General features: G+C 45.5%; 2 protein-coding genes, 1 long non-coding RNA gene and 1 other non-coding gene across 4 annotated transcripts; 3 read left to right on the top strand and 1 right to left on the bottom strand.

The window, feature by feature from the left end:
• The first annotated feature begins 6,473 nt into the window (after window positions 1–6,473).
• Window positions 6,474–6,546, top strand: trnar-acg (transfer RNA arginine (anticodon ACG)). The gene has a single exon. It is a non-coding gene; the product is annotated as a tRNA-Arg (tRNA).
• An 18,300-nt stretch (window positions 6,547–24,846) lies between these two features.
• On the top strand, window positions 24,847–26,627 carry LOC147270862 (uncharacterized). The gene is made up of 4 exons (XR_015112517.1): window positions 24,847–24,949; window positions 25,090–25,180; window positions 25,290–25,367; window positions 26,383–26,627. It is a non-coding gene; the product is annotated as an uncharacterized LOC147270862 (long non-coding RNA).
• Window positions 26,628–36,633: 10,006 nt separating this feature from the next.
• LOC147270861 (carbonyl reductase [NADPH] 1-like) lies at window positions 36,634–43,569 on the bottom strand. Its single transcript, XM_086202214.1, has 5 exons — window positions 43,438–43,569; window positions 42,631–42,752; window positions 42,320–42,489; window positions 41,816–41,923; window positions 36,634–37,003 (listed from the first exon to the last, which is right to left on the bottom strand). The coding sequence occupies exons 2-5, from the start codon at window positions 42,741–42,743 to the stop codon at window positions 36,855–36,857; spliced, it is 540 nt and encodes a 179-aa protein (XP_086058340.1). The 5' UTR covers window positions 42,744–42,752; window positions 43,438–43,569; the 3' UTR covers window positions 36,634–36,854.
• A 567-nt stretch (window positions 43,570–44,136) lies between these two features.
• Window positions 44,137–52,357, top strand: LOC147270860 (SET domain-containing protein 4-like; the record flags this gene model as incomplete). The annotated part of the gene is made up of 9 exons (XM_086205513.1): window positions 44,137–44,405; window positions 44,802–44,861; window positions 45,305–45,434; window positions 45,514–45,688; window positions 45,840–45,918; window positions 46,373–46,453; window positions 46,572–46,695; window positions 46,774–49,450; window positions 50,886–52,357. Coding segments are annotated over 8 exons (1,074 nt in total), but the record flags the coding sequence as incomplete, so codon positions are not given.
• Between the last annotated feature and the right edge of the window lie 19,385 nt (window positions 52,358–71,742).

Raw genomic sequence — 71,742 nt, 5'->3', positions numbered from 1 at the left:
TACTGCTCCAACAAAGCTGTTCCTCTTCTGGGTAAATCAATCATTCAGGCAATCAATAACTGAGTGTCTCTGATGCTGTACTGTAGTATTGCAGTACAACAACACTCTGATCCTTCCTTTTCAAATGTTTTTATTGTGTTTCTCTCATCAGGTGTTCAAAATGATGACAATAAAAATCAATAATTGATATTCAGCTTTGTTTCAACAATAATAACTGATCAGAAATGAGGCCTGATGGCTGCAATAGCAGCTTTGTGCTGTTCAGTGACTCCTGCTATAAAAAGGAGTCAAGGCGGTCTTAAAGATGTGAAAATGTTCCAAAGATCCTTCTTCATGTTGGTCCTGAACAAGATTGGTGTCAGGCCTTTTTTCAAAGGAGCTCCAAAAGGCTCACTTAACCCTTTGAGGCCTGGCTGAGACACGAGGCCTGTTGACCTTTGACCCTGTTGCTCTTTTGCTCTCATTGGCCTCTCCAGTGGATACAGACCTGAAACTTTATGAAATCATAATCTGGAGGAATAATTCTAGAACCCCCTCCCAAACAGGAAGTGGCTTCAGGAAGGAGGTGGGGCTTCAAAGTTTTAAATATTGGTTTCTGGCAGAGGTGTGAACTCCTCCCAGAAAGCTCATCTCATTTGGAGCAACTTTGACCAGTTATGATGCTTAAGTTAAAGACTTTACTGGACTTTGCCACGCCCTTTACGGACAGCAGAAAGGACTTAGGGGGGTCAAACCAGCACAGATGCAATCCTTCAAGAACAGAACAACACACTCAAATTTCAACTTCCTAGGTTCAAAGAGAAAAAACTATCCCCTTGTGAAACTGGGCAAAATCAGGGTCTGGGACTTCTGCACTCCGAGAGCCTTTTGGAGCAGAATTGAGGATCAAATCTGGGTTCTGGTGTTTCTACTTGGGCTACATCCACCAAACTTTACACACATAGTGTGATGCCCCAGAGTAGCATGTGCTGGGAATTTCAGCCATCTAGGTGCTAAGGGGCCCAAGCACGGTCCCGGGGCATCCACTAACCCTAAGGGGCTCCTCAAAGTCTGGCCCCCCTTCCCTGGTTTCATTTGAGCTGAAGCCACCAAAAGTCACACCAATGGTGGATGTCAGTGAGAGGACTGATTCTGACATTTTCAGCCATCCAGAAGTTACAGAGCTGAAACACAAGACCCCAAAGCCCCTTCCATGTTTGTTGCCAGAGATATCGTAGTCATGACAGTGCACCTCCTTTATGAAGAAAAACAAAACAACTACTGCTTTGGGGCTTGTGTTCAGGGGTATTATATTATATTATTATATTATATTATGTGTGTAAAGTTTGGTGGATGTAGCCGGATGGGCCGGTGTGAGCAGGCATTTCAAAATATATATTTCTGGTAAAAACGCAGAAACAGCGGTTAGTTTGTTTTTGTGTTAAAATGAGAAACAGACCCATCCAGTTGTAGTGCCACCACTCAGCGGCCGCCTTGTAGTCAGAAGCCATGAAGAATGTTGCCCAGTAAGAGGAAGGAGAAAGGAGGAGCCGAAAAAGAGAGACTCCGGAAAAGAAAAGCAGCCGAATTTCCAAAACTCGACGCGTTCTTTCCAGGGCTGGACTGGGAAGAAGAGACGTCAGGTGTTGGAACGTGTAGTGGAAGAAGAAGGTCTCTGAGTAGTGAAAGAGTATCACTCTTTTAACATGGTTACTGTCTTCCATGTAGAATACTGCACTTTATTTTAATTTTTGAAACTTCAAAATGTGTGCATACACCCTCTGGTATGGCGTGTGCTTACACATATCGTGTAAATAACCATGGAGGGCTGCCAGGGATGAAAAATGCCAGGGCCATTTTTTGGTCCCAGTCCAGCCCTGCTTCTTAACCTGCTCACGGTGTCCTGTCAGCTGTCTTCCCTCAAGGAGGTGGCCAGTCTTGCTCTGGAGCAGTTTCAAAAATAGGCCTCAGCACACTGCCTCTGTGCCATGCCTCTCTCATGCTCCTCTACTCTTTGGTGCACATGCCTCCAGTCTGTCAGGCCTCTAATGAAGACACTTGGATCACTGGGCTTGCTAAAAGCAGGGCAAACAAAACAAAACAAAGCATCACGTTGACCACAATAAGTCAGCCATTTCCACGTCGTGCCGTCCGTTCTAACGAAGAGCCTCTGGACGACAGGGTTTATGGAATCTTGTTGAGGATGAAACTTTAAAAAAATCAGTCCTCTGTGTGGAAGAAGGGCGACTAAAATAGTCTCCAACTGACTGATCTGACTCCTCCACTTCCATTGCAACAGCATGGCTTGACTAAGAGAAAGAGAGAGAGCTGAGAGATTTCATTGGACGAGCCCAATGTCCTTCAAGAAAATCAAGCAATGGGCCGCGTTTCGCGTCTCCGATACCGTTCCGGTCGATTAAAAACTATACACTTTTGAAAAAAAATTATGACAGTTATGGGCCGGCCCAAAGATGTGCATCGGCCAGATGGCCAGTCCAGCCCTGGGTTCACCCTTGATGGATCACCAGTCCATCCCAGGACCAACACACACAGACAGACAACCATTCACACTCACAGTCATTTAGAGTGTCCAGGTAACCACTACCCTCTTGATGTCTTTGGACTGTGGGAGGAAGCTGGAGTACCAGAGAGAACCCACACAGAGACAGGGAGAACCTGCAGGAGGGGTGGAGATCGATGAGTCCTGGAGACGTTCAATAATGTCCACAACTTTGGCACCAGGAAGACAGCAGGTGATGGCACCTGGGAGTTCAACAGACCTGATGATTGAACCACCAATCACAAGGATTTCAGCCTCCATTGTAAACAGAGAGTTTAGATGAGAGAGAACCTGCTGTCAGCCTCACCAGTCAGGGCAGTGGCAGAGGCAGCAGAGTTGAATGAAGCAGGATCACCTGGCAGGTCTCAGCTGGAGGTGATGACATCACTGGCCTCAGTCCTAACCAGTGCTCTGCCTAGCAACAGGGACGATGGAGAGAAACCAGTAGAAGCACTCTGAGAGTTGGAGACAGCAGGAGAGAGACCATGACAGAGTCACCCATGGGAAACTGTTGGATCCACTCAGGACAGGCTGGACAGACACAGATCAAAGACAGAATTGATGATGTCATCAGGAGGCTTTGATAGTGTCTTTATTTGTACCTAGAATTCTGTCTTTGATCTCAGGAGGACATGAAAGAAACCCAATTGAGGAAAGTAGAGGAGAACATTCAGCTTCATTAGAAACACTTGAACTGTTGAACAGTAGAATTTGTTTGAAACAGTTTACAACACTGAGTGACAGGATTGAAGAGGGAAGGTTTTTGTGTTTTCAGTTTAATTCTAACTTTAAACTGGGCATGAACATTTTTAGTCGTTCATATTCTAACATACAGAGGAAGTCATGACATTCCCTTTTTTTTAACCTGTCCTGTTCAGGAAATGGAAATGGAAATTTAGCTGCTATGTTGAATCAGAAAAACCTTTTGAAGTCTACTTTTGCTTCAGTCAGAAAGTGGACTGTTGTTAACTCTCACAATGGTTGGTGATTGTGGAGGAAGACAAAATCCTTATGAACCTCTTTTTAACAGACACACATTTCTAAAGATGCAGGTTCATTTTATTTTGTTCTTTTAGCAGAGGATGGTTTCAATCCATCGACCTCTGGGTTCTGGGCCCAGCACGCTTCCTCTGCTCCACTCTGCTCTACCATTGATGGTGCCAGGAGGCCTAAAAACACAAAACACCAATTCAATCCAGGACCTTGGAGCCTGAACTGAAACTCCATCACACGGTGGCTCTGCTGGGGCTCCCACAGGTGAGTGAGGCTGAGCTCCAGTCTGCTCTGAGGAGGCAGCAGACATCTGCACCACTCAGAGGTTTGGTTGGTGGCTTTGACAAAATCCCAACAAACTCAAATCCTGTTGAATCAGGAAGTTCTAGTTGAACTCTCATCCACGTCACATGACCAAGAAAACCTCCTCTTTCATTCAGACCAGAACAGACAAACATAGAAACATTGTTTTAGCTTCTGATCAAACAATAACATGTTCTTGTTTGTTTGTCATGTTCTATTAATCAGACTGATGATCTCTGGATGTTCTAGGAGGGGGGTCTGTTTCTGATGAAGCCTGTTTGGTCTGGGGGGGTTAAGATGGTGGGGCTGTTTCAGTTCTAGTGCTGAAGGCTTTCATCATGACAGTCAGACTCTCCTCTGTCCTTCATGGTCCCTCAAATGTGCAGTGTGGACCTCACACACTGAATTTAGCCTGAAAACTCTTCATGAAAAGCAGGTGCCTCAGAGTCTCTGTGGTGCAATCGGTCAGTGCGCTCGGCTGTTAACCGAGAGGCTGGTGGTTCGAGCCCACCCAGGGACGATGAGCAGGCTCTACTGGTGCTTAGGAGTCGCTGTGTTAATGATCTGAATGTGGACGGACAGATTGACCCTCCACAGCAGACTCATGTGACAGATCTCTGGATGAGAAGTCTTAAATTTAGTCGTCGTGTGTCATGCAGTGTTGAGGAGGCCTGCTGGCTGTGGGTAAAGTGGGGCTCAGAGTTTGTGGAGTCGGCTCTGGAGTGAAGGGGGTCACTGTTTGGTTCTCAGATGCTACAGCTCAGGTTAGCGAGGTGGTGGAGAAACCAGTGAGAGCTCTGCCAGCTGGAGCCTCTTGGGTCCCGGGAGGCTTCACTCCTGGAGGTGGAAATGATGAGGAGTTTTAAAATCTGCTCCTCTTTCACGCTGACTTGTTTTCTTGGGTTCCCTCTTTTATTCTCCTGGAGATCAAGAGGATCCTGCCATGTTTGTCCAGGAGACCCACAGCACAACAGTCAGTGAATGGGGATGCAGGCAGGCTTTTAATGGGGGTCATTTGAAGTCCCAAGTCCAGGTGGAGCAGAAGGTGGAGTTTGATTCTCCAGGAGTTTTTGTTGTTGTTTTTTTTACCAGTTTCTTTTGATTTGGAGGAAATCATTCCAGGTGTTTGAAAGAAGGTGAGAGCAACTTTGGAAAATGTTCAACTGGTGTTTTTAAATGTCTTTGCACCAACAAATGGTGGACAGGACAGCTTTGGAAACATTTTAATGCCACCGTTCAACAGTGAATCTGCTGGTTTCCTGTTTTTAGGAGCTGATGGGAGCTGCACAGAGAAGCTCTTTGAGACAGGAAGCATTCAGAGCTCCACCCTGCTTCTTCCAGCAGGATCCACAGATCCACCAACACACCAGCTGTTTGATGAGTGGAGGCTTTTGAGCAGGATTCCTAGACAGCACAGCTGGACTCCCTCAACAGCTAACTTGTTAGCACCGACTAGACAGGAGCGCTTCTATGGTTTTACTCAGTGGTTCAATATTTTTAAGAGATGTCCCATTCAGCCTGTGGGTTTGAGTGATCACTCTTCAGTCTCCTGTTCTGTTTTATTAAAATATTCATTTAAAAGCTCCTGAGAGAGAGAGAGAGGGGGGGGGAGACAGAGAGAGAGAGAGAGAGAGGGAGAGAGAGAGATAGAGAGAGGGGGGGGAGAGAGATAGAGGGGGGGGACAGAGAGAGAGAGGGAGAGGGGGGGTAGACAGAGAGGGGGAGAGAGGGGGGAGACAGAGAGAGAGAGGGAGAGAGGGGGGGAGACAGGGAGAGAGAGGGGGGAGGGAGAGAGAGGATCAAACTGATCTCAAACTTGACTTCAAAATTCTCTGATTATAATCATTTGTACTCCTTGATAGATTCATCACTGCAGTGTCATAGAGGGTCCATTACTATTGCAGTATATTAAAGAATATAAGAACGAGGTTACCATTCATGGAAATATAGTATTTCATGTATTGCAGTATATTTTCAAAGATATAACACTTTAATTTTTTTAATAAGAGAGACTTTAATGTGAGACTTTAATGTCTGTCTTTGATGTCTAAACTCTGACTCTGATGTCATTGGTGGTGACTGAATTCTACCCCCTGACAGACTGAAGGCTCCTATTGGTGATGTCATCATAAATACATGAAGGTCTTGTTTCAATGGTATAACATTAAAGCTCATCTTAGTAAAACAATCAAGTTACCTGAACTGAATTCTTGAAAAAATGACTGTCACTGACTTAAATAAATCAAATCTGCTTCAAAGTTCCTTCTGTTGTCATAAGTCGGCCATTTTAAGTGTACTTGTAGTTCCAGAACATTCCAAGAGGAGATGATATGAATCATTTTGTTAGATGAACTCTGTTCCTCTGCTTTGATGTTGGTGGACTGAGGGGAGTTTGCCTGAACCTGCTTGGACCTGCTGGCTCCTGCTCAGTCCCTCACTCAGCCTCACTCAGCCTCAGCAGCACCACTCCACTGAGGCCTGATTCAGGTTCCTAGCAACCAAATAGGAGGAGAGCTGAACCTTCTTGCTGGGAGGCCACAGTGCTGACCACTGCACCATTGTGTCCCCTGAAAATGCCACCACCTTGTTGGGATTTTCTGTAACAGCAAGCACACATGAACATAGCAGCTTCTTCACAGGGCTGGTGGCGCAATGGATAACGCGTCTGACTACGGATCAGAAGATTCTAGGTTCAACTCCTGGCCAGCTCGCTTTGAACTTTATACTGAGAAGATGAAGTGAGAACCACTGATCAAAGTCACTGAAGTCCTCCCAGGTTTCCTCCTTGTCTGCTGGAAACATGAACACATGAATGATCCTGCTACCTCTCATGTTAAGCTGCACTTGACAGTGACAGCAGGAGAACAAAAATCCCAGTGTGTCATCAACATTTGCTGTCAAATCAATGATAGAAGCTGTTGAGTTTCTGGATCAGAACAAGGAGAAAGGAGCCCCAATGAAAGAGTGATGGTTCTTGATTCTGATTTTGTTCTTCACTCCTACACCAGAGAGTGAAAGTGTGGGCTGGCTGGGACCAACTGCCTGCTTCAGAGTGGGAGGAGCCTCAGGACTTTCCAGTGAGAGCTGCAAACTTCCACCAGCGCCCAGTGCCAGCAGGTCTTCATGATGGAGCTGAGAAGAACACAACAACACCAGAGCACTGGAGAGGAGCACAACACTTCTTTGCTTCCTGGCCACTCTCATGTCTGTCTGTCCATCTGGAGCTGGGGGGAGGAGCTTCACATGTTTTTCTTTTTTTAAAAAAGGGAATGACATGACTTCCTCTGTATGTTAGAATATGAACGACTAAAAATGTTCATCCACAGTTTAAAGTTAGAATTAAATTTAAAGTAGAAAAACCTTCCCTCTTCAATCCTGTCACTCAGTGTTGTAAACTGTTTCAAACAAATTCTACTGTTCAACAGTTCAAGTGTTTCTAATGAAGCTGAATGTTCTCCTCTTCTTTCCTCAATTGGGTTTCTTTCATGTCCTCCTGAGATCAAAGACAAAATTCTAGTTACTGTCAAAGCCCTGATGACATCATCAGGAATTCTGACCTGTCCAGGGTGAACTCTGAACCCACGCCTCCTCAAAGACTGGGGATCTGCTGACCCTGCCTCTTGCCCAACGTCACCTGGGATCGCCCCCCCCCCCCCCCCGTGACCCTTAAAGGATAAGAACAGAAAGTGGATGGAGGGATGGACTCAACACTGAAATCAGCTGATCTGATCCACATTCTAATGTTTCCTGTCCCTCTTTAGGAGTCAGTGAGAATAGTAGTGTATATAATAATGTATATCCAACCTTGTAGTATCTTTCCAAAGCTTTTAGTATTTCTTCTTGTTTCTACTGGTAGTTTTAGTGTCTGGATCTTTTCTTTTGATGTCCTGCTGTCTGCTCTTTGCTTTTGGAGCTTCCTTCAACAACTACCAGGCCTCCTGGGTACTGTAGGAAACATGGTCAAGTTCTTCTGACTTCTCCAGGAACGTCCTGCTCTCATTGGTCTGTCTTCTTTTTGACTCCTCCCACTGCCACAATGACCAGCCTTTATACTCTTGGTGACTGGGGCCCTGGTTGCTGCAGGCCTCAACACCAGCCTGTGGTTGTGAGCAGGGCAGAACAGAACTGACAGTATCTCCCTTGCAGGACCTGGGTCAGCGCCTGGTGCCAGCTGGGGCACCGCTTGAACCTGGACCCCTAGAAGATCTTCTCCAGGAACTGGCCTTTTTCAGTCGAAACAGCGTGAAACTTCAAGTAAAGAATTAAAATTATTTAATTCACAATGAGGCCTCTGTCATAAAACAAAGGAACAACTGGCTACCTCCCCATTGACTTCACCTTGATAACCAGGAGGTAACCTGGTAGTCAGAGCAGCGATGCTCAGGTCTGTGGACTCAAAGGAGGGTTCTTCTTTTGGTCACAGGTTTGAAGTGGAAGTGAAAGGAGAGGCTTTGAGAGAACTGCCACACCTCTCCAGTGACATGATGGCAGTGGTGGGATTTGAACCCACGCCTCCTCAGAGACTGGAACCTTAAGCCAGCGCCTTAGACCACTCGGCCACACTACCTCACTGAGCTGCTCTCTGAGTTGGTCTGCTAAAGGCATGTTGAAGAGGAAGTAACATCATGATATCAAACTTATTCTGAAGGGGGACCCCTTTCCTCCCACGGTCACAGGAAGTGACAACAGCGCCGCTAGAAGCAGGAAAGAAATGGTAAAAGGACTCAGTTTGTACAGAGCCTTTCTACCTCAGCAGCACTCAAGGAGCTGAACAATGTCCTCTCATTCACACACACTCACACACTGATGCTGAAGGCTGCCATGCAAGGAGCCAACCTACTCATCAGAAGTATTTAGGGGTTCAGTATCTTACTCAAGGACACTTTGACATGGTCACTGGAGAAAGTGAGGATCAAACCAGCCACCCTTTGGTTGCCAGACGGCCACGCTACTCCTGAGTCATGTGACCTGGATAAGATGGTGAACTACAGCTGATCGCCATGCTAGCAAACCCTCTTTTGTTTGGTTTGGTTGTTGTTTAGTGACTGTGGATGAATACACAGGAGAAGTTGAGCATAAATTTGTGTTCCCTGTTCACTTGAATATCTGCAGGAGTGTGAGGTGGAAATAATACTTGGAGGAGAATGAGAGTTCAGTCTCAGCGCTATGACCTGTGCTGACACTAAAACATGTCAGCCCACAGAACAAAGATGGCAGTCCTCTGGGAGAGCAAGTACACCACACATACATGAAGAAACCCTACAGGAAACAAATATGTTGCCAGAGACTTTTACTCTGTTTTTGTTGTTTACCCAAGTACAGGATTGGAGGGAGACTGATGGTCGCTGTTTGGGTTTTTGGAAAACAAGGAGGCTGTGGGTTCAAGTTGGATTCTCAGAGACTATTTCCCCAACCTCTACATTGGCATCTACGCTGTCATCCAGTCACGTGACTGAAGTCATCCAGTCACGTGACTGAAGTCATCCAGTCATGTGACTGAAGTCATCCAGTCACGTGACTGAAGTCATCCAGTCACGTGACTGAAGTCATCCAGTCAGGTGACTGAAGTCATCCAGTCATGTGATTGAAGTCATCCAGTCACGTGACTGAAGTCATCCAGTCACGTGACTGAAGTCATCCATTCATGTCAGTGATGTCACTTGGTAGGACTGTCATTGCCGTCTCATTCTAGAAAAGAATCCAGACTCCACCTGTGGCTCCATGATAACTGATGGACCTCTGGTTGGAGGCTGGACGATGATGTTTGGACTGGAAGGAAAACTCCTTGTCCAAATTCCATTGTGTTCAAGTTTAAAGTCCCACAATAAGAAGTAGCTGAATCTGACAGGTGGAGGTTTGGAACTACAAGATGGTGATGTTTCCTTGACTTGATGCTCTGACTGTCAGGGTGGATGACAGCTTCTTCTGCTGCTGCATCTGAGTGGCTATGATTGGAGCTTTTACCTCCCAAGGTTGTCTGGTTCCAGGGGAAATTTTAAAATTCCAGTCCCCAACCTTGGCTGTTCTGTCCTGGGTTTGAAGACATCAGCAGCCTTGTTGGAGTCAACTGGGATGTTCCTCTCAATAGACAGCAGCACTACATCAGAGAGCCTGTCTGCTCCATGGCTCCTCCTGAGCTGGTCCTGGATCAGCTTCAGTTTGGAGAGTCACCGTTACACTGAAGCAGAGGTCACTGGTAGTGCTGAATATTCTGGGAGGAGCCTGTGGCTCTGGGTACACTGTGCCCTTGTTGTTGGCTTGAAGGCAGCTCAGCGTGACTGCACATTGTTGTTTTGGAGTGCTCAAGATGAGGAGAACACCTCAAGTTCAGGACATTGTCTTCCCAGAGTGATAAAAGCAGCCAACACCTCCAGCACAGAGAGGCTGGGAGAGACCTGCCACACCTCTCCAGTGACCTGGGACATGATGGCAGTGGTGGGATTTGAACCTACACCTCCTCAGAGACTGGAGCCTTAATCCAGCACCTTAGACCACTCAGCCACACTACCTCACTGAGCTAGTCAGTGAGTTGGTCTGCTAAAGGCATGTTGAAGAGGAAGTAACAATGATATCAAACTTATTCTGAAGGGGGACCCCTTCCCTCCCGTGGTCACAGGAAGTGACGACAGCACCGCCAGAAGCAGCCAGGAAAGAAATGGAAAAAGGACTCAATTTGTACAGAGCCCTTCTAGCTCAGCAGCCACGCTAGCAAACCCCCTTTGTTTGGTTGTTGTTGTTTAGTGACTGTGGATGAACACACAGGAGAAGTTGAGCATGAATCTGTGTTCCTGTTCACTTGAATACATGCAGGAGTAGCAGGTGGAAATACTACTGTTTATTTTTGTTCTGATTTCAGAACTGTTGACACAACGGTGTCAGATTAAAGCATCTCCACCTTCCAGATGCTGGTCTCCTTCACTGACCTCCATCTTGTGTTCTGGATCCACCTGAACCCAGCAGCTCCAGATCCCTTCACTCCCTTACAGGGATAGAAAATGGCTGCTGGATGGAAGTCCCCCAACTGTGGCTGTTCTGAAACTTTTCTCCTCAGTCACTCCTGAGTTGACACTGAGATGGAAACTCTGAGTATCAGGTTCAGAACAGCTGATCTGAGTTGGTCCAATCAGCTGTGAGTACGTTCACCTTGAGTGTCACACGTGCACAACCAGGACAAAATGCCCTCATCAATGGAGCCCAGATACGACGAGTCACCATGACAACCATGAACAAAATAACAAGTTATTTCACTTCAATTCATTGAAACAAGACCTCCATATATTTATGATGACATCACCAATATGAACCTTCCCAGTCTGTCAGGTGGTAGAATTTAGTCACCACCAATGACATCAGAGTCAGAGTTCACAGATCAAAGACAGACATTAAAGCCTCTCTGATAAAACAAAAATATAGTACACTGGAAAAGAATATTGCAGTATATTAAATATGATGTTTCCATGGAGGGGCAGTTTGACATTTTATTCTTGGATGCATTTATATTTTAGAATCAGAAAGACAGTTACAATGACATCATCAAGACAAAATCTTGTCCTTACAAAGGTGATGGTCACATGATTTACCTTCCTCCTGTGTGACCTGTTGGAGGTTTTAAATGCAGCAAAGAAGCACATCAACTTGTTGACTGCATCAAGGCTTTCTGACTCTGGCAGGAACCTCTAGTTCAACCAAATCAAACCAACAAATGTTGTTCACTGAATTATAAAATAGTGAGGGTCTGTCTGGACCAGTGATCAAAATAAGATGATAAAGCAACAATCAGAGCCAAACCTGAAGTCAGAAGTGCACTGTCAGGAACACTGCCAGCAGCTCCTCTCCCAGTCATGGGAGCTTCAGGGACTCTCATCAGCCTCGTTCTCCCATCGACCTGCACAACAACACAACAAACAAAGACGGCAGGTCCAGTGTGGTCCTGATAAGACCACTGGACTGCAGGGTCCCAGTATCACTGGTGACAATGGTTTTACCAGCTGGGACCTTGGACAAGAACTTCTCAGAGGAAACTCATCATGGTGGCTCAGTGAAGAAAACTAGACCTGAGCTGCCTGTTGGAACCTAGCAGGTGAAGGACAGAGCTCCACCTCTTTAGAGACACCACCACTGTGGGCTCATGTTGGCAAAAGAAGTGGGTCAGTTTTTGACACACACATCTAAACACACACACACACACACACACACATGCATGTTCCTACACACAGAGACTTCTCCTCTGTTTTTGTTTTTTACTGGTTTTGAACCAGTAGCTGGTTTCTGTTGGTTTGATTTGCTCGACTGGTTGTTGTTTGTTTGACCATGCAAATCCATATTTGAAGGCTTCAAACTCCAGCCACTGTATAGAGACGTGTGAGAAAGCCTTGTGCTCGGTTTGGCAATTGTTTGGACAGAGTTTTGCAATGGTTTGGGGTTTTAGGAAACTGCTTTGGAAAACTGCGAGCATTGCTGATGCAAGTGTCGCGCTATCAAACAGGTCACAGCCGGTTGTCTTTATAAATTTATCGCAGAAGTTGATTGTGCCCTCAGCTAAGATTTGGACATCATTTTCACAATAAGCTACTAATTCCTGGTCATAGTTGAACTCCTGATCTTTTACTGAGTGATACCAGTTCAAAAAATCCTGTCTCTGTCTCGGTGCCACCTCATCTGCTCCATACATTCCAGGCAAGGCATGGGGACCTTTATACCCATTTCTTGAGACGGCTGTGAACTTGTGTGGAGAGGAACCTTTAAGCTCCGTTTTACACCCTGACGCTTTCAGGAATTCCTGGAGTGGGATGGGGATGAAGGAGAATGAGTGGATAAATTGAAGCTGATCGTCATGATCAGTGATCAGAAGTATTTTGCTCCCCTGGGCGATGACGAAAGGTGACACTCGTTGGGTCACATAAGCATTCAAAATGCTATCAAAGCCTTTCCCATCGCGGGAAATGAAAGTCGCGCGTTTGTGCCGTTTTTGCCAGCAATGGAGAAGGAAACTTACAGCACAGTGAGGACCTTCCCAGATCTCTCCCTCCCCATTCAGTGACTGAGCGTGATATGCCTTGAGGAGGGATTTGGTCAAAAATAATAATCAATAAAATTACGAATGAACATTAAATATCAATCGGGGCACCACCCTGATTAGTGCAGGGAAACTAAAGTGTTGAACAAATTTGGGAAATTGTCAGTCTCAAACAGAGTTTATCCACTAAACAGTCAATATTCAGTCTTAAACTTCTAGGAATAACTGATCTTGGAAGGGTGAGGTCAGAGCGCTGGCTATCACTTGGACACGTGACCACAGTTTTGTACACAAAAGGACACTGCGACCTCTCTTATAATAAAAAAACTTCATGAAACACACTGCATCAATCAGCAACACGTTGATGGAACGGTTCGGATCTACAATGGTGGTGCAGTGGTCTGCAGTGTTGCCTCACAGCAAGAAGGTTCTGGGTTTGAGCCCCGGCTCCAGCTTTGCTAGACACGACTGAGTCACTGACTCCTGCAAGGACAAAGTCTGTAATCCTCCTTGGTGAACCTCCAAGCCTCCACCCTTCATTGCAAACTGTGTATATTTGGTGGTTTGTACACATGCAACTCTGTATACAATGGTCTTCTCCTGTCTTTTGAAATATTTAATTTTCTTTCTGTCTTGTAATTGAGCTGTGGTAACATCCAAATTTCCCTGTTGTGGGATCAATAAAGTTCCATCTATCTATCATCTATCTAGTAGCTTTGGTTCCATCTCAGCACAGAAAAATCTGTTCCCTTCACTGTGTGGGAGGTTCAGAGTCCCTGTTTTGATTGCAGCTTTGACCTGAGCAGGTGTTCATCCTCATCTCAGTAACAGGGGACACTTTATCACAGCAGTGGACAAACATCAGCATTCATCACCCAGCAGCTCCTCTGATCAACAGAACAAGCTGAAGTATTCTGAGAAGGAGGGCATGGATCCCTCTACCTCTCACATGCTAAGCTAGCGCTAGCACAAAACCTTTATTTTTTCTGGGGTTTTGAGAGGTTCTGGGTCATGAATCCAAATTTAAATTGGACAGAAATGTCCTGCAGGGTCACTGGGGCCGCACGTTTCATGTTCTCAACAGATTAGAACTGTAGAGTGTGTGACGTGGTGTGTTTGTCAGGAGCTTTCAAGACCAAAGTTGTTGACACACAAAAGAAAGAAACATGTCAAAGTTTGTTCATTCTTATGAGTTAAACTGAAAATTAGTTGCAGAGTGACGACAAAAATGGAGAAATCCTCCTCTTCACTACTCAGTCAAAACCACTGACACACACACACACACACACACACACAAATAGTTTGTGTTTGTGAGAAGATTAAAAAAATCTACTGTGCTTTGATAAAGGTAAACTGTTGAGTATCAATCCTCTACTAATGTGTGGGAGTGTAGTTGTTAAGGCCGAGAGGTGAAGGCGATGGACTAGAAATCCATTGGGGTCTCCCTGCTCAGGTTGGAGTCCTGCCAACAACGTTAAACTGCTGCTCCGGAGGAGACAACACCTGCTCCTACTTTAGGTCCATGTGTCAAAGGTTTTCTTTCAAGGGCTGCAGCAGCTGATGATGAGGGAGAGAGAGAGGATTGGTAGCATGTTGTCTGTCTCCACCATTCTGGTGTTGACCAGATACTCCAGTGGAGGTGAAGCTGATGGAAAGGTTCCAAGTGGGACGGTTCCATGTTCCACCAGTTTCATCTAGAACTGAGGTGGAGCTTCGGGTTAAGTAGGAATTGGTTTGGTTTAGACCCTGGGAGTGTCAGTTGGTGTGTGTGTGTGTGTGTGTGTGTGTGTGTGTGTGTGTGTGTGTGTGTGTTTACATGCAGACTTTCCCTTGTGACAGCTGATTTGGTTTGGAATCCATCTTAGTCAGGACATTTGGAGAAAATTCTATCATGTAGTTGGAGTTATTTTGATTTACAAGACTGCAAAAAAAATCCCCTCCCCTCCAAAAAGCCTCCTCTCCAACTTTGTACTCAAGTTGTCTCCTCATCAGGCACCACAGGATCCAGCAGGTTCAGTTAAAACAGTCATTAGAGATTGAAAAAATGGCCATCAAACACAAAATAAGGCTTCAAATAGGTTTCCAAATTTATTTCATGTTGACACATTTAGTCCATTTAACATCAGGACTGCTCCCAGATCAGCTCCATGACCTCATCCCTGCACCAGAGTACCGCCCAAGTTCATCAAGGATGGCCAACATGAGCAGGTCTGGATTCACCTCCATCTTTGGAGGCTGTTGAATTTCCTCCTGAGGACCGTCAGGCTGTTTCCTGACTTTGCTGTGACCCAACAGCAGACAGCAACAAGGACTGAGGTGCACTTGGTAATTGGATGCACTGAAGTCATGTGACTGAAGTCATCCGGTCAGGTGACTGAAGTCACCCGGTCAGGTGACTGAAGTCATCCGGTCAGGTGACTGAAGTCATCCGGTCAGGTGACTGAAGTCATGTCAGTCATGTCACTCGGCAGGCCTCATTCCAGAAAAGAACCCAGACTCCACCTGTGGCTCCATGATCACTGATGGACCTCTGGTTGGAGGCTGGACGATGATGTTTGGTCTGGGGGGTTAAGATGGTGGGGCTGTTTCAGTTCTAGTGCTGAGGGCTTTCTCCATGACAACCAGACTCTCATCTGTCCTTCATGTTCCCTCAGTGTGGACCTCACACACTGAGTTCAGCCTGAAAACTCTTCATGAACCGCAGGAGACTCAGAGTCTCTGTGGTCCATCGGTCAGCGCGCTGGCCGTTAACAGAGAGGCTGGTGGTTGGAGCCCCCCAGGGGACCAGGACCAGGCTCTACTGGTGCTGAGGACTCTGTTGATCAGCGGCTGAGTTGCTACCTGATCTCCACATTGGTCTGTTTCATCCTGAGTAGTTTGATCCCAGCAGAGTTGCTGCATCGATGATCTGAATGTGGACGGACAGATTGATCCTCCACAGCAGACGCATGTGACAGATCTCTTGGTGGGACACTTTGTGGTAAAGCCAGGTTCTGCCAGTCCCACTCACATATTTCAGTCACAAATATTCAGAGATGGATTTGTTTTTCCTGGATCCATTTATTATTTTCTGATCACCTTGTGGATTTTTCATCATTGTCCTCATCACCATACTTTAGGTTGCAGTACGAACACCTGAGTTAGTCTGGGGTTTAGAAATCATGCAGCATCCAAATAATAGCAGGCTGAAACATCCATCCATCCATCGTCTTCTACCTCTTATTCCTACACATTAAGGGTCGCGGGGGGGCTGGAGCCTATCCCAGCATCTACAGGCGAGAGGCGGGGTTCACCCTGGACAGGTCGCCAGTCCATCGCAGGGCCAACATAGAGAGACGAACAACCATTCACACTCACATTCATACCTACGGTCAATTTAGAGAATTCAATCAGCCTCGTCCCCAATTGCATGTTTTTTGGACTGTGGGAGGAAGCCTGGAGTACCCAGAGAGAACCCACACAGTCACTTAAAATAGAGTGTAGGAAACACAAGGCAGATGGAATAAAGATGTTTCTGTGGCAGTTCCCAAAGAGGTAGGAAAGGTTCCAACACTGTATTTAGTTCATCAATGTACTTCTTTAATGTTAGTAGCGGTACCGGGATCTCCTGCTCATGCATCCCAGGCAGAATCAATGACTTAGCTGCAAGTCACCTTATTTGACCTCATGAACATCTGGAAGTAGTAAAAGGTGTTTTACAGAGGGGTCCCACAAATCTCCAAAGCACCAGGACTAGTTGGTGCCATTGCGACTCCAGGAAGGAACTTATAAATACTGGAGCCAACACAGATAGACGTTCCAAGATATAAGACAACAGAAGAACACTTACTATCAGCAGTGAAGCACAGACCAGACTGTTTAGAGTGGACAGGTGAAAAGGTCACAACAGGGAATAGCAGGAGTGTAGCTCATGCTAGCATCACTCCCTCAAGCCAATTAAGTCAGAACAGAGTCCACAAGAATTTCTATGGTGGGATGAGGCCGTGAAAGATAAGAGCATGGCCGTAAATCGGAGAGAGGTTTTAATCTTCACAGCTGCAACAACAAGGCCACGATGGACCAGAAGGGACTGGCATGGGGTCAGACAGAAGATCCTGCAACAGACACGAAGATCAAAAATACACACTTGCACGCAGAAGCGATCACATCAGCACCTCCCTGTAACACATAAAACTGGAGAAGATAGTGAGATCGTGGGACTTCTTGCCCCAACGCCAGGGACGACGCATCTGCGTATGCTGACTCCAGCATAGGGGAAGACCATCTACAGAGCTCTGTGTTCTTTCCTGTTAATCTGAATAAATTCTTTTGAACCAACTGGAAGGTGTCCTCTCCGGATTTTGAACAGCGGAATACATACTCTGTGGGTCCTTCTGATTGATGAATGATGACTTGTTGAAAAATTCCTACAGTTGTCACGCCCCTTTCCTTACTAATAAAGTGTTCTTGTGTAAAGTGTTCTCTGGACAATCTTGATATTTGCACTCCTGTTCTTTAAAGTACTTCAGTATATTGTTATACCTGTATACCTATTGCTAAAAAAATAATAATAATGGCCCAGTGCTGGCCAGTGCCAAAACAAAAGCCTGTTTCCAATAGACGCCTGGTCTCTTTTAAACGCCCGGGGTCCACATCGATGTTGCAAAACAAACGCCCGGGCTACTAATTGGTCATTTACAGTACATATGCATGCACACACACACACACACACACACACACACACACACACACACACAAATAGTTTGTCTTTGAGAGAGGACAAAAAATATTTGACTGTGCTGACATGAAGATGAATTGTTGAATTTCAGTCTCCTACAAATGTGTGTGAATGTGGTCGTTGTGGCCGAGTGGTGAAGGCGATGGACTAGAAATCCATTTCGGTCTCCCTGCTCAGGTTGGAGTCCTGCCAACAACGTTAAACTGTTGACAATTTAAATTTGACCCACTTTGCCACCACACTGTCCTTTATCACAGCATTTAACATCAGGACTGCTCCCAGATCAGCTCCATGACCTCATCCTGGCACCAGAGTACAGGGGATGAGCAAGAGATCAATGCTTAGAACCCAGAGATCAAAGACAGAATTCAGAGATCAAAGACAAAGAAGCAGGAAGCCAATATCTCAGAGACAATGGGAAGAGCTTTGCTGTGCCATGACTGGAAGCATCTGAAGCCACTGAATAGAGTGGAGTGTGGGCTTTCCTTACTTGGGAGCTGAAGCACTGGTGTTTTGAACTCCCTCAGACAACAACATTCAACACTGGCACATCTTTGTTTGAGATCCTAGGACCCTCCTCTAACTTCTTTGACGACGATCATCTCAGCTAACCCAAAGCATCATGGGGGGGGGGGGGGGGGGTTCAGGTCACTCATGGAGTTGCCTTCCAGGCCAAGTAGTTCAAACTTTAATAATCCAGAGGGAGTCTGACTGATCAAACGGGGGGGGGGGGGGGGGCGTTCTGGAGCTCAGCGTGGCAATGAAGAATTGGCAGATCCTCCTGTGAGTCCCCAGCTGTGTTGAAATTCTCACCAAAAATTGGAGTTTCCAAACAAAGTTTACGACACACTAAAGGCTTTGTGTGACTTGGTAATATTGTTTGTAAAAATGACAGTCCTTTACTCTGCTTTTAACAAAAGACTTCCTCTTTGCTTGCAGTTCCTAACAAGCAAGCAGTGAATGAGGCTGTGGTCGACATGCAGCCACCGGCCACTGTTGAAAATGAGGCATTGAGGAGTTCCTGAAGCTCATTGCACCCTTGAATGTTCTAGCAAGCAGGAAGGGTGTTGAAGAAATGTGAGGTTTGGATGAATTCATGAGTCCTGTCATGATATATTATATTATATTATATTATATTATATTATATTATATTATATTATATTATTCATTGTCTTCTGCTTATTATTATCTATATTATCTTTCTATGAAAGGGTCACCACCTGGCTGAAAGCAACACCCCAGAACACAGGACCCATTACAATACTGGAAAAATAACCAGAGAACACATCCCCACCTTTATCAGCTCACTCTGATATCTTCCATTGTCATGCTCACATCTTCATCTGTACCCTGTGAAAGAGTTTTTCTAAGGCAGGGGAACCGGTGTCAGAAGAAATCGCCTTGCAGCAAAGACACTTCCAAAAATCGAGCGTTAGCGTTTGTTCTGTCAGGCCGTGGTAGTCGAGCGCAATTGGCTTTCCCGTCCATCAATCAAACTGATCAATCAGCTTATCTACAGCTGCTCCGCATCAGCTGATCAAATCCCTCGCTTCTGATTGGCCCCTCTCAACTTAAATGTCACCCGGCCTCAACTACCGCTCTGCTAGCTTCTGGCTATGCTGCTCTGCCTATTACTATCTGCTGCTGCTATCTGCTGCTGCTATCTGCTGCTATTTGCTGTACAGTTGCTCCTGCTTGCAACTTGCTACCCTCCACCTCCCCAGCTCCACCTTGTCGTGTATACATGTCATAGTTCGTTCCATGTCATGTTGCTGCTCTGTTCATAGGGGTATGTTTGCTCTTCCAGTCTTAAACTGGGAGAACCTTCCCTCACGCTGCTGGTCCCCTGTTTCATGGTGCTCATGGAAAATTCTCAGGGGACTCCTCTGAACAGAGCCATACCGCCAGTTTGTGCTAGAACAAACAAATCAAGCTCATTATCATCTCTGTATTTCTTGACGTGAATGGACCTGACAGAACTTGTGTTCCTCAATAAAAATGCAGAAATGAATCCATTTTTAGTCTTTTATTTTATATGATTCAACACTTAAGTTCACAAAATTCCATAGAGAAGTTGAAAATTTCAGTTCTGAATTTTTTTATAGACGAATTTGCTCCATTTTACACAGCGACTCATTTCAGCATTTACACAAACAAATTGAACAAATGAAATTCTGCAATGATGAGATGATATTTGAAGGAAAGGATGAGCGATTAAATGTTATTTCACAGGCTGATGTTGGGTTAGCAGTATGGAAGCTTTTCCATCTTTTTTTCAGTTTGTTTACCTGCAATGATTTACAACTCCTGCAGGGGTCGCTATTGAGTGGCCAACACAGTGTCATCCAGTGCTGACACAGTTAGTGTAGTGTGTCAGTTCACTCCTTGAGGGATCATCATCCCATCACTACCTTGCAGTCCTCATCCATGCTGAGGAGGACAGACCTGAATCCTGTCTCCCTTTAACGTCACATGGAGTTTGGTGCTCTTTCAAGATGAACCTCACTTCTGACTTCCTTTGCTCAACGGTTCAAGGAGTTGGGAGTCCTCATCTATTTAATTCTAACATGGATAGAAAAGAGAACGTCTGCTGGCCCCAGGGATTCATTTCAGCTCAGCTTCAACAACCTTTGACAACCTGAGCTCTTGGGAATCAAACATCTGTTTCATTTTAACGTCGTTGTAAAGTCTATAAAAAAGTTCATGTCAAGAAGTTCTCTTTGAATGCACCAGAAACCTTCATCAGGAGGGTTACCAGGGTCAGGGGTCAGCAGGAATACAAACATGAGACAATCAGGAACAACCTTCATCAGGAGGGTTACCAGGGTCAGGGGTCAGCAGGAATACAAACATGAGACAATCAGGAACAACCTTCATCAGGAGGGTTACCAGGGTCAGGGGTCAGCAGGAATACAAACATGAGACAATCAGGAACAACCTTCATCAGGAGGGTTACCAGGGTCAGGGGTCAGCAGGAATACAAACAAGAGACAATCAGGAACAACCTTCATCAGGAGGGTTACCAGGGTCAGGGGTCAGCAGGAATAATAACATGAGACAATCAGGAACAACCTTCATCAGGAGGGTTACCAGGGTCAGGGGTCAGCAGGAACACAAACAAGAGACAATCAGGAACAACCTTCATCTGGAAAAGTTGAGAAAGCCTGAATCTTGAAGCTGTCTAGGGAACTGAGCCTCAGGGAATCAACCTCCACTGGTTGGGCTCAGGAGCTGCACAGGGAAACTCAACACTCCTTTTCTTGGCAGGGAGAGACCAGCAAGGACGCACTCAAGTCTATCACACATTCATACTTCAGGATGAACCACAGGAACAAGCTCCTCCTCCACTGTGTTACCATGGTGACGAGTCCCCACCCACATCAAAGAGAGACGGTGTTCAACCAGAAGCACTTGGAGCCGCTGCACGAAACAGGCAGACACCTCTGGGTGGCTGGAGCCTTTTTATGGAGGCGGCAGCAAACGCTGCTGCTGCCTGGAAACAACTGGAAATCCAGGCTGGAGGTCAGGAAAACAAGACATTGGACTCAGTTGAAGTTGACCATCACTTCTTGAGTGACGTCCCACTGCTACATGGTGACCACTGAGGGAGGTTTGGAAGGTGACCATTTATAAAGAACAGATTCACAGCAGTAGTTGACAGGCATTCCTGCTGTTGCCATAGCAACCAACCTGCCTCCGTGATGTGGCTCATCACTGTATAAGTGTCAGGTGACCTGAGGTTGGAGAAACGGCTGGTAGCTCTGCTTCCACTGTAGGAGATCACGACGACGCTGACCGACACTTCTGAGCGTTTGAAATTCCTCCAAATGTCAGACGGCCGGTTGCTCACTGATCAGGCTACGATCGACCCTCCAGAATAAAACTGACCTTCATGTGGCTTGAACATCGGCTCAAATCTCTTCACTTAAGAACATGTTTTGTTGTCACATGACCTTTGAACCCCAAAATCTAACCAGTTCATCATGAACGTTTGAGTCAAAGTAAAGAAATTGTGGGTGGAGTGGAGGCCTGCTAAGATGAGAGCTGGACTCTGACCTGAGAGTTTCCAGGTGACAGTGTGGATCCTCCAGTCCAGCACACAGCAGCTCCACTCCTGAATCCTGCAGCAGGTTCAGGCTCAGGTCCAGTTCTCTCAGACTGGAGGACTGAGAGCTGAGAACTGAAGACAGAACTGAACAACTTCTCTCTGAGAGCTCACACTCCTCCAGCCTGAAGAAGAAATGGAAACATGAGCAAACATGGCGTCAACACCAACTCATCAATGATGAAATCTGTTCTCATCTCTGGTTCAGGATCAGCTTTGATATGTGGACGTTTGGAGTTGAAGCCTCATTTGCATTTTTAAACAGGTTGATAGGAAACCTTCAAGAACTTTGATAGAACATTGAAATGTCATGGTGGGAAAATGAAGTCATCATTGATCCTGAAGATGTCACTAAGAGGCCTTCAGTGATGGATGATGATGTCACAGTCAAGTTGACCTTTGACCTTTAGGATCCGTGTCATCAGTCAGAACTGGGCAGTCCCAGTCCTGAGCAGAACCAGAAGCAGAGCCACATTTCATGGTTCTAAGTCTCTCCACTGGTTGTCTTCCAGTGTGCACATTGATGGTCCTGTTGTGGGCTTGTTGTTCAAGCACTTCCTGGTCTCCACCAGCATGTCTACTGGTCTTCAGTGGATGAACCAGTGCAGCCCCTCAGCTCCTCCTAGGAGTTGAGTCACTGCTCTAAAGTGCCGACTAAAACCTCTGGCAAGGCCCCTTGAGCTTTAGACTCCCAGCTGCTGGACCAGTCTGAGCCTGTCCATGTAAAGAGACACCAGTAAAGACACCAGTCACCACTGACAGGCTTTACTGGTTGGAAGTTGCTCCTTGAAGCATTTGACTCCAAATGGTTTCTACATTGTATAAATAAATAAATGAATATACATATATATATACTGTACATGTGAATACACACACACACACACTGATAATGTCATAATTATATAAGTATGTGGGCGGAGTCTCTGCTAACAGTTCTCCCCTGATGGAAAAATACGTGACATCAGCAGACAGTGGGAACCAGAAAAGTGTCTTCCTGACAATGTCCCATCATTAGTGAAGCATGTAGACAGAGGCGAAACCCATCTGACTTGGCAGGTTAATGATCTCTTACGCTGTCATCATGGAGACAAGACAAAGTAACATTCATTCTCCACAGCAGCAACATTAAAGAAGACACAAAAATGCAGCTCTTCTGGAACATTTTCATATCCGTCTACCTCAGTTGCCAGAGGCAGAGAAACTGTTCATAGCCCTGCCAGAAGCTGCCTTCCCTTGATGTTACATGTTCTATTTGCTTCTGTCCAATGTTGTTCTTCAAGTTGAACTTTGTGTCTGAGCTTCGGCTTCTTCTGTCTCCTTATTCCATTGAATGTTATGGATCTTAAGCAGTGTCTGTTTGATTGTATTTACTGTATATCACACTGGAAATTCTTGTTTCCAAATGTAATCATATGTGTATAAATAACTGCATTTCATTTCCTGTGTGTTTGATGATGAAGAACATGTGCGCTCTGACAAAAGTCTGACGGACAAAAATGAAGTGAAACCTGCTAAGAAATGCAGAAGTCTTTTTCACTTCAGAGTTTTCCAGCACCTTGCAAAGACATGATTGGGCAGAGGTCATCCTGCACAGTCTGATTTTTGTAAAGAGGATTAATGCGCTGACAAACGCCTCCGCAAGATGCTGTTAACCTGAAGCATCCATCCATCCATCCACTGTTTTCTGCTTATTCCTATTAAGGGTCAGGGGGGTGGAGCCTATCCCAGTGGCCATGGCCAAGAGGCGGGGTTCACCCCGGACAGGTCGCCAGTCCATCGCAGGGCCAACATAGAGAGACAAACAACCATTCACACTCACATTCATACCTACGGTCAATTTAGAGAATCAATCAGCCTCATCCCCAATTGCATGTCTTTGGACGATGGGAAGAAGCCAGAGTTCCGGAGAGAACCCACGCAGGCACAGAGAGAACGTGCAGACTCACACAGAAAGACCCCGTGCCCTAACCGTGACTCGAACCTGAATCTTCTTGCTGTGAGGCCACAGTGCTGACCACTGCACCACCGTGCTGCTCCCTGAAGCATCCAGCTTGAATGAAAATGGTGTGCTTGACTCATTTCTTGAAATGTGCCAGGAATTTTGAGACTTCCAACAAAGACAATAAAAGACAACAGGAGAAATTCTTTTGGAATGTTCTGGTAACATTTCCACCTGCCTCAGCAGAACCAGCCACAACACACTTTTACTTGAATTTATCTTCTGTCCCACTTTTTTGATTTGTACATCATCCATCCATCCATCGGCTCTCCCAGCCACGCCTTTGGTCACCGTGGGCTCCACCCACAACCTTCTTGCTGGGGGGCCACGGTGAGGACCACTGCTCCATAGATGCAATATAGCAACTGCAGGACCAAATCAGATATTTGGGATTCTGTTCCCCTTCCATGTCACCCCAGTGAGCACATTACTCCTCTCCTTTTTTATGGATACAACCAAAGTGAAAAAGTAAGCAGCCGTCACCTGCATATAAACAGGAGTGCCAATGTCTACATTGTCCTGAGGAGAACCTGACCAAGCTCTCTGGGTGAACTGAAGCTTGAGCTGCACAGTTCCCTGAAACTGTTTCCCTGCACCTGAAGCAACACCAAGGAAGACACTCCAACATCCAAACATCTCAGTAGCACTGCAGCACCTGGGCAGTTTTAGAGGCGTTCTCATGCTGTCATTGTCGACCACAGTAAGTCTCTGCATGTTGCCTTTGTCTATGCAGCCGAGCGTAAGCAGGGAGCAGAATGCTCTCCCCACAGTTACCTTCACGTTAACAGCGTACATGCCAAATTGACAAGCTTGAATATTAGCTTGAGCATATATTTTATTGCAATAAGAGTTTTGCAGTGGGGAATGTACCCATCTTGTTTTTCTGCTCTGAGAGGCAGAAAGGATGTTGACTACCTGACAAAGCTGCTGATATCCATGAACAGAGAGGTGACTACAAACGCTGGCCCCCAACACCATGATTGATGATCAGAGAGAGTTGAAGACAGAAGCCTCAGGGTTTCCAGTGGTACTCAAAGTAAGTCTGGGCGTGACAGCTTCTTTCAAAGTGTTTTGATTTGATACACATTTTATTCTGACACTCCCACATGAGTTTGTGATGAGTCATCTAACAAGCTCATCAACATTTTTTAAAAATGTGGCAGTATATATTTGTGTTGCTGAGACATTTGCAGAAGCTAAGCTTGGCTATGCTAGTGATCTGATGCTGACAGCTCCAAAAAGCCTCCAAGAAACTCACCATCTCTCACCTGGTAAAGGTCAGTGACCAATGATGTCAAGGATGATGTGACAGGGTTTGCCATTAACATTAAGGTGTTTGATCATTTAAACCTGGTTGTTTTGGTATTACTTCCATAAGTAACTTGTAAATTCACATCATATGTTTGGTCACCAACAGGCTTCTGCGCTGCCGGTCTCATCGATTCTGTCCCTCAGAAAGCCACTGCAAGCCAAGTAGACAGACAGGAAAATAATGGTCTCATCTACCTGTAAGTAGTAGTACTTGACATTTATTGAATTTGTATTTCAACCTTAATCAACCCCAAAGAAAGTCTGAATGGATGAAGTTTGATGTAAAATCTCCTGTGTCGTTTCCAGCAACTTTGCATCCCATGATGAAGGTGCTTCAGGGGACGCTGGTGCTCCTGCTGATGCAGTCTGTCACAGGAAGCACAGGTAAAGTGTCGATCATATTTTCTCTCTTTGCAGCCAAAAGAGTCCCAGCCGTGTAGGGACGCCACGCCTGGGGTGGACACATGTGGTCGGTTGAAATGGTTGAATTGTGTGGTTCATTCATCCTTCAAACTGTCATCTGACCAAAACTGACAGCCTGCAATTATCTTTCTTTAAATGGTTTGAGTTATGTCCTGGTTCCCAATGAACAACTTCATGAAGTCAGGTTGGTTGGTGCTGGGACCCAGGGGGACTCAACAATGAAGGGAATGGCCTGAGCTGGTGTACTGAATGGTTTTCATGTTAGTGATTTCCGTAATTTCCGGACTATAAGGCGCACCTGACTGGAAGCCGCACCAGCAACATTTAGGTAAAAAACACAAGCCGCACTGGACTATAAGCCGCAGGTGTTTTAATGTTTCATCACCATATGTAAGGGTTCATGCACAAAGGGGATTGTCAGGAAAGAGACGGCTGTTTGGGGAAGCTTCCGATTTGTTAACATTTCCTACAAACAACAAGTTGCATATATGCATAACTTATAACAACAGTATGGAACATGTACCTACTGTGTAAACTGTACTGTATCACATCACACCACGTTTAAGACACACAAACTTTCACAGCATTCGAAACGTATTTACTGAGGAGAAATAAACGGTGCGCTCTCAGCGCACGTACCATAAACAAAGCTTACAGCGCTCGTCGAGGCAATGCTTAAATTAAGTGTTTTTTAAAAGTGCTAAATTAAAAGTGCCTGTAACAGAGCAGTAGGCCTAAAGGTGCAGTAACATCTGTTTGAAATATAACCAGCCTACCAGAAACCGCCAGCTGCACCGTTGTATAAGCCGCAGGGTTCAAAGCAGGGGGAAAAAGTAGCGGCTTATAGTCCGGAAATTACGGTTATTATATCCACCATCTGTACATTTTCTATGCCGCTTCACGGAAAAGCGGCATGGGGGCCACCCCTTTATTTATCAAATGACAATTATTATGATCCTTTTTTCATTTTCTCCAGTGAGGCTGGTCAACTCTGACAACAGCAAATGTATTGGACGAGTGGAGGTCTTGCACAACAACCAGTGGGGGACGGTGTGTGACGACCTCTGGGGACTGAAGGATGCCGAAGTGGTTTGTCAACAGCTGGGTTGTGGCCAAGCTGTGTCCGCACTACGTGAAGCAGTCTTTGGGGGCGGCAGTGGACCAATCTGGTTAGATAATGTGAAGTGTGCCGGAGACGAGTCATCACTATTTGACTGTCAACATAAAGGCTTGGGGAGGACCAACTGTGATCACGATGAAGATGCCAGCGTCGTCTGTGAAGGTACTTGTCTACATACACGTGAGCTTGATCTGATGATATCGGAGATCCTGTTTGACAACTAAATTCAAATGAACCAACAGGTGGTTCTTGGTCCCAGTGGGCTCCAAGTGGTTCGCTTTGTGTTTGTGCTGTGTTCAGCTTCATTTTTTTATATTCAGAGGGCATGTAATCAGTGCACAAACCATGGTGCAAAGAGGCAGGGCGGGACCTAATTATTCTTAGGTGTGGATCAGGCATGACATCACTCAAACCAACCAGAGTGCCTCGTATCGTTGCCTTTAGGGTATGCCAGGATTTTACATGTTGCCATATGAGAGACGCACCCATTTCAGCTCAGGAGGAGTAAGCGCTTCTTATCTGGAGAAAGTGACCTCCTTGTGTGCCGGATGAAGGCGGGCATTCAGGTCATGTTTAGAAACAGGAGCAGCAGGAATCCACTGAAGCCATCTGAGGTGCAGCAGGCCTGGGAGGAAGTGGCGGCCGCTATTCCAACTTTGTCCGGCATCAATAGAACTGCATTGCTATGTTGCACATCTGCTCATCTGATTGATGCGCCCTTTAAATAGCGCTTGAACCATAACAGGATTGACCAAAGACCAACCTCTTCTTGTTCTACGGTGCGAATTTATTCTGGTATTCTAAAATGTCAGTGCAGCATGGTTGCACCACACTACACCTCATTAACATACTTAAGCACCTGTTGGCACAGTCGGAGTGCAAGTTCGTTTGTTAGTTCAAGGGCGAGGGCTCTTGACACTAAGACATCATTTTAGCTGGCTCGAAACTATGATGATGCTGACACTTCACCGGGCGCCAGCTTTTAGATCACTTAAATAGGGCCCATAGACTGAAGAACCCTCAGGTACCGTTCTTTCTTTTTTGTAAAACAGCTTCTGCCACTGGATGCCAATATTTAGCCTCTGGTATGCCACAGCTGGCAGGATGAAGGAGTCCGGCGGGTTGGAGGGAGCTGCTGTTGTAAGCTACTCAGTACTCAGTTGATAGCCAGTGGATGTAGCTGATGTAAAAACAATGGATGAATCTCATGGAACTGGCCTTAATCAGGCTGCACTCATTGTTCCTGGTCTACTTGTGATGCTGCAGCAGCAGCTGCTCTCCTATTCCTTCTTGCTCCCCCTCCTCCCAGAACTGATCTCATGCCACCAGCGACTGTTCCCTGTCTCTGCAGATCTGGTCTAATTTCATTGTTCTCCTCGGTCTAAAAACAAATGAAAAATGTCACTGGGTAAGACCTCTAGTTTGCAAACTGACTTACTGCGGTCTGCCATCATTACTTCAATACAGACAAGTGTCTGGTCCTTTTCCTGACCACCATTCATAGGAAACTCAATATTCATTCAAACTTACCTTGTTGTATTCATAGTCCATTTCACTTGTGTCTCCCCCTCACCACCCAATGACAGCAGCCGTCTGTGTGCTGTGTTGTGTGGTGTAACACCCTCCTCCAAAGGCGTTCAGTGCAGGCCTTTGGTACATCACATAGCTTGTGCCTTGCATTTTTTGCCTCCAGTATTTTGCATCCTGAGGTAAAAACCCCCATGCTGCATATTGTTGTGTGCTGAAGAGCCAATTGGTCAAAAATAATGATAACTGATAATTATAAATATAATTAATAATATATATTAATAATTCGGGGCACCACCCTGGAAACTATAAGACAACCAAACTTGTAACAGTTACCAGTCTCTAACAGAGTTGATCCACCAACAGTCAATATCCTGTACCATTAACTACCTGGGGACAGCTCTGATGTTGGAGGAGGAGGTCCGAGCACTGCTGTTGCTGAGACACGTGACCACAAGTTGGTACACAAAAGATACTACGACTTCTCTCATGTAATAAAAATATATTTATTAACACAGTGCATCAATCAATCAGCAACACGTTGGTGTAACGGTTATCGAACCAAAAGATACAAGTGATAATATGTGTGTGTGTGTGTGTGTGTGTGTGTGTGTGTGTGTGTGTGTGTGTGTGTGTGCAGCTAGGCTAGTTAGCTGAGGCTAGCTAGGCTCAGCTAACTAGCCGCTTGTTAGCACCGTGGAGGTAGAACTTACGGAATGTTCATAACTAAGCAGAGCATTTCGTGATTCAACGAGACTGAGAGAGAGAGAGAGACAGACAGAGAGAGAGAGAGACAGACAGACAGAGAGAGAGAGACAGACAGACAGAGAGAGAGGACAAAGGTAAACCCAAAAATGTGTGTTAACACATAACCGGTAACGCCTTCTTGAGAGGTCACGGTTATTAATAACTAAAATCAATAAATAACGTATAATTCTATGTAATTTCTGCTAATTACAGGACTTCGTCACATCAACAGAGCATTCATAGACATTATAGAACACACTAAGCTATTTCTCTGCCCAGAAAATGCCTAGTTAAGGGAATCCTTACTTGACCCGGTGGAGCGGTAAGGGATTCAGTTTCCGTGTTCCGGAGCGCGGTTCGGCTCGACTCGGAAGGCAGCAGAGCGGCGGCGGGGCAGCCTGCAGGGTCTGCTGGAGTTACTGGTGGAAAGGATGAAGAAGCTGGGATGGGCTTTCTTTCTCCTGGGACCAGTTCACGCGGGTTGCGTGGCTCGACGGTGGCTTCTCTGGACGAGTGAACAGGAGGGAGAGAGTTGTCCTTGTGGGGGCTCTGTCGTTGCTGCACTGTACTCGAGGTCCGAGGTGGAGAACCGGAGGGTGGGATCTTCTGAAGACGTTGCAAACCACCCAAGGGAAGACAACCACCGAGAGAAGAGGAACACCGAGAGGCGAAAATCACAGAGAGAGAGAGAGAGTCTTCTTCACGCTGAAGTTTCTATGTGGAGGCCGATGATGTCACTTCCTGTGGGATGATACTGGCTCTCAGCCAATAGCATTTTGACAGGTTCTTGGATGTGGTCAGTGGCCAGGTTCTCAGAGGGGGGCCAGTGGCCAGAGTCATCACACCTCCTTTGTGACCCTTTGTCCAAGAACATGTGGTCACTTGAATTCAGGCTTTGAAAAGAGGTGTTAGGCCTCACAGGCCGAAAGCCTCTTCAGCTGGACTGATTGTCACATCTCTGAATTAATCTCTTGGTCTGGTTGAGTTGGCACAACAATATTCATCAGGGCAAATGTGCTGAGTCAGTGTTTGCTATCGTGCTCATTTGAGAGACAATCCTCAGTGTGCACCCTTAGCCCACCTGTTTGCAGGCGTTTGTGAGTGATGTCAATTCGTAGGTTTTACAAGTGAATGTTTTGCGAATCGGGTGCTTGTTGGTGGACCAAAACAGAGACTGCTGCTGACAGGTCAACGAAGACGGCTGCTAATGGTGAGAATGTAGCAGTGGGTTCAGTAATGACAAACCCCTTTAGAGATATCAGAGGATCAGGAAAAACAGAGAGATAGAAACCAAATTACAAGAGAGTCCAACACTCAAATGTTAAAGGTCAGACAATGTGTCACCACCAGGCTTGGACACAGGCGCAGGGTTCAGGTGTGTCAATGAAGTCTTTATTGAAGGTTTCCAGGTGACTCCAAGTTCTAGGAACAGAAAACAGGCTCCGAACCTGTCTTACAAGATCACCCCTCTCCTGTCGGGGAAGAGGCGTGGCTATGAGAAATATATGAAAGAACGCTCCTCTGAAATGGAGGAATAAACGCAATAGGCTACGAAAAGTCAGCAAACAAAGGCTATAAAAATGTTAATTAAAAACTAGACGAAGGTTGACAAATTAACAAAATCTCTTCCTTGGTGGTAGGAAAACACAGAACACTGATTGAGGCTGTGGTCAAAGGACTGGGGTGAACCCACGGAGACGGAACACTGGCACAAGACAGAGGGAGACACTGACAACATAGAAACACAGGGTAACAGGGATCAGATGCCATAAGACCAAGCCACAAGAGGAAGGGCAAGTCAGCTGAAACAAGAGGACAGTTTCTTTTCAAAATAAAACAGAAAACGACAAGACAAAACATGGAGACGGGAGAAAAACCAGACTTGACCTCACAGGTGACACAAGGAGCTGTGACGAGATCATTTTAGTTATTCTACTCACCTGTAAGTTCTCAAGTCATGAAAAACACTGACTTCTTTTAATCCTAGATTTACTGTCTGGCTCACTGGAACCTTGAAGATTCATACGGTGCCTTTTTCCATAATTTCCAAAAATGTGGCAGTAAAACTGGTATTTACGGACTTTATTTTCCATTTTATCAGGCGCTGACAGCACTTCGGCACCAAATCCTCCAGTGAGGCTGGTCAGCCCTGACAACAGCAGATGTTCTGGACGAGTGGAGGTCTTTGTAGGCGACCGGTGGGGAACGGTGTGTGACGATCGCTGGTCACACAGGAATGCCAAAGTGGTTTGTCAACAGCTGGGTTGTGGCAAAGCTGTGTCCGCACAAGGTAACGCATACTTTGGGCAGGGCAGTGGACCAATCTGGATGGATAATGTGAAGTGTCAAGGAGACGAGTCGTCACTATTTGACTGTCAACATAAAGGCTTTGGGAGGGCCAACTGTGGTCACAATGAAGATGCCAGCGTCGTCTGTGAAGGTACTGGTTTAAATACACATTTCAGATTTCACCAACCGTACAATGAGAGTAGAAGTACATTTTCTCACCATAACATTGACAGTTGTAAATAAACCCAGCCTGCAGCACCAGTCAGTAAAATGTGATACTTGGGTCTGCTTAGGAGGGGAAGATATACAGGTTTGATTGACCAAGGATGGGACACCTTCCACAGTCGGTCCACCTCACCTGCAGCCCCCTTGACAAGCTTGATCCGATGATATTGGAGATCCTGTTTGACAACTAAATTCAAATGAACCAACAGATGGTTCTTGGTCCCAGTATTCCAGTCACTACCACTCAGCAACACAAATGGTGTAATTTGTGAGGGCTAGAAGAAATTTGGATTTTAAAAGTAGAAAAAGAACTCCCCCAACCAACAGTTGTCCTGAGGTAACAGCTTCAGTAGCGTTCCAAAGTCACTCATGTACTGCTGACTTTTACTCCTGAAATTGACTTTGCAGATCAGGAAATATCTGCTTTGTGCCTCTGGAAGTGAACGTCAACCATCTCAAAGCTGCACCCAAGCTTTTAGGTCTCCTAACATAATTTAACCAACAGGGACAGAAAGAGCTGAAGTGGAGCATCAAAGCCTTGAGACCAACCAAAGGAATCCTAGTTTTGTTCTCATTCAGCTGCACGTGACTGTTGGTAGCATATGGGTAATATAAGAGGGTGTGTTTAAAACGCCCTTGTTGACGTGGAGGTGCCTGACACCTGCAAGTCCTCAGAATGGTGACTCAGGAGCAGTGATTAAATCTGGTCAGTGGAACAACAAGGTGTCTGTGGGGTTGAATGTCACTGTGAGGAGCGTCACTGGTGATGCAGAGTAGGAGCACCTTTATGATGGTAATTCAGTCCCTTCACAGATTTGGAACGGATTCATCAGCACTGTGTATTTTCACATCTACAGAAATGCTAGGTGGTATTTCAGGACCAGGAACAGCATTTATAACCATGCTTTCTTTTCATTCTTCTATTTTTAGGGCCTTAGTGACTTGGTGTTGGACCGGCCTGATAAACTCCCTGCAGCGACCCTCCTGATCCAGTCTAGTGTTTCCAATATCAAATGTGGTTGGTTTTTGGTGTCAAGGTACTTTGTGGGGTATCCTCAAGCTGGCTCTGTTAGGCTCACTTGTAATGGAACTCCTTCATCCTTTCCTGTTTTCACTGGGACAAATTTCTCTGTTCTGTTTTGGTGAAAGTTAAACAAATGGTGTAACTTGATCTCAAGGGTCGTGCTGTTGACATTAGTAGTTAATCAGAGGAGCCAACTAGGCAACATCTAATTTGGGTTCTTCAAATTGGGGGAAGTGTGACAGTCCTGTTCTGACTGCTGATTGTCAGTGAGTTCATTTTAAGAAATTCATCTGTAGTCATGTGGTTTGTTTCAAATTGTCAGCTTTCTTGTGTTGTTCTCTGTCCTGGTTAATTCCTGTTTTATTTTGAAATCACAGGTGTCTGTTTTCCCTCCTTTTTTCTGGGGACTGTACCATGAAACAGAGTCAGCATATCCAGGTCATTTTCTCACTGTGGTTTGGCAAATAACATCAGTCAGGGATCAGCGGTAAAACTCAGTACATCAAGCCAGCATCTCGTCTCCTGTTTTTGTGTGTGTGTGTTCACATGAAAGGGGCGGAGCCAGCACTAGGTGACCGTCCTTCAACATGGAAAGGTGGAGAGCGGTGTGTTTCACTCCAGAGGAACATATTATAATCCTTCAGGCAACATTTCTCCATGTACACATTTTCTGCAGCCAAAACAGGAAGGAGCTGATTAAAATGACCAACTGTGAGAATGATGAACCTGTAACTCTTAATTTCTCTCATTTAATAAATCAGGTGGATGGCATTTTCATTTCAGCGTCAGTGTCATTCTTTCAGCTGCAGCTGGGTTTGGATTCGTCAATGCGCCAGTCATGCAGAAACATGGCGGGAGACCCGGTCGGACTTGGATCCATCCCACTGGCTGTAGAGACATGTTCCACAAGCTGCCAAATAAAAATAGGGGAAAATTCAGTTTGTTCAGAGAGACGTCTGTGACTGAGCTCAGCTGTTCAGGACACGGAAACTCTGAAGATGTGGGTTGAAGGCAACTGGATTGTTTCAGCTTGCTTGAAGAGGTTGGGCCTCTCACCCAGCAGGCTTCTCCAGGTCTAAGTCACAGGTGAGAAGTTGAAGCTTTAACGACTGTGAGGGCGTGACCCTCAGCATGTTACTACACTTTAGGAAGCAACCTGGGTGTAACGAAGAGCCCTTCGTTAAGATAGTAATGTATGAAGGTTGCACGGGGGTTGTTTTAACAGTACTTCACAATTAGCACAGCACTTTAATAATGGCACACGCACTTTAAGATCGGCACTTTATTGAGTGTTGCACAGTAAATTACAGAGCGGATTTGCACACGGCTCCCTATCCAGCTTGCGGCATCTTTATTTATTGATTATGTATATTTATTTATCTATATAACCGTGCCTTGGTGGCGGTGGTCCTCAGGCGGGGGTGTCTGCGCCAGTATCGCTCCACCTGTCGGCAGAGAGATGTAACGATGAGGACTGGAGGCGTCGAGCAGTGGAAGGAGGTTTCGGGGTGTCAAAGCTCCACAGGGTAGAGTGCAATAGGGTGCCAGTGTTGGATTGTGCCACTCACCTTTCTGTTGTGTCCGCGTTCAAAAGAGTCCGGGCGGGTACCGTCACCGGATAAATGTTCCGGGAGAGACCACGGTCGGAATGGAGAGGGGGGGGTGTTGCTGCTGGAACTATCTGGGCAAATCTAGTATATTGGGGAGTTTGGCCAATTTTTAAGGACCTATAACCATAAATCATGGGTGAATTTTAGACTGGTAATTTCTGTTTTTTTTGATGTGGTGTTGGGAGCTAAGAGATTCTGGGGATAGAGGGAGATCCCTGCTCTTGGTCGGGGCCAGGGGGGGAAATTCTTCAAGCGGGTATATAAGGCGCCAGTTTCCATCTGCCCGGGGAATGGTTGAACCTCTGTCACATCTGGTCGTACACCTGTTTGCCTGGGAATAAAAAGGTCTTCTTGGAAGGAATTGCTGTACCGGACTCTTTCTGTTCATTCCATGCCACCTCCACCGCAAGGAGGGTCAACTGTTCACACTGGGACTTTTCTGGCCTTTTCTTTTTTTAAAGCTTTGTTTTGATTTGTATTCTTATAGAAGACACATCAACAATATGCAACAGAAGGGAGACACCCATTTTAAAGAAGGAAAAACACTCAGTCACTTCTCCACCCATTCAGATGTTATACTGATGGATTTACACTTCCCATGATGGCTCAGTGAGCATCTCTTCTAGCCATCTATTAATCTATCCATCTATTTGTCCCAGTGCTGCTGATATTTATCAGTCCTTAGATTTAACCAGAAGGTCATCCTTTCCATAGTTTGGATACTGGTCACGATATCAATCCAGTCCCACTCTGTTGGAGGTGTGGCTTGCAACCATCTTGGAGTTCCAGTCTTCTTGCTGCTTGCTAATAATATTTAGAGAAGATCATATTTGTCTCGCCCCAGCATTTGAGGTGCAATGTTTCCCAGGTAAATTGTGGAAACAGAACTGTGAATTTCATGGTCAAATTTTGTTGTATTCCATGCATCATCTAAGCCAGTAGGGCTGAATAACTGAGCAGCTCCAGAATAAATGAAAATGGTCTGCTGGCTGCTCACCACAGCTCCTCCAACACAGCCCCTTGGCCTTCTCCCCTGTCTGCAAATGCTCCCATAGGTGGTCTTTCCTCACTAGGATCAGGGCCCTGCCGTGTTTGTACTGACAGTCAGTGTGTGGTTGTGTGCGTGTGTGTGTGTGTGTGTGTGTGTGGTCATGTGGGTTGGGAAGGCTGGGTTCTTAACATTTATTGTATTGCTTCATTGCTTTATATCGTATTTAATGTTGCCTGTTTTTCTTTCATTTCTGTGAAGCACTTTGTGTTGCAATTTCTGTATGAAAAGTGCTGTATAAATATAAATATAAGTAAAGTAAACATTTCAACTTAGGAGTTATGAAATATCTCACCAGAGTCCACCAACAAAAACCTCTCCAGAGACCAGAACTCCTGGAAGTTGACCGCACAGAGCAAATATTCCACCACCCTTCTTCTGTGACGACCATTCCAGATTCTTTCTCCCATTTGAATGGAACCTTATCTGTTGACCGTTTGTCATTCGATCCAATCCTGGAGTGCAGTTTAGTTTCTTACTGTCCTTATTTTTGCCCATGTCAAGAAATATGTCAGTCAGGCTGGCCTCACTTTCCATGAGTAGTTTGATCTGAAAATAAGACCCGGTTTGAAGATTTCTAAAACAAAAATCCTCTTGTTCCTAACACATATATGACAGACATTTTTGAAAATGATCAAATTCTCCGTTTGATGTAACTGACCAGTATGAGGTGATTCCCCTTCCTTAGCAATGATTGGACCTCCCGTCGGGCCGTGCAGGCTTGAAATCAGGCTCAAAGGCCATCCATCTCAGTAATTTGGACTGACTTTTGAGCAATGGAGACGACCGTTCCTTAAACCATACAAAGGCACAATGTAGACCATTGGTTCAGGCTTAGGGTTAGACAGATGCAAGAAAGATCAAATTGGCCCCAAAAAGTGTAGAAACATTTCTGTCCATTTAAAATGAGATTATTGTCAAAGAATCTGAAAATATGAAAACCTGACATTTTAAGCTTATGAGGACGGGGCGGGAGGAGGTGTTTCCTAGCACCACAGTGGATTCTGAGGACCCCCATTATTTATTGGGACATTTTCCATACACACACACAATCAGGCCAAAACCCTTAATTATGAGGACCACACTGGTTTAAGTGGTCAATACTAACACACACACACACACACACACACACACACACACACACACACACACACACACAATCAGGCCAAAACTCTTACCTATGAGGACAGCACACTGCTCAAACTGTACACTACACACATACATTAGTGTTGTTTGGCAATGCATCAGTGAAAAAGTACCCCACTGGCCCATTACCTGGTATTATCAGAGAGTAATATTACTAAACTGTAAGACTAATACTCTCTCCACAATACTCTGCTATCTAAATGCAATAAACACTGAAAATTTATTTTATATATCAAATTTGCACTGAATGCTATTTTTAACTAAATTTTGTTCCTTTTATGTACCCTCATGTCCTGAAATGACAATAAATGGTGTTTGAATCAGTTAATAAGTCATGAATAATGTATTCATGTGTTTTCACATCTTTCAATTCAAATCAACTGTTGATTTACGATTTAAATCGACATCAAAAATCTGAAGTGCAGAGTAATGTATCCCACCATAAAGTGCACAGCAACACTTGAGTAAGGAAATGACTTCATCACAAGTACTGCCCTGAGAGAACTGCAAAATATTGATTTCAAATTTAAACAACAGAAATTGAGCGGAACAGGAAGTCCACTGCACAAGAATCAAGGGGTAAAAACAACCCTCAACCACAGACCCAACACATTCACTGTAACAGCAAAGAGGTCTCTATCAGACCATATTTCTTCAAACATCAGGCCCCTGGTCCTCACAAAATCTCTGATGTTTTGAATGGTCCTGCTCATCAGAACAGGGTGCTCAGGAAGCCTGCACTGCCACACTCCAACTTTGTGTCAAGGTGTCCCTTTGAAATGGGAGTTTTGAAGTGTTTCATGACAGCACTCATTTCATCCTTGGTCCAGGGCCTTTCCACACATCTTCTTGATTTGAACTCTGTCAATCAAAAAAAAATCTCAATTAAGATAGTGAGGACAGTAGCTGTTATAAATTCAGTTTAATATTTTTTAAATGACCTTTGAGCTGCTGAAATTAAGGTTCATTATGTTCAACACCAGGCTTGTCCAAAGTCCCGGCCAGGGGCCAATCATGGCATGAGGTCAGCTTCTATACGGCTATATAGTTTTGGCCCACCACCACTGTCAAACAGAACTAAGAACGCATGCAGACCCAGAACACAGTTTCTCTTTCCACTTCATGGTGACAGCAGCACTCTGGAACTTCCCCTGACTGTGTGCCCCATACAGGCCACTTTGTTCCATGGCAACTCTTGATGAAAAGAGGACGACTGATTTTGAGGGCTGATGCTTCCAGGGAAGGTGGAAATTACAATATCTGTTCACGTCAATTGCTTAACACAGCAAATATTTTGCCTTTCATGGTTAAAGTACAAGTACATCAGCTCTTGGACATTTGCACATTTTAAAATCTGGCCCTCTTTGAAAAAAGCTTGGACACCCTTATGATATACAAAGGTCACACACAGTAGTATTTCTCTTAGTGATGTACACATGAGATGATGACACCATGTACTACATTGAACTGTGCTTGTAGTATTCTGTCAAGATTTATCTATTCACTTCCATGTGCTGATGTACTGATACCACACTCTGGGTCACACACAGTAGTATTTCTCTTAGTGATGTACACATGAGATGATGACACCATGTACTACATTGAACTGTGCTTGTAGTATTCTGTCAAGATTTATCTATTCACTTCCATGTGCTGATGTACTGATACCACACTCTGGGTCACACACAGTAGTATTTCTCTTAGTGATGTACACATGAGATGATGACACCATGTACTACATTGAACTGTGCTTGTAGTATTCTGTCAATATTTATCTATTCACTTCCATGTGCTGATGTACTGATACCACACTCTGGGTCACACACAGTAGTATTTCTCTTAGTGATGTACACATGAGATGATGACACCATGTACTACATTGAACTGTGCTTGTAGTATTCTGTCAATATTTATCTATTCACTTCCATGTGCTGATGTACTGATACCACACTCTGGGTCACACACAGTAGTATTTCTCTTAGTGATGTACACATGAGATGATGACACCATGTACTACATTGAACTGTGCTTGTAGTATTCTGTCAAGATTTATCTATTCACTTCCATGTGCTGATGTACTGATACCACACTCTGGGTCACACACAGTAGTATTTCTCTTAGTGATGTACACATGAGATGATGACACCATGTACTACATTGAACTGTGCTTGTAGTATTCTGTCAATATTTATCGATTCACTTCCATGTGCTGATGTACTGATACCACACTCTGGGTCACACACAGTAGTATTTCTCTTAGTGATGTACACATGAGATGATGACACCATGTACTACATTGAACTGTGCTTGTAGTATTCTGTCAAGATTTATCTATTCACTTCCACGTGCTGATGTACTGATACCACACTCTGGGTCACACACAGTAGTATTTCTCTTAGTGATGTACACATGAGATGATGACACCATGTACTACATTGAACTGTGCTTGTAGTATTCTGTCAATATTTATCTATTCACTTCCACGTGCTGATGTACTGATACCACACTCTGGGTCACACACAGTTTTGTTTGCCCTGGAGAAGCAAGAAATTATTTTGTTGAATAGCTAGTACAATATCCTATCCATCTATGGAGAAGTTCACTTTCTACACCAAACAATACTACTTACTGAATAGCAGCTTGAACTTCTGGGTTGAACCTTCATTTTTTTTCTCAGTGGGGTAAGTTGGTCAGAGATCTTACTGGCTTAAGTTATTTTTCACTTTCCCTTACCAGGGGTCTGCAGCCTTTTTAGGCAAGGCAAGGCAAGGCAAGGCAATTTTATTTGTAGAGCCCGTTTTCACAAACAGTTTGTCTCAAAGGGCTTCACATGGCATCATAACAACATCCTCTGCCCTCAGACCCTCACATCGACTGAGGAAAAACTACATAGAAAACCTTTAACAGGGAAAAATCTGAGAAACCTCAGGGTGAGCAACAGAGGAGGGATCCCTCACCCAGGACGGACAGACGTGCAGTAGATGTTGGTACAGAGAAGAAAACAGTTTACAATACAAAATGTGGGAAACACGGAAATGTTAATAACAGTTGAAGAAGGAAGCTTCTGGTAGGGGAGGCAGGGAGAGCAAGCCAGCTTGATGGGGGACTGGATGGTAGACTGGTTCATGGGAGGGGAGGCAGGGAGAGCAAGCCAGCTTGATGGGGGACTGGATGGTAGACTGGTTCATGGAAGGGGAGCGCAGGCCAGTGTAACAGTAGGGAATAAGAGGGGGGGGGGGGCGATGCAGGCGGCGGTTGGGGCTCTGGTGGATCTGTGGAAACACAGAGAGACTGCGAGACACCAAGGCCAAACTACAAAGTGCAACAAGTAGTGGTAGTGACAGTTCCAAAAATGTGCAGGGAGGAGAGGAGGAGAGAGGGGGAGAGGAGAGGAGAGGAGGGAAGGGCTCCATGTAACCTGATGTGTCCCCCAGCAGTCTAAGCCTGTAGCAGCATAGCTATCAATGGTTCAGAGCTACCTGAACCAGTCCTAACTGAAGGCTCTGTCATAGAGGAAGGTCTTAAGCCTGGACTTAAACGTAGTTAAAGTGTCTGCCTCTCTGACCCATGGAGAGATGCTGGTTCCACAGTAGAGGAACCGGTACCTGAAGGCTCTACCTCCCAGTCTGTTTTTATTGATACTGGGAGTCACTAAAAGACCTGCATTCTGGGAGCGGAGTGCTCTGGTGGGACAGGAGGGACTAATGAGCTCTTTCAAATAGGATGGAGCTTTATCATTGAGAGCCTTATAAGTCAGCAGAAGGACTTTGAAGTGGATTCTAGATCCTACAGGAAGGAGAGAAGCTAAAGTGGAGAGATGTGTTCTCTCTTCTTAACTCCCGTCAGAACCCTGGCTGCAGCGTTCTGGACCAGCTGGAGACTCTTTAGAGAGTATTTAGGACATCCTGACAAGAGAGAGTTGCAGTAGTCCAGCCAAGAAGTGATAAATGCATGCACCAGTTTTTCAGCACCACTCTGGGAAAGGATGTTCCTAATCTTAGCGATACTGCAGATGGAAGAAGGCGGTCCTAGTCACATGCTTTATGTGGGAGCTGAAGGAAAGGTCCTGGTCAAAAATGACCCCAAGGTTCCTTGCAGTTGTACTCGAAGTTAGGGTGATGCCATCTAGAGGAGTGATCCGATTCAAGAGTGTGTCCCTGTGGTGTTTAGGTCCAAACATGATGACCTCAGTTTTATCTGAATTGAGCATTAAGAAGTTAGAAGACATCCAGGATTTAATGTCTTTCAGGCAGTCTAGCAGATTAGTAAGCTGGCTTGTGTCGTCTGGCTCCATCGACAAGTAAAGTTGTGTGTCGTCCTCATAACAGTGGAAGTTGATCGAGTGCTTCTGGATTATGTCACCTAATGGGAGCATGTAAAGAGTGAAGAGAATCGGTCCTAAAACTGAACCCTGCGGTCCACCATATGTGACTCTGCTGTACTCTGAATGGTCATTATTAACATTAACAAACTGAAACCTGTCAGATAAGTAGGACTTAAACCATTTTAGGGCAGGTCCTCAATCCCAGTTTCATGGTCTAGTCTCTGTAGCAGGATGCTGTGGTCGATGGTGTCAAATGCAGCACTGAGGTCCAAAAGGACAGAGACGAGACCTCTGTCTGAAGCTGTAAGAAGATCAGTAGAGACTCTGACCAGTGCTGGTTCAGTGCTATGGTGTTCCCTGAATCCAGACTGGAAGGCTTCAAAGAGCTCGTTGCTGTGCAAATGTTCATGTAGCTGCTCCAGGACAACCTTCAAGGATCTTGGAGATGTCGGGGAGGTTGGATATCGGCCTATAGTTGGCTAACACATCTGGGTCAAGAGAAGGTTTTTAAGTAAAGGGTTGATGACAGCCACCTTAAAGGCCTGTGGCTCATAACCTGTGACTAAGGAAAGATTAATTTGGTTCAATATAGAAGTGTTGACTAGAGGGAAGGCATCCTTAAGGAGGCTTGTCGGGATGGGATCCAGCAGACAAGTGGCTGACTTGGAGGAACCGACTGCAGAAGTTAATTCTGACAGGTCGATGGGGGAGAAACTGTCCAAGTGAGCACCAAGTCTGGGAGGTGCTTCTATGGGGACTGTAGTCTGTCCTCCATTACTGGTAATCTTTGTTCTAATATTCACAATCTTTTCAGTAAAGAAAGAAAGGAAGTCGTTACTGCTGAGAGTTGGGGGGATGCATGGCTCAACAGCACTATGGTTCTTGGTGAGCCTGCCCACGGTGCTGAAGAGGAACCTGGGGTGGTTCTTATTCTTTTCTATCAGGGACGAGTAGTAAGCGCTTCTAGCATCACGGAGTTCTTTTTATATATTAATAAACTCTCCTTCCAGGCTTGGTGGACTTCCTCGTGCTGGCTGGAATGTGTCTTCCTTTCCAGTTGTCTGGTCTTCTGTTTCAAGGCACGCAACAGCTTTTGTCTCTTCAGACGTTTGATTTTCTCTGTCAAACTGGTTTTGGCACCTGAACAGACATGTGAGGACGGCTGTTACAACACGCTTGGTACAAGTCAAGAAGAAACAGCAGGACACCGAACACCAGAGCAAGAGGATCAAGCAGAACCGGGCAGAACAGAACTGCTCTCAAGAAGTCGCTTTCAACGCCGGCGTGCGGGAGCGATGCACGGAACATCCCAGCCGTGCTTTCATCACACCCGTGTCCAGTATCTTTACCTCCAGCTTTAACCAGCGGCAGGAAGTGAGTCAACATGTCTCTGGTGGCGAAGAAGTTCGTCTTGAGCGTGACCTCGGCCTGGACGGCGAATGGAGCCGTGTCCGCCACTGTGGGGGGAGGGGGGATTATTATAACATGTATATTCTATAATATATTATCAACTGATATTTACTGATGTTATTAGCATTAGTTATGATATTCAGACGTCCTACACACTGAAAGAACACAACATTGTGAATTTGAAAAAATATTCAAGAATCTGACTGAATGGAAGTAAATCGATTCAGATCTCAGTATTTAGCCTGAAGGAGCCACTCGTCAGTTCAGGACGTTAAACGCTGCGACTGATCCTCAATCCAGCATTCAAATATGAGATTAACAACAAAATCAGAACAAAACAAACACATTTATTGTAACTAGGAATCATTATGCTGGTTAATCATTCGTCATCTGTCTGAGGTAAAGTGTGAGTCATGCAGGTGAATCTATCCGCCTCCTTCCACCTTTGAAGGCGATCCCGGCGTTGTTGACCAGGACGTCCATGCCGCCATACTTCTCCTTGAAGAAGGCAGCGGCGGTGGCGATGCTGCTTAGGTCGTTGATGTCCAGCTGGTGGAACAGGGGTTTCAGTCCCTCCGAGGCCAGGGACTCCATCGCCTCCTGGCCGCGGCCGCTGCAACACAACCAGACGACACGTTCCTCTCCATTCACAGAACTCGAGCCAAGCACCAGAATCCCTCGTCGGGACAATAAATGATTCCTAACAGCGGCGAGCGTCCCCGTGCTCCCGCAGAGGCACCTGACTGTTACCTACACGTCTCTGGCTGTCAGGTAAACGTCTCCTTGGAACTGTTTGCAGAGCGCCCGGACGATGGCCAGGCCAATGCCCTTGTTACTGCCCGTTACCACGGCAACCTTGGAAGACATGGCTGTCCCCTGACGGACAAACAGAGACGTTTGAATACTGAGTGAACAGAAGAGGCTGTGACGTCACAAGTTACAAGACACAAACGGCTCCCCAGGCTGTTCTGTTCCTGAAATTTGCTGAGTCATGATCACAGGTTCTGAAGTAACAGCCTCAAACCCAAATCTAACTGTGCAGTTACTAACATGTATCAAGTGGAATCATGTCCAGGACCCGGTGTAAGGTGCTCTGAACACTGTTACACAAAGAAGCAGGACAAACGTTACTGCAGGTGTCACCTGGAAGCTGTTGTTCTTTCATTTTGTGCTCAACCTGACACCCAAAATACATCAAAGGGCTCAATTTAGCTGTTTTGGCAGAACCATTTGCTCCCAACTGTAGGAAAAGTGCCAAGTCATAGCAGCAGCACTGGGATGACCTTTGACCTCCATGCAGCTTTTCATTTGTAATTTGATAGAGCACGGACACAGTTGCTGGCTGCTGCGAACAGCCGTGAAATTAGAGACAGAATCAGCAGTTAGTTCCCGTGTCATGAGGCATTTTGACATTTTAGCTCAAACGGCCACGAGGCCATGCGGGAATCGTCATCATACGGGAACTGAATCAGCTTTGACAAACGTGCCGGCTCGTTAACTTGCTAGCTAGCTAGCGCTCTTTAGCGGTGCTAACTATCAGCTGTGGGTGAGTCGATCTTACTGATGTGGTCTGGCGTCCCGGTGAGGAGCGACGGTCCCGAGCTGGTGACGCTACAGAGGAAAATTGGAGAAAACGAGCGAGTCGAATTGCGAGCTGTGCGCAGCTTGAGTGCGCGGAACCGGAAAAACAAGCTAACCACGTGGTGTTGGAGGCACCGCAGCGGCCGTGCAGCATGAAGACGCGGTATAACTGACGATTATTGAGGTGAAGTGTTGACTTGTTAACTTCATATGAACAATTAAACTCCCTCATTAGACATCTAATAATTTGCTTTTTACCTGCGTTTGTTCTGACGTTTTGGAGAAAATGTCGGTGACGATCTCGCTGAAGTTTATTAGATTCACTGGTACGCAGAAATGTTGGAGGATTCCACTTCATTCGAGCTTAAAACGTCGGTCACTGTGTTTGTAAGAGTTGTAAAGTTAATATACGTTTTTCTTGAGGTTGAAGTGTTTGATTTTATTGTAGTACATTATAAAAAAGCTGTTCTTAATATTTCACCCTTAATTTTTGTGAATGTGAAACGCTTCTGCTGTGGACTATGATTTTGTCAGGGCAAAATTTACGTCTAGATCAAACTAGTGGCGAGTGTTTGGTTTGAGTGGTCCAGTGACGATGGACAAAGTCATGAAAGTGCATGAACCCTGGTTCTGTTTGTCTGTGTGATGAGGTAGAAGTACTAGTAATAGTACATAACATTGTAAAACATTACTGCGTATTTGTCTGTGCAGCTGGAAGCCCCGCCTCTCTCCTTTGTTGGTGCTCTGCATCTTCCTGGTGTGTGAGCGTCACAGAGGAGAGGCTTCTGATTGGTCCGCCTACATAGACGTCCTGCCCACCACCTACACCTGCCCGGCTTACTTCACTGATGATGTCATAGCTCTCCTGCCTGCCAGTGTGCAGAGGCGGGCTCTCGAGCAGAGGGAGGCGTTGCGAGAGATTCACTCGTCCAATCGGGACTTTTTTAAGTGAGCTTACCAGAGACTGTTGCCTGGAAATAGCACAAGCTAACATGGCTAGCACGCTAACACCAATATTCTGTACGACCAGAAAAGAAAGTGGCGGTTTATATCAACAACTAGTTTATCATCGTGTGTCGTCATATTTATACTACTATTTATACGTTATATTTATACTTCATATTTCAGCAAAGACACATAAACCTGCTGTCTCAACCTAACTTTTCCTAAATCAAAAATATAACAGGAACTAAAAATACCTGACACAAAAGAGCCATTTCTGCAACTTTTTGCAGTACTTTTCAAAATCGAGGTTGCACAGTTGTGCGGTTGACAGCAGTTTATATTCATACTTAGGACATTCAAATGTACTGTTGATTATACAGTGACTCGCTGATCCTGTAGGTCCCTGCAGCCGATCCTGGATCAGCCGGTGGAGGACGTGTTGAGCTACGAGGCTCTGAGGTACGTTCAGGCGCTGACTCGGGACACAGAAGGGGTTTCATCCTGGTGTCATTCCCAGGACAGCAGGACCTTTCTCGTGTTTCTCTTTTTACCCCCAACAAGAACCTTGTGTTGGTTCTGGGCGGTTCCGGTCCGTCTCTGTGTCAGTGTGCTGACATCTGCCGCTGACGTCACCGTCTCCTGACGTGGCGCTCTGTGCAGCTGTTGTAAACGCTGGTAAAGTTCCTCCCTGGCTTTGTGTTTGTCTTGACTTCTACTTCCCGGGGCCTTCGCTGGGTCGGTGGTCGTGGTGCTGGTGTCTCTGAGCTTCTGTGTTCAGCCAAACATGAAACTGTTTTATTTTGTTGAATCACTGCAGTGACAGAGCACTTTCATTGTTTTACCCGTGAAAAAGCAGCCGACTCTGAGGGGTGATGACGCTGTTCCCCCTGTCCCTCCCCTAGGTGGGCGTGGTGTAGCGTCAACACTCGCTCGGTCTTCATGTCTCACCGGTCCAACAACTTCCTGTGTGGACAGGATGTTTATGCTTTAGCTCCCTTCCTGGATTTGCTCAACCACCGTCCTGATGTGCAGGTAAACGTCGCCCTCTTATCAACACAGAAACTGGCGTTGCCGAGGTCACAGCAAACTTTCTTACATCATTTCCTTTCAGGTGAAAGCAAGTTTCAATGACGCCACCAAATGTTACGAAATCAGGAGCGTCTCCGGGACTCGGCGCTTCCAGCAGACGTTCATCAACTACGGTTCCCATGACCACCAGCGCTTGCTTTTGGAGTATGGCTTTGTTGCCCCCGGCAACCCTCACAGCGTGGTCTATGTGGACACAGGTGAGCTGAAGCTGAGCACTGGTGTAGTTCTGAATGTTTCAACTCAACATTTATGTGAAAACATCACATCTTTATGACGGCTGGGATGAACTCGTGCTGGTAAGAAACGAAACGACCATCAAGCTTCGCCGTCTCCGTCTCTCTGCCGCAGATTTGCTGTGTGAGGTTCTGAGAGGCGACGAGAGTTTGGAGCAGAAGAGAAAGTTTCTCAGAGAGAACAACTTCCACCAGTAGGATTCACCAGCTTGTCATGTCTGAAGACAAAATATAGAAGTACTATTACTCTTTTTGCTCCTGTTGGTAACATGAACGACTGGCACGTCACTGCTGTGGCTTGAGTGTGGTTACGGTGCGATAAAGTCGACGCTCCAATAAAACATCACAGGATTTCGTAGGTCAGAATGGAACCCTGAACACTCCTCAACAGTTTTTACGGCACAAATTGCCACTCACCTTCACCAGTTAGCGACCTGTGTAACTTCAAGCTTGTTAGCATTTGGGTTTTTTGCAAATCCTTTGGCTGACGAGGGAAAACGCATCACAGCACATTCAGTCTGATAAAAACATCTCATCCGTCTTCCCACACTTTTATTTCACATTGTCATGTAACCCTAAATCAACCTCAGGCTTTAAACAGATGAAAGTACAATGAAAACAGCGCCGCCTGTCTCTCCCTGGCGGTAGTAATCTGACGGTGAGCAGCGACGGTCCTGGCTGGAGGCTGATGACGGCGCTCCGACTGTTGTCTCTGCCACAGACGCTGTAGTAAGACGTAGTAACACACACACTCACACGCAGTCGCACGCTATCTTAAAAGAACCCATCAATCAGTTTGTGTGTCTCGTTAAGTTACAGTCTGGGATGTGTGTGTCTGTTCTTTTAGTCCCCAGTGGAGGGCAGTGTTGCTTGGCCAGATGGGGAGTGAGGAGAGAGAGCGCTGGAGTGTTCAGACAGCAGAGTGTGTGTGTCAACGACTGCTACAAGATACACACCAAGCTCTGGACGAGGTTCGAAAATATACACACACACACACACAACAGCAACTACCAGACCATTTTCAAATGAGTGTGTGTGTGTGTGTGTAGATTTCTCGAAGTCTCCTGGGGTGTGACCTGTCAATCAAGGAGCAGCTAGATGTGGTGATGTCACTGCGACAGGAGGAGAGGTGCATCCTGGGAAGTAGTCTGGAGACATTGCAGGACTCCCTGAGACAATCAAATGTCGCCATGGCAACCCGATGATGCTGCAAACAGACATGTGATAGGTGCTCTGGCCATTAGGCTCTAGAGTGAACCAGTTCATCGGCTGGCCTCATCTCTGTCCCGCCTGCTGATGAGGACGTGTGGACATCAGGTACCCAGGAGATCAGGGGTTTGATTCCAGGTGTGCAGTTGGAGCACGTTTGGAAAAGCACCGGCCATGTTAACAGCTGCAGCGTCCTTCAGGCAACACTGAGCTGCTGTAGCGGCTCAAATCAATCTCGTTGGGCCTCGTCGTCAACATGGCGTGCTGGGTGGGAAACATCCGGCTGTGTGTTTAAGAGGGAAACTCATTCATCAGAAAGGAGTGATGATTCTGGAAGAGAGGAGTTCTGATCCATCCGTCATGGCGTGTGATTCATGCTACTCTGAAACGCATAATACTGTTTTGTAGCTTTCACTCTGACGTGTGCATGTCACAGTGGCGTCTGAGCACCAGACTCCTCGGTTCCTCCCCTCCAATTACATCACAAGCCAGCTGAGTAAGACTTCGCCAGAAGAAGAAGAAAGAAAGAATCTTCCTTTTAATTACATGAGTTTTACAGTCGTGCAAAGAAAGATGTGTGGATTCACAAAGGGGGGAAAAAAGAAACAAACTAAACCTGAAGGCTGCAGACCTCAGAGGACTTTGTTGGAGCCGACGCCCCAGAAGGAGCTCATCTCAAATGTGTGACCCGCATCAAACCTGTTTAGGAGCTAAATGTGACATTTGAGAAAACAACACAGTCAAAAAAATGTCCGCATTTGAGCAAGAGACAGTTGAAGAGGTTCCTTAGTAATGAAAGTGCTCTTTAAAGTTTTGAGTTTTAAAGGATCAGGTCCAGGTCTCACCGCCTCAGACATCCAGCAGCAGCAGCATCTCAGCTGAACTACGGCCTTTTTCTTTTTGCGACGCTGCACGCTCTCCATGGCGACCGTAGCTTCATAGAGAGGGACCGCCTCCTCAGGCTGGGGTCTGGAGACGGAGGATCACTTTTGATTATGACAGAACAGGACTTCCTGTAAAAGCCACAATCATGTTTTTGAAGTCAACCTCTTTTCTGGTCAAGTGAAACAGAGCTGGGATAGGATGGGTGGACTTGTGGTTGAGTTTGGGTGACTGGGTTGATCTGTGGCGTGCGGACGCTCCTCGTTCTGTGGATCAGGAGCTACGGGCTGGTTACAAACCACACTCAGATACCAGCTGGAACCACATGGAGCCCGAGGTGGATGTTGCTGGCCTCCTTGTGTGTTCCTCTGGATAGAAGCCACACAGATTTTTGACCCTCAAAACAACGCTGAACAGATCCCCTTTGTACTCCTGAGTTAACCTTGAGCCACACCCCGGTCAGATCAAACCAGTTACCCAAGTAGTGTTTTCTTGTTTGAAAATTCAAAGAAGACAATAATATGGAGTGAAATGGAAAAGAAATTTGGCAAAAAGTCTAAAGACACCAACTCCAGTGCTGCTTTTCCCGCATCGACCAGGCACATTCCAGGGAACCAAGAAGGGGAATGCGCGTTTAGAACGCTCTTCTCCTTTCTGTCCCTGCTTGTCTCGGGATGTGTCGATGACAGGAATCTAAATCCTGAGGTATTCCTTTGTCTCCCTGATCTTCCTGCTCTATTGAATTCAACAGCATCTTAAAACTTAGACCTTCTTAACCTTTTGGCAAAATATGAGGTGAATATGAGTTGTTCTCAATGATAAATTCTCAAATAAGTGTTTCCCTTAAGAAAAATCTGGAAGTGACTTCAACTTGAAGCTTAAATGTGTTGCGTTAGCATGAATGTTCACTAAATCTGCCATCAAAACGAAGTCAAAACCAGGGAATTCTTTTGATTTGTGGATTTGAGGACAGAGAAGCAAGTCTGCCGAGGTTGGACGTACTTGAGTATCCCAGCTGACATCTTCTCCACGATGTCCTTCAGAATGTCTGACACACGACTGTTAAAGACGTCATACAACAGATGCAATGATGTCACACCTTCCTCGTTTGATCTGATCGAACCACACTTTGGTGTCTTTTCCTCCGTCCGGCTCTTTGTTTATTTGCAGGGGTGAAACCTCAGAGGAGGTGGTCTTCTGAGTCCTTTACAAACTGACTCTGGTACAGTTTGTGGCTCAAAGGTGATCTGAGGTGGCTGTGCACCAGCTGACTGGGTCCTGTGAGAGAAACAAACTGGAGCAACTCGCGCAGTTGATTGCTGCGGGTAGAAACATGAACTTGTCCAACACAGCAGACGCGGCACTACCTGATCTCACCGCACCTGCAGTGGCTGACAGAAAGTGAACCAAGGTTGAACTGATAGGGACCAGAAGCCACGAGCCGTTGCTAAGGAGACGGCCTCAGGTTGCAGTCTGCTGGTGAAGGATACGGAGGTACCGCCCCCGCTGGGCCAACGAAGCTGTCCAGACGTCAGCGTTGAGGAACGAGACCGTGGCTGCTTTTAAATACATTGAACTGCAATCTGGAGGATCCAGCTGGGGAAGCCAGTTGAGGAGCGTCAGTGACAAACTCAGGTAGGACACCAGAGGACACGTTACTGTTTAGTTCATGTGTTTAGTTCATGTTGGGATAAAAATGCTGGAACAGTTGGACAGGACCCTGCTATGAAGCTGCTATCAGGCTGGACATGCACAACTCACCTGCAGGTCCTGGTGGGATGTGACCCAGTGCCCCCCCACTCCCAAAACACTGATGATGTCATGCTTGTGTGGGAGGAGCTTCATGTCCTCTGGCTCTTGTTCTTGAAGACGCACTTAACATGACAAGAAACACAGAGTAAACATTGTAAATAAGAATTCCTGTTGCTGGGAAAGGAACGGCACTCGTGCGCAGCTAAAAGAGCAAACATGATGTGTGGAGGCAGCAAGGCTTCACGTCGATCCTCCATTCGATCATTTCATGGCCACAGTGTACAACTCTCGCGAAAAATATTCACTAACTGAAGTAAGGGAGCAGGCTAATCTGGATGGTCCCTCCAGGGCTCTGAACACGGTCCCGCTTGCACCAGCATTAACGAGGTCGTAGAGGAGGTGTGTTTACCTCCAGAGTCGATGACGATGTCCACTCCCAGTCCTCCGGTCTCCTCCGGGACCGCCGACAGCAGGTCTGACGAGTCTTCGTAGACCGCAATGACTCGGGCTTCGTAACAAAGACACTGTCAGTCATTCTGCTGCGTCATGTCAGTGCTTTGTTCAAAATTCTAGTCTGAAGCTGGCAGCAGTTGCACTTCAGATTGCATCCACAAGGTGTCGGCGTGTGTCAGGTCAAAACTTGATTATTTGAAGGAGTCAGACTGGGTGTTCGGAGGTTACATGAGCAAACTTCTGCTTCTCACTCAGAAGAAGCTTCTCATTAACATAGCAGGTCCGATTTTTGTGTACTGGTACGGCTTCAGTGAGATGCTGACCCCAGTCCAGCTGGGTTGTGTAGGACGGAGAAGGAAGGAATAGGAGAGAAAGATAGAACAGGTCTCATCAACAAGAGGATCCTGAACACCTGAGGAAAACATGGCAGGAAGAAAGAGAAAAGAAAGGGAAGTGCACATGAAAAGGTTGAAGCGACGCAAAGCTACCAGCAAAAGTCTGTTCTTAAAATAAACCCTGTGATTCAGCAGATTCAGGTTTCAGCTGCTTATTCTTGGCCTGCCACAAATTAAATCAAATATACCAGCAAGAAGACCGCAGTCATGCGTCAGACTGACAGCAGATGATTGAAATGTTCAAAGTCGCGAGTGGCGTGGGCGCGTCTGTACTAGTAAATGTATGGCGTGACTGTTGGAGCTTTACTGTGTCCACAGAAAAGGTTCACAGTCCAAAAATGATGACAGAAAACTATCAAGACGGCAGTCACAGATGTTTTATTGAAAGTAAAATAAATGTGTCGTATTGAGTTTGTGATCCTTGATTTGTGAAAATCCTATTTTGTCTTTCAAATACTCACAAATAACAGACATTTAGTGACTCCAGAACGCAGGAAGAGCCAACCACGTACACTTAGCTCAAAGCCGTCTGAACCCACGCAGGCACAGGGAGAACAACAAACTCCACACAGAAAGATCCCGCGCCTGAGCCAGGACTCAAAACCTGAACCTTTTTGCTGTGAGGCCACAGTGCTGACCACTGCACCACCGTGGAGCCCACGCATGGATTGATAGTAAGTTAAAAAAATTGCTAAATCTGACATGAAACCAAGTTAAGATAACATTGATCTCAAATAATGGCCCCCAGGCGTTTAAACAAGCCTGGCGTTTATTTGAGACAGGCGTCTATTTTACAAAATGAGGTCGGACCCTCGGCCATCAAATGAGACCTGGCGGCACTTTGACACCAGGCTGTTAATTGGTGATTTAGGGTATTTATTTTACTGACTACTTCATTGACAGGTGGTAAAACTGTCTGGTGTTTCCTGAACTTAACTGAGTGCTGCTCAGTAAAGTTGCCATGACTTGAGATTCTCTTCCTGCTGGGTCCATTTCAACATTCTTATCCTTCCTATCACTGGAGATAAAGTATCAGTCAGGGCTGTACTTGATTAGTACTGCATGTAGTACACATCAGTCACTGCCATGACACAGTGGAATGGTAGTTGAAGTACTGTTTAGCAGCAAGCTGAAAACTGTTGTGGTCGTGTTGACGTGTTATCACCTTGTAGATCTGCTATTTTGGCCGCATGAGACTGTCGTGGAAGTGGAAGGATACGGGCCTCAAGTTGTCACGCCCCTTTTCTTACTAATAAAGTGTTCTTGTGGAAAGTGTTCTCTGGACAATCTTGATATTTGCACTACTGTTCTTTAAAGTACTACAGTATATTGTTATACCTTGTATACCTATTGCTAAAAAAATAATAATAGTGGCCCAGTGCTGGCCAGCGCCAAAATAAAAGCCTGTTACCAATCGACACCTGGTCTCTTTTCAACACCCGGGGTCCACATCGACTTAAGAAAAATAAACGCCTACCAACTACTAACTGGTCATTTACGGTACGACACTAAACAGTGGTTGAGGGAGAGCAAAGCTGGAAATAAGACATTACTGCAAGGGCAATAAATCTGAAACAAAAAAAAGTTTTTTTGTTTTTAAAGTTTTCTGTCATTTTCTGTCTCAAATACTTGACAAGTTCCAACCTGGTCCAAAACCTGCTCACCTCTCTGGGGTCAAGTGTGTCTGCACCGTCTGACCAAACTGCATCAGTGGCGCTCCCTCCATGACAGTCGAATGTGTGAGTGTGATTTCCTCAAATCAACTCTGGGCAGTGTTGATTGGAAGAAGAAAGAAAAGTGGAAAAAAAGTGCTGTTAAGTAACATTAGAACCAGGCTCTGACCAAAGTCTGGTGCTTTTCAAGTTTCAGTCAGTGAGTAATGTTCTATTCATTTATGTCACTCTATCTCACATTGATACAGGGATTGATGTTTGGAGAAAGTTCAATCATTCAGCTGCAGTTACAGTGACTTACAACACTGCAAAAAAAAAAACACCCCTCCACAAACACTCTTGTCCAACTTTTGTGCCCAAATTTTCTCCTCATGAGGCACCAAATCACTACAAAAACAGCCATGAAGTTGATCTGGTTGGCACTGGTATTTGTTCTTGCTGCAGCTCAGGAGTGATTCAGGAGAAGAGTTTCAGAACAGCCAAGGTTGGGGACTGGAATTCTAAAATGTCCCCTGGAACCAGACAACCTTGGGAGGTAAAAGCTCCAATCATAGCCACTCAGATGCAGCAGCAGAAGAAGCTGTCATCCACCCTGACAGTCAGAGCATCAAGTCAAGAAAACATCACCATCTTGTAGTTCCAAACCTCCACCTGTCAGATTCAGCTACTTCTGATTGTGGGACTTTAAATTTGAACACAATGGAATTTGGACAAGGAGTTTTCCTTCCAGTCCAAACATCATCGTCCAGCCTCCAACCAGAGGTCCATCAGTTATCATGGAGCCACAGGTGGAGTCTGGATTCTTTTCTAGAATGAGACGGCAATGACAGTCCTGCCAAGTGACATCACTGACATGAATGGATGACTTCAGTCACGTGACTGGATGACTTCAGTCACGTGACTGGATGACTTCAGTCACATGACTGGATGACTTCAGTCACGTGACTGGATGACTTCAGTCACATGACTGGATGACCTGAATGAATAAGGAATCAAATATAAAAATGCTTTATTTTAAGATCTAGAATATCTTGTGAATATCTGGAGCTTCATTCCAGCAGCAGACCTCCTCAGGTGATGACTTCATATTTGACATGTTTACCATTCAATGAGACTCATTGTCAGTCCATTGAAATCTACTGGTGTTCCTGGTGAGTTGATTTAACAACATGAGCTGACAGAATCTACGTTCAGGTAGGAACCACCACATCCAGGGGTCTGGACCTTTGAGCAGGCAGAGCCATCAAAGTAGCAGACTAAGCTAGCAGACGTTAGCATTGAGAAGAAACTGATACCTGAGCCTACTTTTGGGTCTGGACCTTTGAGCAGGCAGAGCCATCAAAGTAGCAGACTAAGCTAGCAGACGTTAGCATTGAGAAGAAACTGATACCTGAGTCTACTTTTGGGTCTGGTCAGGTGATGACACAATAATATGACATCATTGTCAGACTGACGCCTGCTCAACACTGACCAAACACTGCCCTATTGCATTGTGGGAAATTTCTGCTTGGCTTGTGTCCATCAATACACATAAAGAAATTTATCTCATGCTGCCGTGACCCGGATTCCAACCTGGGCTGCTGCAGCCACAACGCAGAGTACTAACCACTATACGATCACAGCTTCCGCAACAGCAGTTTGAGCTTCGATGTCTTTGTCTCATTGAGTGTTGCGGCGAACAGCTGTTGAACAGCTGATGGGCGACTGCGGCGGCCCCTGATGCAGGAGACGGGCCAGGCCCCGTTCAGAAGGTGGTGGATATTATTCTTGGTGATTTTAGGGCATGTTTCGGCCTGTCAAATCCTGATCGGGGCCAGTTTGGTTGTGTTGTCTGCAGCGAGAGCGCGCCTGGCGCGCTCAGCGGGAGCGAGTGCGATCATTATAAAGGTGGGTCAAACAATTTAGGTAGAGACGAAGGACGGCACGGGCAGAGCAGACGCAGGTCTTCATTCCACCTGCAGAGCTGTAGAGCATGGATCATGTCAAGGACTAAATGAGGGGAAAGAGAGCAGGAGAGCAGGGCAGAGACAAAGACAGAGAATGCTCTCATAAAACAAGGACTGTTCAGTCAATGGTAGAGCAGAGTGGCGCAGAGGAAGCGTGCTGGGCCCATAACCCAGAGGTCGATGGATCGAAACCATGCTAGAAGAAGAAAAATAAAATGAACCTGCATCTTTAGAAATGTGTGTCTGTTAAAAAGAGGTTCATAAGGATTTTGTCTTCCTCCACAATCACCAACCATTGTGAGAGTTAACAACAGTCCACTTTCTGACTGAAGCAAAAGTAGACTTCAAAAGGTTTTTCTGATTCAACATAGCAGCTAAATTTCCATTTCCATTTCCTGAACAGGACAGGTTAAAAAAAAGGGAATGTCATGACTTCCTCTGTATATTAGAATATGAACGACTAAAAATGTTCATGCCCAGTTTAAAGTTAGAATTAAACTGAAAATACAAAAATCTTCCCTCTTCAATCCTGTCACTCAGTGTTTTAAACTGTTTCAAACAAATTCTACTGTTCAACAGTTCAAGTGTTTCTAATGAGATGGTTTCCAAATCAAATCGGTTGTCACAAGGGAAAATCTGCATGGGAACACACACACACACACACACACAGTCCTACTGACTAACCCATGTTTTTCTTCACTTAAACCACCACTGGAGTATTGAAAGAGATTGCATGAGACACCATCAACTTAGATTAAAAACCCCTGACTGCCTTTAATTCCCTCCTGGCTGCAGGAAATTAGACAGACCAGCCCCCATAGCGGGGCTGCACGGTGGTGCAGTGGTCAGCACTGTGCCCTCACAGCAAGAAGGTCCCGGGTTCGAGTCCCGGCTCGGGCGTGGGATCTTTCTGTGTGGAGTCTCCATGTTCTCCCCGTGCCTGCGTGCGTCCTCTCTGATACTCCAGCTTCCTCCCACAGTCCAAAGACATGCAATTTGGGGACGAGGCTGATTGGTACTCTAAATTGACCGTAGGTATGAGTGTGAATGGTTGTTCGTCTCTGTGTGTTGGCCCTGCGATGGACTGGCGACCTGTCCAGGGTGAACACCGCCTCTCGCCTGTAGATGCTGGGATAGGCTCCAGCCCCCCCCCCCCCGTGACCCTTACTAGTAAGGAATTAGCAGAAGATGACGATGGATGGCCCATAGAGTGGAGATGAGACCACAACCATGCTCTACAATCAATATTTACATCAAACCAGCACCATCTCAACAACTTAACCTGACTAAATATATACATGATTCCAGACTACTACACCAACTCAGTCATACATCCACATAATCACTCGAATGAACCTTGCCTGTGATTGTACCCCCTCCCCCATCTGGGAGCAAAGGTTTGCACCTACAGCTCTTAAGGAGCTTCCTTGGGCCACTCTCCCCTTTTGGCTCCACCCCCTTTAAGGAAACCACCAGGAAGAGGTGAGGACTGACCGTGACGAATGAAACTGCCACATTTACATGAGACAAACTTGATCAACACTAAATACCAGGCCTTGCACAGTGACTCCCACTGACTGACACTGGGGTCTTCATTTTCCACAGGCAGGATGGCCGGTTCCCCTGTGCTTCCCAGGTCCCTCCCTGGAACACATGGCATAGAAAATGTTTCACATGTTTGCTGATTCAATAAACCTGACCATTAACATGTGTGTGTGCCTCTAATTTACATAAACTGTTAATACCAAGACAAATGCTACCTTCAATTAATCATTTATGTCATGGAACCCTTGGTCTCCATTACATTGGTCAACCAGAGAAGCTTCAACTGGTGATGCTCATTCAACCATGAAGGTCAACCTCCATCATCTGCTGCTCATTAGCAGGGAATTAGCTCCAATGGTAGAGCACTAGCTTAGCATGTGAGAGGTAGAGGGATCGATGCCCTCATTCTCCAGAATACTTTAACTTGTTCTGTTGATCAGAGGAGCTGCTGGGTGATGAATGCTGATGTTTGTCCACTGGTGTGATAAAGTGTCCCCTGTTACTGAGATGAGGATGAACACCTGCTCAGGTCAAAGCTGCAATGAAGTCAAGTCATCTCCCTGTAAAGTACCAAATAACAACAAAAGTTACACTTTACAAGTAGAACAGGTCCAGTTCCACACTCCTTAAATGAATTTACACCCAACAATTCTTCATGAGCAAGCACATCCTAGCTTAGGCCCAACTTTTCTTGGCGCTCTCCCAGATGCTTGGGAGCTGCTGGGGAAGCGCTAGTTAGGCCTAAACTAGGAGCTAAGCTAAGGTGGTCTGCACCAGCTAGTGAGGGCTGGCTAGCTCTCGCAGCTTTTGGTGCAGAGCCGCTGCAGGACCAATTCAACATCGCTAAGCCTCACCTCCAACACAACAAGAAAACTACATTTAACACACTTATCAGTATCACTAAAGGAGGCAGAGGAGGAACAAAACATGTGGCACTCTGAGCAGGAGAGAGGAGAACAAGAGGGAGAAGCCATCGTTAGCTTAGCGTGTTTACAAGGCAGAAAGACTGTTGCTACCAGAATGATGGTCTTTTAAACTTCAGCCAAATAAAGCAAGTAGGTATTAATTTTTGGTGGGTAATTAGTCAATGAAATAAGGAATTAGCAGGGAGGATCACACTTTAGCGAGCACAATGAAGCAAGGCTCTACGTTCAGCAACACAGAAAAAGGAGTTGAGGTCACACGCTTCCTGCAACCAAGGTCTAAAATCCAGGACGGACGAAGGGGAGGACAACAAAGACAAAGACACAAGAAACAGAGATAATAACCATAAACTCCATAACAACCATAACAAATATAACCATACAGAACAGATATAACAAATATAACAAGAAAAGCATTAAAAAAAATGTCACCTCTGGTCAAATACCCTGATTTGCATTTGTGTCTGTCAGCATTTTCATTTTCATGTTAAAGCCTCCAGAATGAGAGGGGAGGGGTCAGGGGCAGTTTTCTGTGTTGTCTGCAAACTGAATTACAGGAAACCTGAACTTCCACAGTCAATGTATCCAACTGATGAATAATTGTTTGATTTATACATAGACAACTTGTAGTTATTGCACACACACACACACACACACACACACACACACACACATTTTGTGAAACAACTCAGGAGTCATCAGGTGTTTTACTCAGAGGGATTCATTCATGATAAATGAGCATGGAGGAGACCCAGTAATCATCAACACAAGCGTCACATGAGCAGGTCACCACCCACTTTTATTGATTGGTTCTTGTAAGAGTCACTCCTAACACCATCAGGAGGTCATTTTTTGTCCTGCCCTGTCTCAACTGTTGGAGCACAACTACAGCCTGAACTCTGCCACTGCCTTATCCCTCCCTAACAACCTCATACAGACCCACTATCTGGACTAGCCTGACCCCCCTGACCCTCATCAGTCACTCCTAGTGCCTCCCACTGGAGGAATAGGAGCATCTGTGAGCTCTGACTGTTGGGATGCACATCCATGTGATGGAAGAGCTGTTTTAAACAGGGAATCATTTGACCTCTTGACCTGTGTGAGCAGGTACAGAGGGACGATTCCATCATGAACAATAATATTACTAAACAAATGGGTCTTTAGCTTCTTTCTGAAGGCGTCCTCAGCGTCCTCATGTCCAGTGGGAGAGCGTTCCAGAGTCTAGGAGCTGCAACCTGGAAGGTTCACTCTCCTTCAGTGAGGCTGAATCCCTGTGGTCAGGGAGGATAAGGGACCCCACAGGTGTCACTAAAGTGCTTTAGACTGCAAAGCACTCAGCTGATCAAGCTGGGATCAACTGCTGTGGTGATCAAGGTATCAACATATATAACAAACAAAGAAAACAGAGTTGAGGAAAAGCACACAAAGAAGAAACTATGAACATGAACAGAGCATCTTCTACACCAGATGTCACACGGCTCAGTAGACCTCTGGTTTGACCCGGAGCAGGTCCAGTCTCCAGGGTGCCCCCATCATTCTGCTTTTCAGTCACAGGACATGCAGCAGAATCCCGTCGCTCCTCTGCAGAAGAACATATGAGAGCATCTGCTTGCTCTTCTCTGGCTGGACGTAGGGGAGAGTCTGCTTGCTCTTCTCTGGCTGGACGTAGGGGAGAGTCTGTTTGCTCTTCTCTGGCTGGACGTAGGGGAGAGTCGGTTTGCTCTTCTCTGGCTGGACGTAGGGGAGACTCTGCTTGCTCTTCTCTGGCTGGACGTAGGGGAGAGTCTGTTTGCTCTTCTCTGGCTGGACGTAGGGGAGACTCTGCTTGCTCTTCTCTGGCTGGACGTAGGGGAGAGTCTACTTGCTCTTCTCTGGCTGTACGTAGGGGAGAGTCTGTTTGCTCTTCTCTGGCTGGACGTAGGGGAGAGTCTGTTTGCTCTTCTCTGGCTGGACGTAGGGGAGAGTCTGCTTGCTCTTCTCTGGCTGGACGTAGGGGAGAGTCTGTTTGCTCTTCTCTGGCTGGACGTAGGGGAGAGTCTGTTTGCTCTTCAGAAGTTTGCTGAACCCTCGCTTGAAGGTCATGATTTTCCTCTTTCAAACAGCTTTTTAAATCATGAAGATTTCCCAGGATTTCCCTCTGAGCACTGTTCCTTTTCTTCTTTTGTGTTCTCACTGCACATAGAAGACTCTGAACTTCACCGTTCAGACTGTCACTCTTTGTGGGGTCCTGGTCCTTCCTTGATTCAAGGTGGGCCAACTCTGCAGTGAAGGTCTCTGTCTCCTGAGATGCAGTAGAAACTCGTCTCCTCAAACATCCATTTTCTGCCTCTCTCTCCTCACTCTGGGACCTCAGCTGTTCAAGAGTCGTCTTCTTCTCAGTGAGTTCTTCTCTCATTTTGTTCTTCTCTGCCTGGATGGAGTTGAGCTCACACTTGAGGTCACACTTCTCCTTGTAAACCATCTTCACCTCAAGCTGAAGATTGTGGACTTGTGTGTTCAGGTCTCTGATCTGAGTCTGGTTCTCCTCCCTCACAGATTCAAGGTTGCCCACCATGGCAGACATGTTCTCTACCAGCTGATATGCAATGATCTTCTCTTGTCCAAGACTAAAAACCTGTCCCCACAAATTCTGGTTTTCTGTCCATCTCTTGTCACACAGAGACTGAAGCTGATCAAGTGCACTTTTCTTCTCAGTCAGGTCTTCCTCAAGACATTTCATCTCCACCTGTTCACTCTCCCTCAGAGACTGAACCTGGGTCAGCTCTTTTCTGAGCTCATTGTTCTCTCCATCAACCTTCCTCCCCTCACACTGAAGACTGTGGACTGTTGCGTTCAGATCTTCTATCTGAGTCTGGTTCTTGTCCTGGACCGTTTGGAGGTTGGCCACCACACCAGTGAGGTTCTGGAGCTCCTGGATTGCTCTTTTATTCTCACGTTCAAGAGTAGAAACTTGTTCCCTCAAATTCTGGTTTTCTGCCTGTGTGTTGTCACTCAGAGACTGAAGCTGCTCAAGGGGAGCTTTCTTCTCAGTCAGGTCCTCCTGCTCTGTCAGCCTTAGAGATGAAGGAGCAGGATCATATTGACCAGGATCATTCAGTGGATAAATACAGCTCCTACTGAGATCCACCAGATCTCTGAATGCTCCAACTATACAATCCAATGGAGTCATAGCCTTCTGTCCTGGGCTGATCTGAAGATCTTGAGCCAGACTAAATCTCCTGGAACTGTCAAGTGTTTAAAGACCAAAACTGCCCCATAAATGTGGAGTCTGGGTTCTTTTCTATAATGTGACGGCAATGACAGTCCTGCAGAGTGACATCACTGACATGACTGGATGACTTCAGTCACGTGACTGGATGACTTCAGTCACATGACTGGATGACTTCAGTCACATGACTGGATGGCAGTGCAGATTCCAATGTAGAGGTTGGGGAAATCGTCTCTGAGAATCCAGCTTGAACCCACTCCCTCCTTGTTCTTCAAAAACCCAAACAGCGACCATCAGTCTCCCTCCAATCCTGTACTTGGGTTCAATGTTGCTGTTCCATTTTGCAGCAGTAGGTGTCACTCTGATACCAGGTTCAGTTCAAGATTCCCAACTCCAGCTCATGTTGGTGACCTCAGTACCAGGGTAAAATGGCGCTTCAGTGGATCATGTGATCAACTCTTGTGTGTCCTCACTGCTCCACAGGTCTGTCAAATGTTCTGTAAAATAGTTGGACCCAGCAGAGCTGCTAGATTAGGAGTTGATGGAGTCGTTGCAGATACCAGGGTCCAAAGTCCAGCTTGAACCTGTTTTGTGCAGTTCTTTTTTTTTTCAAACATCTCTTTATTATATTTTGGGATAAACAAATACAAGGACATGACAAACAGAATGGGCAAATTACAATAAACAAATGTATAAATTAGGATACAAAGGTAGAAAGGGACACAGGAGAAAAAAAATGCCGTTTACAATCAATTCAGTTTTCCAATCTAAGCCTCAGTTTGTATCTCATTCTGTTCCAGATAGTTGTAAAAAATATGCCAAATCTTCCAGAATTTTTCCAATTTATTTTTAGTGAAATAACTTATCTTTTCAAGGGCAAAATTAAAGGACATTCCTTTCAACCACTGAGAAATTCCACTGATAGATTGATCCTTCCAAGAACGGGCAATACACCTTTTAGCTTCAAGAAAACAAATATTCAGGAGGGATCTTAGGCTTTTTGAAGCGACAAAATCATCCGGGTAAATATTTAGAATGCATGTTTTAGGGTTACATGGAACCTCTTTACCAATAATGCGACTGACTAGATCCACAACCTTTCCCCAAAAACAAGAAATTTGGGGGCATTCCCACATACAATGAATCAATGACCCTTTCTGGTGATTGCATTTAATACACGTGTCAGGAATATTAGGGTTAAAGTGCTGTAGCCTAGCTGGAGTAATATACTGCCTGCTTAACCACTTATATTGTAGTAATCTGGAGTGTGTTTGCAGTTTGAGTTTGAACGAATGAGCAAGCCTGTGTCCATTCCTCCTGTGTTATATTCTCTGTAAGTCCATCCTCCATGCTTGGAAGATATTGTTAGAAGATTCTTTGCACTTGCTGATGAATAGGTCATATAATATGGTCACTTGTCCCCTACCTTGACAGTGTTTTAAAATTATTTCTTCCAATGAAGAGAAAGGGGGAAGCTCCAAACTACTACCCTGTCTAGACATTATAAAACTTCGTAATTGGAGATATTTGAAAAAGTGTTTTGTGGGAATATCGTATGTGGCTTTGAGTTCTTCAAATGACATAAATTTACTGCCAATGTAAAGATCAGCCACCTTAGATATACCTTTAGTGGACCAAAGTTTAAAGCCTGAGTCTGCCCTGCCTTGTTGGAAGTTGTCATTGCCAAAAATAGGAGAAAATGGTGATAGTTGTTGTGTTACATCAGTATATGCTAAAACCTTATGCCAAATCGTTATTGAATTCTTCAGAACGGGATTTTTTGTCTGTTTGATCAATCTTTTTACCTCTGCCGAGTATATATAAAGATTTAAAGGAAGTGAAATCGAGTGAGATTCAATCGTTACCCACACTGGGGGGTGATCCTCACCAAAATAAAACATGCTTGCCCTAATCTGAGCTGCCCAGTAATACCACAAGAAATTTGGTAGCTTCAACCCACCTCTGTCGTATGGAAGATAGAGCAAGGAAAGCCTAAGTCTTGGTCGCTTATTGATCCATATGAAGTTTGAAAATATTTTCTTCAAAGATTGGAAGAGAGAGAGAGGAGGAGAGAGTGGGATCGTTTGGAAGAGGTATAAGTATTTGGGCAAAACTGTCATTTTTAGGATCTTAATGCGTCCAATCAAAGAAATAGGTAATTTTGTCCACCTATTGATAAGCTGTGTAACAGCATCTGTAAGGGGGTTATAGTTCGCTGAGATCATTTCATTAACATCTGGCGTGATTTTAACTCCTAGATAATTAAATCCTTCTTTTGATATTACAAATGGAGTCGAAACTGGAGGGCTGAGTCTCTCTCTTTCTGTCAAAAACATTATTACAGATTTACTATTATTTATTTTATAACCTGAGAAGAGCCCAAAAGCCTGTGCCAAATTTAGCAAGGCTGGCAAGGTTTGTTTTAAATCGGAGCAGAATAGAATAACATCATCCGCATAAAGGGCTATGCGGTGTTCAGTACCACCAACTGTTATTCCCTTTATAATGTCATGATTACGGATTGCCATGGCCAGGAGCTCGATAGCAAGGGTAAATAACAGGGGAGATAAGGGGCAACCCTGTCTTGTGCCTCGATTAAGGTTGAAAGAGTTAGAAGCCAGGCCATTGGTCAAAGTTTCAGCTTGCGGGTTAGAGTAGAGAAGGCGAATCCACCTAAGGAAATTTTCCTGAATACCAAACCTCTGTAGGACTTCAAACAAATACGACCACTCTATCCTATCAAAGGCCTTCTCTGCGTCCAACGACAGGACAGCGTAGCCAGGGATCCCAGACCTCTCAAAGAGAATATTAAGTACTCTCCTCATATTATGAAAGCCCTGCCTTCCCTGTATAAATTCATTCTGGTCCGAGTGGATCAATTTGGGTAAAATACGTTCCAACTTCATAGCCAGTATTTTAGACAATATTTTAAGGTCATAATTGATGAGGGATATTGGCCTGTAAGATCCGCATTGGTCCGGTGACTTTCAGGTTTCAATAGTAATGTAATTGTTGCCGTATTAAGAGAGAGAGGAAGGACTCCATTATTGAATGATTCTTGACACATTTCAAGTAGTGGTGGTATCAGTTTAGATTCAAATATTTTATATATTTCAACTGGTATCCCATCTGGCCCAGGAGTCTTTCCTCCTTTCAAATTGGATATAGCCTTGGACAAATCCCTGGCACCAAGATTAAATTCCAGAGAGCCCACAGAGTCCTCATCCAAGGGGACAAAATCTAGAGAGTCTAGAAAGTTCTTTTGGTGGTTTGTAGCTAAATCTGAGTATTCAGATTGATATAATCTATGATAGAAATTTAGAAATGTGTTGTTAATGTCAACTGGGTCAGAAGTTAACACCCCTTTGTCTGTTTGAACTGAGTTTATTGTTCTTTCTGTTTGCATCTGTTTAATGCGCCATGCCAACAATTTGCTGGCCTTTCCACCTTGCTCATAAAAGGATTGTTTTAGTTTTAACAGGCTCCTTGTAGCCTTATTTGTGGATAAAGCATTATACCTCGCCCTCAGTTTATGGAGCTCCATAGTTTGTTGATGGTTAGGATTCTGGTAAATTTGGTTTTCAATTTCTTTTATTTTTTTTCAAGGTGTTCCATTTCTAGTCTTTGGGATTTGGACTTAAAGCTTGTAAAGCTTATCATTTGGCCTCTTAAAAAGGCTTTAAAAGCTTCCCACCTTACAGACGCGGATGTTTGGTCAGTGTTGTATTCAAAAAACAGATCAATTTGTGTACCAATAAATTTTATAAATTCAGGGTCTCTCAGCCAGCTTGTTTGCAGGCGCCATCTTAAAGAGTGGTGTAACCTGCCAGGCAGTCTGAATATAAATGAGGTTGAGGCATGATCTGAAATTAAGATACTGTCATACCAGGATTTTGTAATTTGGGGTCTTCAGCTGAGATTAGAAAATAGTCAATTCTCGAGAAGGTCTGGTAGGTACTAGAGTAGTAGGAGTAATTTTGTTTGTTGGGATACATATTTCTCCACACATCAATCAAGTTCAAATCCTTCATACACAGAAATAACTCTTTCCTTGTTTGACTGTGTGAGGTGTCTACCCCAGTAGACCTATCCAGTTCTGGTTGAAGTACACAGTTGAAATCCCCACCAATGACAAGGTGACCAGATAAAGTGGCTTGTGATAAGAAAAGATTTCTGAAAAAGGTGGGGTCGTCATTATTTGTCCCATATACATTAACCAGCTTTAGTCTGATTGAGAAAATTTGGCATTGGATAATAAGATATCTGCCAAATTTATCTTGAGTAACATTGATAAGTTGAAAAGGTAATGATTTATGTATAAGGGTGGTTACTCCCCGTGAGTGAGAGCTGAAGGATGCTGAAAACACCTGACCATGCCATCTCCTTCTCACCCTGACAATTTCCTCCGAGATTAAAAGGGTCTCCTGGAGGAAGACTATCTTAGCTTTTAAATGTCGTATCCTACCCATGACTTGTTTTAGTTTGACAAGGCTATTTAGACCTCTTACATTCCAAGAGGTAAACTGAAGTTCAGACGTCATAAACTGTTTCTTCTCGTTCTTGGATAAAGTTAAGTTGGCTGCTAACAGGAACTACACCAAAACACAAAGAAAGGGGGGGGGGGGGAACTACAGAGATGCGCAACTACAACAAACAGAGAAAGAACATTTGAACAATAACTGGGTGAATTTCCCCAACTGAAAAACAACCCCCCACCCAACAATATGTGAATCCCGAGGAGCCCGTAACGGGACCCAACCATGGCGCTTTGCTGGTCCACACCAGCCGTCAGCGTGGCGAGGAACAGCATGCCTAACACAATAGGCCAAGCCCTCCAGGAAAAAAAAAATGTAAGCAAAAATATTGAAAAGCTAAGACAACCAAACATTATAAATCAGTTATTAGCCTGCAAGCAGCTTCACAAGGTTACAGTCCACTGTATACTTAGAGGCCAAACATAAACCAACATAAGCCGAGCAGTAGTGTTATAAAGGCATATTAGAGTTTTTGCACAGTTCTGCTCGTTACCTATTATGCCAAAAAGATAGAAAAGAAAAAAAATACAGCAGACCAAGCTGTGTTAGTGTCAATAAGGCGATATTAGTATTTACCCACAGCCTGCTCCTTGTAGTCCCAATATAAATTTCTCTGCCGCTGCCGAGGTGTCGAATACGTGCCGTTTCCCTTGGAGGGTAACCAGGAGTTTAGCCGGGTGAATAATCCCAAACCGTAGATCTGGAATGCTGAGAGAAGCCAAATCCCTCTTCACTTGGTCGAAGATTTTCCTCCGTCTAAGCAAGTCGGCGGAAACGTCGGGAAAGAGCATGATCCTCTGATTGTCGAGTAACAGCGGGCCCTTCGTCCTGGCAGCCTTCATTACCCGGGTCTTGTCCGCGTAGTTAAGGAACTTCATTATCACTGCTCTGGGTCGCCCCGTTGATTGTTGGTCAGTTACGTTGATTTGGCCGATTCTGTGTGCTCTCTCGATCACGAGCGGCCCCGGAAAGTTGTCCGCTCCGAGCACATCGGTTAACCATTTCTCCTGAAATGTACACAAGTCAGACCCCTCTTTCTTTTCGGGGAGGCCCAGCAGACGAAGGTTGGAGCGGCGGCTGCGGTTTTCCAGGTCGTCAACTTTAAGCGCCAGCTTCTCCACGGTCGTTTTCATGGTAGCATTTTGAGCTAGCAGAGATGCGATATCATCGTCATTGGAGCTGATTCTATCCTCCGCTTCCGTGACCCGCATAATGACCTCGTTCAATTCGCTTTTCACACTTTGTATTGCGTTCAGTAGTCCGTCAAATCTTGTTGTGAAATCTTCTTTCATTGCTTGGATAGCGGTCAGGACTTGGTCTTGGCTTGCTATCAGGCTAGCACCTGTTGTTTCTTCGCTAGCCATAGCCACGCTGTTAGCTTGCAGTACATGATCAGGTGTGGAGTCCGTTTTCGCAGGTTTTTGAGCCTGTTTTGCTGGTTTCAGAGCCATTGAGAATGAATCACACCACAACTTTAGAGCGAGGAGGAGAAAAAAAAAACAACTGCTGTACAGGATTATTTTAACCGTTTGGTTGTCCTAAGTTCTATATTTTACGGAGAAGTTATGGCATACGTCCGCTCAGCATCGCGCCATAACCGGAAGTTCTGAAATTGCACACTTGAGAGAAACCATTTGTCAAGAACTGGCACTGAACCCTGAAGGAAAGTGAGTGGATTATGGTCTGTGTAGACAATGTGTTTACACAGCAAATAATTATGAGAACACACATGAAAACACACATTTTAGAGACATTAATTTTGCTGAGTTAGTTGCTAAAGCTCCTCAGCTCAGGAAACTTGAGACAACACAATGGAAAAACGTCCTTTGCCCATTCTGCCCATGCCTGCTCCTACACAGACAGAGTGGTCCTGCTCAGGCAGGCTGCTGTGCTGCTGGGCACCACTGAAGCAAATACACGGTTGCTATGCAACGGACTAGTTGGACTTCCGATGTCCGGGAGGGCCGGCTGTAACATACAGGATGAGTTTTCACAGTGAAGTTCTTCTTCTTCTACAGCTGAATTAAAGTGTAAACATCCATCCACACTCCTTTTAACTGTTCTTTATAAACTTGTCTTTTATTAAACGTTCTGTACACTTAAAGTTCTCAGTGATTTTGTTTCCACATCAAGGCTCTGCTTTATCTCTACTGAGGCTTTATGCTGCTTTAAGTGTATGTTATTGTTGATTTGTCTGTTTATCTGCTGCCCCCACAACCTGCATTAGGAGATAATTAGCGGTATGTACCGAAAACCAGTTTGCTGTCAAACAAAATCCCTGCAATTGTCAATAATAATAATAATAATAATAATAATAATAATAATAATAATAATAATGATACAAGAACACACCTTAGGTTCATTTTGTGCCTGAATTTTCCTTTAAGAGCTAGAAAAGATGGATTTTATTGGAAGCCAGTGCAGCGAAGCTCAGACTGGGTGATATGGTCTCTCTTCCTATTTCCTGTCAATATGTGTGCAGCTGCATCCTGGAGCAGCTGCAGAGTCTTTCACCACTTGTCAGTGCAGCCTGATCATAAAGAACTACAATTCCTCTCATTGTGTATTTACCCACAGCAAGATGAGCAAGAGGACCAGGAACAAACCCTGCTTTGAGGGAGGAGGACCACCGAGCTCCCAAAAGAAGGACTTTGTCATCATCTCGACTGGAGAGCCTGCTGGGGCAGAACTTTACTGATGCTCAAGTGCAACAGCCCAGCAGGTCTGCCTGAGCCAGGGCTCAGGAAGAAGTTAAGAAGTACTGTAGTTCTCCACCTCTCCGTCTCTGGGGACCCTCTTGACTGGTGGGGTGGGAATGAGCTACGTTTTCCTCTTATTTCCAGGCTTCCCAAAAGGTACCAATGTGTTTTTTTTCAACAGCAAAATAAAATATAATAGAAATGAGTTCAACTCTTGTTTTTATTCCAAATATATTGTTTTTAGAAAACTGTTGTTGCAAAAATGTGAAAAAGTGCATCAATAAACATAAATTAGAGATGCATCAATAATCATTTTGTGATTGAATCGTAGCCCCTGAATTTTAATAATCGAATCGTGAGGTGTCCAAAGATTCCCACCATTAATTGCAGTAGAGTTTCCAATATATTCCACTATTTTCTTGTTTTGTAGGAGAGGCTTTAATGTCTGTCTTTGATGTCTGAACTCTGACTCTGATGTCATTGGTGCTGACTGAATTCTACCCCCTGACAGACTGAAGGCTCCTATTGGTGATGTCATCATAAATATATGAAGGCCTTGTTTCAGTGTCAGGAACCAATCAGAGCAGCCTCCTCCTGACTAAACAGCTCTACTCATCAAGCCCCTGACCCCAGACTCTTCTTGGCGAACTGATCAGAGATCAGATTAGTAGAGAAGCAGTGACACAAAGGGAAACTTGCTCATTCCCTGAACGCAGCTTCATCAAACAGAGCAATGCTAACTGGTCACCTGCAGCAGTGATGTCATCAGGACAGGAAGTTGATCAGACATGGGAACTTTGACTCAGATCAACCAGGGAGGGAGGAGTTATCAGAGTCTGATTGTGCTGATGAATCATCAGAACTCTCCATCACGCCGTGGTCTCAGCGTTGGACCTGAAGTCCCAGGCTTCAAGTCAATTTTGTCAATTTCATTTGTATAGCTCCAAATCACAACAAAGTTATCTCATGACTCTTTACAGGTCGAGCAGGTCTAGAACCAAACTCCTTCAATGAACCTCCACCCAACAATTCTCCATCAGCAAGCACATCCTGCAACAGTGCTGACAAAAACCTTCCTTTTAACAGGCAGGAACGTCAAGCAGATCCAGGATTAGTGGGGACGGCCTTCTGCTTTGACCGGTTGGGGGGAAAGAGAGCAGAAGAGCAGGGCAGACACAAAGACAGATAATGGAGGAAGACAGATATGCAGAAGGAAAGAGAGGGACAGAGATAAAGAGAGAGAGAAGTGAAGAGACTGATGAACAGACGATGAGCAGGTGGAGCTACGGGTGACAGCTTGAGCCTCTTCAGGTCTGCAGCCTCCTCCAGCAGCACCAGGATCTGGGATGAGGGGAGAAGAGGATGAGTTAGTAACACGTCTGAGGACAGGAGGAGGAGAGAGAAGCCCAGTGCACCATGGGAGATCCCCCAGCAGCCTAAGCCAATAGCAGCATATCTAAGGGCCAGCCTTAGCAGCCCAACTACAAGCCTGATCAAAAAGGTTGCTCTTATAGGTCAAGAGGGTGTCTGCATCCTGGACTGAAACTGGGAGACGGTTCCACAGGAGGGGAGCCTGATAGCTGAAGGCTCTGGCTCCATTCTACTTTTAGAACTCCAGGAACCACCAGTAACCCTGCATCCTGCGAGCGAAGGGTTCTAGCTGGATAATAGGGGACTAGGAGCTCTGTCAGGTAAGAAGGAGCCTGACTGTTGAGGACTTTGATGGTAGAAGGAGAATTTAGAATTCTATTCTGAATGTGACAGGGAGCCATGCAGAGAAGCCAGTACAGGAGAGACATGGTCTCTGCTACCAGTTCTAGTCAACACACGGGCAGCAGCATTTTGGACCAGCTGGAGAGTCTTGAGGGACCTCCTGGTGCAGCCTGATAGGAGGGAATTGCAGTAATCCAGCCTGGAAGTGACAAAGGCATGGACTAGTTCTTCTGCATCTTTTTGAGACAGGATGTGTCTGATCTCAGCAATGTTTCACAAATGAAAGAAAGCAGTCCTAGAAATTTGCTGAATGTGGGCATGAAAGGACAGATCCTGATCAAAGAGAACTCCTAGGTTCCTTAGGGTGGTGCTGGGGGCCAAGGTGATACCTTCCAGGGTACCTGTCTCATTAGATAGGGTGTCTCAAAGATGTTTTGGGCCCAGGACAATGACTTCAGTTTTATTGGAGTTTAATAAAAGTTTAATAAAAGGAAATTAAGGGTCATCCAAGGGTTCTCCCCAAACTCTCAGGGTGGGTCTGACCACATCTGAGCAGGACACCATGAACAGGCTACATGAGGACATCTCAGTGTCAAATCTGTCATTTCCTGCTGCCAGTAGGTGGCGCTGTGGTCACTACTGACCTGTAGATGTGTTCAGACTGGGATGTTGATCAAACCTGGAAGTTTCAAACAGATCTGACAGGTGGAGAGGATTCAGAAGAGTTGAAGCTTCATTTTAGTTGGAGCCTGAAAATGAGGTGAGACTGAGGGCTCACAGGAGTTGCAGGTAGGTGCTGCCCCCTAGTGACCCAATGGAGAACAACATGTAATGACATGAACGTTCTCCATTTTTCCAGTTCTTGACTTCATTCATCCTCCAACTTCTTCCAGCTGGAAGAGAGTGAGATCATTTAAAGTAGAGAGTCAATAATCAGCATCTCATCACTCATTTGTTCTCTGGTGGTGACCTCACGACTCAGCAGTGTGACATCACACATTTCGCTGATGTCATCCTCAAGTGTGTCACTCAGTTCATGCAGCCTTCATTGTTTTATTTTATTATTTCCTTTCACTTTGATCTTCACAAAGACAAAGTGCGTCTGATGGAGTCACCGCTGACAGAGTGGAATGTTTCCATGTTGCCATGACAACGTGAGGCCCCTCACCTCCTCTGTTCCTTCTGCCGGTCGGCGTCAGAAGAGCAAGATGGCTGCTTCTCCATCAGGGTGGATGAGCAGCTCCTCCCATCTCAGGCAGACGCTCCCTGGCTGCATGTCAGCAGCTCCTCAAAGCTCCTTCTGGTTTCTTTGCTCTCCTGATGCTGCGCTGGTGGATTTGTCCACCTCTCATTCTCCAGGGTTCTCAGCCTCATGTTCTCCCCCTCCTGTTCCAGCTCCTCCAAGTTTCCAGTGGAAGTTTGGCTTTTGTTTGCTACTTTGTCTTTTCTCCTCTGTTGGTGCTTTGAGTTCCTTTGTTGTTCTTTGTCTTTTCATCATTCAAGCCTCCTTTTGTTGAACGCTCCTCTCCCCCGTCTGTATTTGGGTCCTGTTCTCCTCCACTTTGGCCAAGAAGGCGGCCCAACAAGAGTCACCAGTGATGTCACAGCTCCTGGATGCCCCGCCCCTTCATCTGGTGCAGGTCGTGTGATGTCACTGAATCCCACTCAGACCAAACCAGTCAGAGATCAGTGTGTTTGTGTCAGTGATGTCATCGCCGCTGACGTCACAGCCCTCCATCCACACACGCCAGACTGAGGTGGAGGAGGTGATGTTGGGGTTTTCAAGGTCTTCGTCATGAGTGGGAGGGGCTGAGCTGGTGAATGATCAGCTGACCAGGTCTGGGCTCAGTTCAGATGTTGAGCCACTGCTGACTGCCGTTTGCCTGAGGAAGACCCAACGTTCCCCTCAAGAAATGGAGGGCAGTTTTTAGTGCAGCGTTCATTCTGGTTGGAGTTTTCCTTTCCTTTGCCCTGCACCTCTCTGGTGGGGAGGTGCTCCCTGTTGACGAGGACTCAGTGGAGAAGACTGGACCAGGACCTTCACTGGTTCAAGGAGCACCGAGGCAAAGGGAGGCCCAGACCAGCAGCCAGGGTGACCAGTTTGAAAAGCTGCTCCTCTTCCATGCTGACTTGTTGGTGTCTCCTCTTTTATTCCTGAGTGATTTTAATCTCAGCTCTCTGAACCTGAATGGAGCAGAACCAGGAAATCATTGCAGGAAATCATGGAGGAGAAATGAATGAATGAGACTTCCAGTCAAACTGAGACAAACGTCCAGGTTTGGTCATCAAAGATATCTGACATTCATCAGTAGACTGACAAAGATGCTCATTATTATTGCAGCAGATTAAACTAGAGAATAAAGAGGGTCTCCCTTTGGAAAAAATATTGCAGGATATTTTTGTTTTATCAGAGAGGCTTTAATGTCTGTCTTTGATGTCTAAACTCTGACTCTGATGTCATTGGTGGTGACTGAATTCTACCCCCTGACAGACTGAAGGCTCATATTGGTGATGCAGGTAGGTGCTGCCCCCTAGTGACCCAATGGAGAACGACATGTAATGACATGAAGATTCTACATTTTTCCACTTGTGAGATAAAAATACCTCACAGCAAGAAGGTTCCTGGTTCCAGTCCTGGCTGGAGCACAGGATCTTTCTGTGTGGAGTCTCCATGTTCTCTCTGTTCCTGTGTGGGTTCTCTCTGGTACTCCAGCTTCCTCCACAGTCCAAAGACATCAAGAGGGGACGAGGCTGATTGATACTCTAAATTGACCGTAGGTGTGACTGTGAGAGGGAATGGTTGTCTGTCTCTATGTGTTGGTCCTGTGATGGACTGGTGACCTGTCCAGGGTGAACCCTGCCTCTCACCTGTAGACTCTGGGATAGGCTCCACCCCCCATGATCCTTAACAGGAATAAGAGGAAGACAATGGATGGATGGATATTGGAAACGACTGCAATACAGTATATAAATATTCTAGTTCCATACATGGGAACCTGGTTCTCCTGCTCTTTCACATCCTCCAATAGGAATGGACCGTCTATGACAAAGTATCAATAAATCTATCAAGGAGGAAGAAGAATTC

This window comes from Aulostomus chinensis, chromosome 1 (genome assembly GCF_037954235.1).
Source record: "Aulostomus chinensis isolate RoL2024-O1b breed Wild chromosome 1, RoL_Achi_v1.0, whole genome shotgun sequence".
In the NCBI taxonomy this organism is placed as follows: Eukaryota; Metazoa; Chordata; class Actinopteri; order Syngnathiformes; family Aulostomidae; genus Aulostomus; species Aulostomus chinensis.
The sequence above is the reverse complement of the archived record's forward strand: the minus strand, read 5'-3'. Positions and strand labels throughout refer to the sequence as shown.

What these genes read in the sequence shown, in the direction of transcription:
- LOC147270861 (XM_086202214.1), bottom strand. Translation starts at nt 42,743, where the DNA reads ATGTCTTCCAAGGTTGCCGTGGTAACGGGCAGTAACAAGGGCATTGGC. An exon ending in TACCTGACAGCCAGAGACGT is followed by an intron (nt 42,490 to 42,630) that starts GTAGGTAACAGT and finishes GTTGTGTTGCAG; the next exon opens with CGGCCGCGGCCAGGAGGCGA. An exon ending in GCCGCTGGTTAAAGCTGGAG is followed by an intron (nt 37,004 to 41,815) that starts GTAAAGATACTG and finishes TTTGATTGACAG; the next exon opens with AGTTCAAATCAAGAAGATGT.